Below are 72,089 nucleotides of genomic sequence, written 5' to 3' on the forward strand. Positions count from 1 at the left end.
TGCTATCTCCCTTTTTTCTTTTGATGGCATGGTGGCAGGTGGACAACCATGGAAAAAGGTATCCAGTACCTGAGGGAAATAGAGGTGTGGGAGGTGGTTTATTATGTCCCGGACAATGTGCAGTTACCCACAGATCCAGATTAAGTCCAATGAAGACGACCCATGTGGCATACGTTTTTACAGAGTGCATCATCGTTGTATGCCAACTCATTGGCAGTAATGGACTGGAAAGACAAAGGGACCAGTAGTGGATGAATTGGCTTGCTGACTCCGGCAACACAGAGAAAGTCTGCCATTCACTGTCATCTCTGCTGTGGAGAAACTGGTTCAACAACTCAAAGAGGATAGATCCTTCTTCCCACCTAGACAGACCGTATCTCAGCTATTAGAAGGAAGTGTTTGTCTGCTCAAGAGAGAGGATACAGAGGGTACACAGGTACACACCACGTGGAACACTGTGGTTTTACCTGCATGACCACGGAGGGGAGATGAGGAAGTGAGATGGAAAACCTACCTCGACCATAGAGGCACAGGTATGTGAGTTGCAAGGAAAAACAATCAAAAAAGAGGATTCTTCCAGGAAAAATGCCACTCCACTTTCCAGTGGGCAATTCCACAGAGAGAGGAGAAGGTCTGATCTTACTTCTGATCCTCTTGAAGGGACTTCTGATTCATGTCTACAAAAAGTGAGTAATAAATACTGTGACCAGGATTAGAGGGGCCCTACATCCAACCAGGTGGAGGTAAGGGACAACCAGGTTGTATTGGGTTTGCATGGCAAGGTTTTTGTAGTGGGGGGGCTACAAGGGTGGCTTCTCAGAGAAGCTGCTAGAAGCTTCCCCCATGTCTGACAGAGCCAATGCCAGATGGCTCCAAGACAGACACGCAGCTGGCCAGGGCCAAGGCCATCAGCAATGGTGGTAGCACTTCTGGGATAACATATTTAAGAAGGGGTAAAAAAATTGTGCAAGGACAACTGCAGCTGGGAGAGAGGAGTGAGAATATGTGAGAGAAACAACTCTGCAGACACCAAGATCAGTGAAGAAAGAAGGGGAGGTGGTGTTTCAGGTGCTGGAGCAGAGATTCTCCTGCAGCCCATGGAGAAGACCATGGTGAGGCAGCTGTGCCCTGCACCCATGGAGGTCCATGGTGGAGCAGATCTCCACCTGCAGCCTGGGGAGGACCCCACACCAGAGCATATGTATGCCTGGAAGGAAGCTGTGACCCCATGAAGAGCCTCCACTGGATAGACTCCTGGCAGGACCTGTGGTCCCCTGGAGAGAGGAGCCTATGATGGAGCAGGTGTGCTGTCAGGACTTGTGACCTCATGGGGGACCCATGCTGGAGCAGTCTGTTCCTGAACAACTGCTCCCCAGGGAAGGGACCCATGGTGGAGCAGTTCAGGAAGAGCTGCAGCCTGTGGAAGGGACTGACGTTGGAGAATTTTATGAAGGACTGTCTCTTGTGGGAGAGACCCCATGCTGGAGCGGGGGAAAAGAGAGAGGAGTCCTCCCCCTGAGGAGGAAGGAGTGGCAGAGACAACATGTGATACAAGTGACCACAACCCCCATTCCCCATTCCCCCTACGCAGCTGAGAGGGAAAGAGGTAGAGAAAATTGGGAGGAAAGTTAAGCCTGGGAATCAGGGAGAGGTGGGGTGAAGGTGTTTTTAGGATTTGGTTTTATTTCTCATTAGCTTACTCTGATTTGACTGGTAATAAATTAATTTCCCCAAGTTGAGTCTATTTTGCCCATGACAGCAATTAGTAAATGATTTCTCTCTGTCCTTATTTCTACCCACGAGCCTTTTATTGTAATTCTTCTCCCCTGTCCAGTTGAGAAGGGGGTGATAGAGTGGCTTTGGCGGGCACCTGATGTCCAGGCAAGGTCGACCCACCATACGACTTTATTGGACTGTGTAGATTTGATGGCCTGGCACTTTAGACCCACAGAAGTATAAGTTCTAATAGACACTGATGCACAGTGTACCCTAATGAACATCTGTCATGGTTTAATCCCAGCCAGCAACTAAGCACCACACAGTAGCTTGTTCACTCCCTTACCGGTGGGATGGGGGAGAAAATCGAAAGTGTAAAAGTAGGAAAAATCTTGGGTTGAGATAAAGACAGGTTAATAGGTTAAGCAAAAGCTCACACACAAGCAAAGCAAGACAAGGAATTTGTTCACCATTTCCTATTGGCAGGCAGGTGTTCAGCCATCCCCAGAAAAGCAGGGCTCCATCACGTGTAATGGTTAGCTGGGAAGACACACTCCAAACATCCCCTTCTTCCTTCTTCCCCCACCTTTATATGCTAAGCATGACATCATATGACATGGAATATAATCTTGGTCAGTTGGGGTCAGCTGTCCCAGCTGTGTCCCCTCCCAATTTCTTGTGCACCCCCAGGCTCCTCACTGGTGATGTGGAAAAGGCCTTGACTCTGTGTGAGAACTAGTCTACAGTAAGTAAAACATCCCTGCATTATCAAATTGCTTTCAGCACAAATCCAAAACATAGCCCCATACTAGTTACTGTGAAGAAATTTAACTCTATCCCAGCCAAAACCAGCACAGCTCTTTGAAGGCTGTCCTCTTGGTTCAAATTAGCATCCTCTACCTTACTGGGAAGCCATACTATCTTCCTTTTGTTTTTTCTCAAACCCCTTTTTAATAATCAATATGCCTCAGACCTAGACATGATATGAGGTGCCACTATAAGTTGTGTTCAAGTATCCCCCCTGTTTTCTTAAAGAGTTTGAGGAATTATTTTCAACAAGCTTCCTTCTTTTTCTGTTAAATGTTCCTTTTATTTCCTGGGTTTTTTTTAAGATCAGAATTGAAGTGGCTTTTAATCTATACATCAGTTACCATTGTCATCCTGATCAGAAGATCAGTACTCGTCTCCCTGCCCAAGTCCTTTATTCTCCAGGAATTGTTCATTGAGGTGATCAGTTTCTTTGGACTTGATATGGAGATCCTATGGACACAGAAAATTACTCAAAACCAGCATGGTCTATTTCAAAGATTCTTGTATTTTTTAAATCTCAGTATTAGAATAGCACTATGGTTACCTTCTTTTCAACAGTTTTATAGCGTATCTAGTGTGTTTTGTTCAGGATCAAATACTTCTGCTGTATTTTTTTTAAGGTGTGTAGCACATATGTAGAAGAATATGCACTGCTTCTTTGGTTGCCTTGTTAAACATAATTAAATAGAAAATTGGTTTCAATTTCTTATCAGTTTCTATTGCCTAATCTATCCCTTATTTGAGGACAAAAACCTAGTATTTTTGCCTATAATGGAAACATTGTCCCAAACCGAGTAATATTCTTCAAAGTTGGCACTCCTGTACTGCTGCCTTTGTAATTGAACCACTGATCAAATTCATTGCTTGGAAAACACACAAAAGGAAAGAAAGGGCATTATTTACACTGTTTCAGCCAAAAGTTTTGTGATCTGTTTTGAAATACAGAAAGGAGGCAGTGGAAGGATGGAGTTATACTGGAAAACATGAGGTTAAGGTGTAATTTCAGAATAGCAGAATTTCTAAAGTATCTGATATGTTTTTAAAAAGAAGATATGTTAAAATGAAGAATTAATCAGGCCACTAGAGATCTGGCAGCTTAGACCCAGGCAGAATGAGTTGGAGAAGAGAATAGCAATACAATAGGCAGTGACAGACTCTACGTGGAGTGAAGAAGAGGTTAGGATATCAACCGAACTTTTCCTGAAGCTGATGCTGTCAGTCTCTCCTTCAAACTGGTAGGTTTCATCTACCATAGAGACTTTGAATTTTTTTTCTTCTCTCCAGATCTGGCAGAGATCTACAGTATTGCCTAATAAAATGAGAACACAGTATGCAAGTTATACATTATAAAAATGACATTTCTAAGCTTCCCTTGCCCTGTTTGTTTGAAATAACATCAAACTGAAAAATCTGGCTTGCAGGTATGTGAGGACACACCTCTGCCTTATAGTTCAGGTGGAGAGTTTACCTACCATCTATTCACCTTCAGAAGTTCAACGTTATGCATTTTGCATTTCCTAACATACTGTCTTGAGTCTTCCCTCCTCCTTCGCTCCTTGTAGGACTATACTTTAAAATTCAAAACATGCAAGATCTTTTCCAATGTATCAAATTTCTCATTATCTTGTAAATAAAGACTTATGGTGGCAGAAAAGATTTTTACCTGTCACTGCTTTTAAACTGACAAATATGATACAATCGAGGCAGCACACTTTGTAAGTTAATGCAAGATTGTTATGATTTCTGAAACCTTAGATAGATTATTTTTATAACTAAAGTCCTTGAAAAAATGCTCCTTTGGTCTAACTAAGCACATCCAGTAAGTGAAATTTTTCAAAAGTTTTAAAAATTTTACAAAAGAAGTAACAGCTGTCACCTTTTCTTTTATTTTCCTGTATATCTACTCCCTTGAAGAATTCTGTGGAGACATGAAAAATAATGGGTAAACCTAACTCTACATCAGCAATCTTATTCTCATGATCATGTCTTTTACAACTAATTAAAACATTACCAATACTCAGAAAGATGTGAAGTTTGCAATTTAAACACAGCATGACTTAAATTGCAGTAGACTTCCTGAATCACACTCAGGTATGGATTTTTCAGTGGGCTTAGAAATCTACAGTCACTAATCTCCCTCTCCTTACCACTCTTCCACTGTGACAGGTGCACCAATAGGAGCTGCTATTGACCACAGATCAGATTCGGCCTGGATATCAATGGAGTCCCCTGGGGGAGCCATTTTGAGCTCATCCCCTGGAGCAGCATGCTGCGGTTGAGGACTCTCCCCTTGGGTCAGGACACCACCCAAGGAAACTCCTCGAGGTGACTTGGGTGAGGATGTTGCCCTGAGAAGTTCCTCAAAGTTGAGAACCCTCACTTGTTAAGTGACTGATAAAGTGTTTTGGGTTGTTGTTAAACCCTAGAAGTGATAGAGTGTTTTGGGCTGTCATTAAACCCTAGAAAGTGGTGTTTTGGTCTGCATTTTGGGTTGTCTTTAAACCCTAGGAAGTTGTTTTGGTCTCCTCTCATGGACATTTGAACTTGCAATCCAATAGTTGTAGAGAGCTAGTTAATTGTGTTGATAATAGATTTAAAATTTTTGGTGGTTGTTTGGTTATTTGAGAGCCTCCATAACATCCTCTTACTCAGTTTTCCTCCTGTTGCCTTGTACGGGGTGTATGATTGGGGCCAAAGGAACTCACTGAGAGACAATTGCTGATACAAGGTTATTTTGGCAGCCTCATTTGTTAAATATTCCTAATAAACTTTCATACAAAATTCACAAGGATGCTGAGGGCAAAATGCTTTTCAGACAAATAATTTGAGATTCGTAAATACATTTTAAGAATGGAAGGGACCTAACTGTAATCACCAGATTTTATTTCCTTTATGACATATAAAAGTAATTGCCATATCAACCACATAATTTCTTGTTGAAATTGAAAGTTCCTTCCTCCTAGGATTTAACAGGCTGTGTTTTCAATAAAGTAGTAGGTGGCTAAACAAGGAAGTAGATTTAAAAAGTAGAATGATGTTAAAAAAGGGGAAGTGACATTGTAAGCAGCTAACAACATCAAGTAATGCTGATGGTATTGACTTTGTGAGAAAAAGCATCCAGACTTGCTATTAAATGAAGAGTGATCTCTCAGACTTTCCTAATCTTACAAATTCTACTTGAATCATTTATAGAGTTGCGATTACTTACTGTATGTAAAGAGAAAAAAAAGAATGAAAATGAGAAGAAAAATGGTTTAGACCTATTTTACACAACAAAGTTCGTTCTAAACTCAGCTCTTTTAAAGCTGAGCAGAAACTTGCTTCCAATGCTTCCATTATGCAGAGACCTGCATGACGGAGGAAGACAACTGTCAGTTATTGAGGGGGTCAGAAACGGACCTAAATCCCAGTATCTTTATTGTTTCCCAAATGTGGCTAAAACAAATACATTTAAAAAAACCACATAGTATACATCAAAGTAATCTCAGACTATGGCAAACAAGTATGATCAGTTTATACAAACAAGTAGATGTTAACGTTTGGTTGTAAGTATGTTATGAAGGTGCATACTGTAGCACTATGTATACACTATATAGCACCAAGTATCTGCAGTTGCTTGCATACCTACAGATCTTTGGGACGCAACAGCTAGGAAAGTTATACATAGATTCATTTAAATTAATTTAAACTTCTTAAATAAAAATTAGATCAAGACAATTAGAGCCCACAAAACATCTTGAAAGCTATAGGGAAAACATAACATGATCCTGTGCTTATGGTACCAGCACGCTGAATCTTTCTGTCCTCAATTTTATCAGTGCTTGTGCATGAAAGAACATGTGCATGCTCTGAACGTGCCTGTAAGACAGAAGTGAGTGTGAGCTCTTACATGATGATAAAGACCCAGTGAGGGAGGTAAGGGAGGAAGATATGGAGACGGAATTTGGTATGAGCTGCTCAAGGGAAGCTTTTGAACTGGCAATTCTGTTGTGTCTCTGTATATACTAGTGCCCGTCTGAATGCAGAAAATGGACAGAGATGTTTGGATGCAGGCATACCCTTGAATTTTGGGAATAAGTCTATCCAGATCTTTTCCTTGAAGAACATCTTCAATTCATGAAGATAAAACACTGAATGATAGAAATAGATGTTTTGGATGAGGATAGTACTTCAAGTGCAAAACTCTTTTCAGTTTGATATGATAAATCTACATATCGAAGGTGAAAAAAAAAATTGTTTGAAAGCATGATCTGTGTGGACAACAAAGCTCCCTATTGAAGTGCTCTTTCCATATTATGCTTCAGTTGGATGGTCTGTCTATAATGGTGAATTATCTTCAGTTCTGTGGTTGTCTGCAGAGAAATATAAGCATCATCTACCAAAGTCCAGTAAGATGTTAATTTAGTTTAGGGTTATCAAAGAGATTTTTTTTGCAAAATAGCTTAATTCACATGCTGTATGGTATTTTCATTTATTATACTCAATCTTAAACATGTAGTTTAGTCATAAGTAAACAAATGATACTGATTTTCCTTGCCTTTAACACATATCTTAAATTAATGTGCAAATGTTGGAATGTGAAAGTAGATTCATAGGCAACTTATAGAGAATAAGAGACAAGAAATATTGAAACAGAATAAACAGGTTAAAGTATCAGCAGAGGCCAGTTCTATAGGAGATGGTTAACTCTAACCATAAAAAAAATCTTCCACATTGTGTACTTAGAGGTGTTGGTCAACAACCAGCTGAATATGAGCCAGCAGTGTGCCGAGGTGGCCAAGAAGGCCAATAGCATCCTGGCTTGCATCAGAAATAGTGTGGCCAGCAGGACTAGGGAAGTGATCATTTCCCTGTACTTGGCACTGGTGAGGCCGCACCTTGAATACTGTGATCAGTTTTGGGTCCCTCACTGCAAGAAAGACATTGAGGTGTTGGAGCATTTTCAAAGAAGAACAACGAAGCTGGTGAAGGGTCTAGAGCACAAGTCTTATGAGGATTGACTGAGGGAATTGGGGTTGTTTAGTCTGGAGAAAAGGAGGCTCAGGGGAGACCTTATTGCTCTCTATAACCACCTGAAAGGAGGTTGTAATGAGGTGGCTGTCAGTCTCTTTTCCCAGGTAGCAAGTGATAGGACAAGAGTAAATGGCCTCAAGTTACTCCAGGGGATGTTTAGATTGGATACCAGGAAAAGTTTCTTCACTGAAAGGTTGTCAAGCACTGGAACAGGCTGCCCAGGGAAGTGGTTATGTCACCATCCCTGGAGGTATTTAAAACACGTGTAGACATGGTGCTTAGGGACATGGTTTGGTGGTAGACCTGGCAGTGTTAGGTTAAGGGTTGCTACTGATTATCTTAAGGGTCTTTTCCAACTTAAATGATTCTATGATTTATGACTTTTGATTAACTAGATTCGCAGAAGCAGGGAAGAAAAGGCGGGAAGATAATGTTGATTTTAATTATGAAAACACTTCAGATATTGTTATACTTGCAGTATGTTTTGAACACTTAAAACTGAATCTGTTGCTAATACTCTGCACTGAACAGGTCTAATCTAGGCAGCAAGACTTGTTGAGTCAAATAAAATATACATGTCAATGTCAAGAATTATAGAATCCATTTCTGATGCATTTAGGTATTTAGCATGCTTAGCTATAGACATATATATAAACTATGCCTAGTTCAACCTTGTTATATAAGCTAAATGGCAAAATTATTTTTGCCTATTTGTTCCATTTCCCACTACACTTGAGGATATACAGGATCATGAGTATTGTCTACTTTATTTTTCATGGGGATGACTGACAAATATAAAATCCCACCCAGTTTTTGCAATTGTGATAAACTTTTTTTGATCAGGCCAATGACCAAGCCTGTGGTGAACTCACATTGTCACACAGACATTAATTCACCTATGTTGTTTATACATTACTCATATAAAATTAACATTTACTGGTTTAAAACTTGCATGATTACTTTAAAACTTGCATGAGAGGGAATCAAGTTCATAGAATGAAATCTTGATTTCACTGAGAGCAATGGAGTTTTTCATCAGTTTGATTCAGGGGTGAATGATGCAGGTAACTGCAAGGCAACTAATTTCTGGGTAAAAAACTGGCTGGATGGCCGGGCCCAAAGAGTTGTGGTGAACGGACTTAAATCCGGTTGGAGGCCGGTCACGAGTGGTGTCCCCCAGGGCTCGGTTTTGGGGCCACTCCTGTTCAACATCTTTATTGATGACCTAGACGAGGGGATCGAGTGCACCCTCAGTAAGTTTGCAGATGACACCAAGCTGGGTGGGAGTGTTGATCTGCTCGAGGGTAGGGAGGCTCTGCAGAGAGACCTGGACAGGCTGGAGTGATGGGCCAAGGCCAACTGTATGAAGTTCAATAAGGCCAAATGCCGGGTGCTGCACTTGGGCCACAACAACCCCCAGCAGCGCTACAGGCTTGTAGAGCTGCCAGTCAGAGAGGGACCTGGGGGTGTTGATTGACAGCCGGCTGAACAGGAGCCAGCAGTGTGCCCAGGTGGCCAAGAAGGCCAATGGTATCCTGGCCTGTATCAGAAATAGTGTGGCCAGCAGGGACAGGGAAGTGATCTTGCCCCTGTACTCGGCACTGGTGAGGCCGCACCTCGATGACTGTGTTCAGTTTTGGTCCCCTCACTACAAAAAGAACATTGAATTACTCGAGCGTGTCCAGAGATGGGCAACGAAGCTGGTGAAGGGTCTGGAGCACAGGTCGTATGAGGAGCGGCTGAGGGAACTGGGGTTGTTTAGTCTGGAGAAGAGGAGGCTGAGGGGAGACCTCATCGCCCTCTACAACTACCTGAAAGGAGGTTGCAGAGAGCTGGGGATAAGTCTCTTTAACTAAGTAACAAGTGATAGGACAAGAGGGAATGGCCTCAAGTTGCGCCAGGGAAGGTTTAGACTAGATGTCAGGAAGTATTTCTTTACAGAACGGGTTATTAGGCAGTGGAATGGATTGCCCAGGGAGGTGGTGGAATCCACATCCCTGGAGGTGTTTAAGAGTAGGGTCGATATAGCGCTGAGAGATATGGTGTAGATGGGAACTGGCAGTGCTAGGTTAATGGTTGGACTAGATGATCTTCAAGGTCCTTTCCAACCTAGTTGATTCTGTGATTCTGTGATTCTGTAATTTCAAGTGTTTGTTGAAATGGATAACAAAGTGACTGCTGTCTTCACAGTCATGATTCTACCACATAGTACTGAGAACTTTTCTCATGGTAAGTCAGCTTCTAGATATTACTTTGACAATTTGTAATGAAGTTTCTTTTCTATCTTCAGGCTACCTTAGCATATATTCAGTTGACTACCCTGTAAAATGGGAAACAACACAGAAATCCAGACAATAATTATTAGTGAGATTTAAGGATGTTGCCTATGAGAAATAGCGCAAGAGAAAATATTTGTTTGAAAACCATGACTTTTCTAGAGAAAACATTTTAAAAATCAAGGCAAAAATGATCACTATTTACTCTCATCTCTGACACCAGACAGGGCATGGAAACTATGAGTTCTCCTGAAACAGATGTACTTACTTATTTGATTAATACATTTGATTTACAAGAGTGCAAACAACAGAGTAAATTGACAGGGTTTAAAAGAAGAGAAAGAGAAAGAGAAAGAGAAAGAGAAAGAGAAAGAGAAAGAGAAAGAGAAAGAGAAAGAGAAAGAGAAAGAGAAAGAGAAAGAGAAAGAGAAAGAGAAAGAGAAAGAGAAAGAGAAAGAGAAAGAGAAAGAGAAAGAGAAAGAGAAAGAGAAAGAGAGAAAGAGAAAGATGAAAAGGGTGAAAAAGGTGAAAAAGGTGAAAAAGAAAGAAAAAGGGAAAATAGAAAGAGACAAAAAAACTAAAAAGAGAAAGAAGATAAAGAAAAAAAGGAAAAGGAAAAGGAAAAGGAAAAGGAAAAGGAAAAGGAAAAGGAAAAGGAAAAGGAAAAGGAAAAGGAAAAGGAAAAGGAAAAGGAAAAGGAAAAGGAAAAGGAAAAGGAAAAGGAAAAGGAAAAGGAAAAGGGAAGTTACCCTTTTTATATTGGCTTTTCATGACCTTTACCGAGTCAAGTGCATGGCTCTTCTATCTGTATCTTCAATACAGTAAAATATGTTAAAACATGATATACCACTGGTCTGCATGAATAGAGCATAATTGCCTAGATAGTGCATGAAAATGTCCCATTTATGGCTGAATAACACTTGACATAAAAATAAACTGATTTAACTCACTGTGAAGAATTTTATACAAACTATATGAATGTGAACACATACTAGTTTTCACACAAAAAAACCAACAGCCTTATGTTTTGTAATTTATTATTTATTTACAAGTTTTATATAAAAACTGGCCATTTGGAAATTGTCACAAACTGTTCATAAACAAGAAACTTTTCATAAAGAGGATGTCTCAAAAAATTCTAGTGGGATGCCCTGTGGGGCAGAATGGAGCAAGCTCTGTGGAGGTGGGGCAGTGGGCCGTTTCTCTCCTCCTCCCTCCTGTTGTTGCCCAGAGACAGAACTTGCCTAACTGTGCAGGTACAAGCCAGAGAAAATGAGAACCTTCTGGAACAACCTACTGTGCATGTGTTAAGAGAGACTATATAAAAGCAACACCCCACATGTGTCTTGGTCAACCCACCACCTACAGACCAAGCTCTCTACTCTGCAACAATGCGGGATCCAAGGTGGTGATTCCCCTTTTCCTATACCCTCCTCCTCTCTTTTGTCTTTCTTCTTTATGCTCTCTCTCTCTCTCTTTCTCACATATATTCATGTATATAAGTTTCGTATGAATTGAATTGCAATTCGCTGATTGTTGATGTGTTATTAAGAAAATAGTGTCATCACCAAAGTGCCTTTATTTGTTCCCCAGAGGGCTACCAGTTGACATGCAGGCTCTTGGAGAATTCAAAAGATTCATCCCCCTTGTGACCGACCGTGTGGGACAAAACAGAAATATACAATGAAATTGAAATGCTAACCAATGAAATTAATTTCACCCAGACATGGATAGAGAGGACAGATGCTGCACAATGTTTTCTGGTTTTGTATTTTGTCCATTGATGATACCTCTGAGCTTCTGATACCTCTTAATTATTCTTTAATTATAAGAATAGAAAGAAATATTTCTGTAACGTTTATTGCTGCATAAATTTTAGAAAAGGTTTTAAAGCAGATAAAATTTCTTTGCATTTATTCCACTCATAGACTTTACAATGCCAAGCAAACCATTGGTCTCTTTGTGGTAGGGCAGTGTGTGGCACTGTTATTTTGCCAATGTCTTTAAGTACACTACTCATTGTAATGAGACCAGATTCTTTACTCTCACAAGGATTCTTATTCCTATGCTGACTTTGGATCTACTTTATCCCAAATATACACCATGTGTATGCTATTAATCTATTTGGAATTCCTAGTATTTGGCTGTTCACGGATAATGATAAGGGTAAACAGGGTGACTCAAAAGCCCTCATAAACCAAAGTAGCTTAATAATAGTATCAGAACATGACAGAAAAGTGAAAATGTGCTTATACATACTTTCCTCTTGCCTAACAGTCCAGCACATTCCAGTTGAACTTTTCACACCCTCTGAATTCCCAAATTTCCATGCACTGAAAGTGAACAACTCTACAGGTAATCATGTATTTTTTTCAAAAATATTGTCTCTGTGGCCCAGAATTCACCTGGTGAGCATCTACATTGTCTTGTAAACTTACAATAGCAAAAATGTCAGAAAATAGTAATAACTCCATATTATGAATTTCTGTTGTCTACCAACAGTCTCTTGTGAGTTAATGGTGGCCATGTAGGATAGAACCCTTGTAATGCAAGCATTACTAAACATATGCCAGGAAATGAAAATATTTTTTTCCAATGACTACATTACAAACAAACAAAAAAAAAATCACAAACAAACAGCTTTTGTGTACAGCAAGAACTTGATGTGATATTTATCAAATAATAATAAAGCAACTTAGTTAAAGGCAAAGCACCCTTCAGGTCATCCTTGTGAAAGACAGACTTCCCTTCCCAACCAGTGCTCAATCAAGCATATGAAATATTTGATTCTTTAACTTGCCTTGTGAAGACACTTATCAAAATCATTTGGCATATAGATGAGATTAAGTAAATATCATAATGGCATTCTGGCAGTTTTCATGCATGTAGTCTCCACAAAATTCAAGCTGAAACTGTTTTGTTTAAACTTTTCTGATTAGTTAGCTTAGTTTTTTTAAAAAAATTATTTACATGAAACTAGTCAACTGCTGAAATGAAATTTCCAATTAATTTCAAGTAATTTAGTGCTCTAGGTAGTTTCTCACCAGTCTGTGAATTAAATTCTAACTGAATGTATGTACTCACACTTTGTTTGGGCTATTTAGACTTTAAATATTAGTATCACAATTTTAAAACTGGAGAAATGGAGAAAAACATCAGCATCTCAAGAGTTGTCTGTTCCCCATAGGGAAACAGAACATTGATCTCATTAATCTCTGCAGAGTTGTTTATCGTGCAGATCCTCTCTTATGAATATTGAAAGTAAACTGAACTTCTCTGATAAACAGCGTAGTCAAAGTCCTGTCTCACATACAATTTCAAGAGGTGGAATATATGCACATATTTTCTTTTCATTGAATTTAATATGCCACACATGCAAAGTATAGTTCCCTTAACAACTTGTCACATCAAAATTTTCTATAATTTTCCTAATTTCAGATGTTATTCATTATAAATTCCTCCAAATGTTTAGTCAATGGTAAAGGTTAGGAATTTTCACTTGTAAATTTATTTCAATATCAATTGCCGTATCTCGGTTGAACAGACATATTTCATAGTTAAAAGCTTTCTTCATGCAACCACTGAGGATAATTTAAAAGTTCATAGAAGATAAACCTCTCCCATAGAAAAGCAAATCCTTATAAAACAAGAGGAAAGATGAAACTTTGCAAATTCTATGGACAAAGATGAATTTGCATGGAGATTCAACTGCAGCTGTCCACTGATTTTCAGAGGAAAAATAAAACTGCTTAATTTAATCCATCTGCTCCCTAGAATAACTCCTGTTTCACTGGCACTTATGTAGTCCCACAGCCATGCATATTTTCAGTTTCTGGTTTAAATATGTTTCTTTTTCCACAACTTGTATTTCTAAATTTTTCTTTTCAAAGAAACAGGTATAGCTACTTTATTTTTTATAACTTATGTTTAATTATTTTGGTAGAAGTCTTAGATAATGTAAACAATGAGTCCGTAGCATAGACACAAAGTTTTTTATGTAAATGTGATATTCTGAGTTACGTATTTTTAAAACTGGAGTATATGTCCTTACTTTATACAACATAATATTGATTTATCATTAAGAAACATGCAGCTTGATCTTTTCTGGCAATGCAGAACTTAACTAATAAACATATTCATGCATTAAACAAAACATTTTCTTCTGCATTATTTGTAAAGTATAGTACATTTTCTGTTAAGGAGTTTGCGTACAGTATGGTTCAGGAATTTGGCTACAGTACAGAAGCAAGAATTCAAGCTTTCTTTCAGTTTTGGACCAAAAGATATTCTTAGTTCATCCAGAGGTAAAGGTATGCTTATTCATTCGAGGCTAGGATAAAAATGCATCTCAGTACCAAGCTCTTCTTGTATTTCTCACATAAATGGATATAAATGAAGCTTACAGTTGGTGGATTTCATGTACTATGTCTTTCTAAGTTTGGCCAGAAGTTATTTGAAGCAATTCTTGAAAAATGGTGGTAGGCTATGAACAGTATCCTAGATCAAAAAGTAACAAAGCATTAAGAGGTTTCCTTATTAACATTTTTTAATAATTACTTTACAAAGATTTGTGCTTAATTTTACTTGTAGTGAGTCGTCTTATTGAAGTCTGCCCTCATATTTATAATGGAAAAATGTGCTTACATAATTAAAGAATCAATAAAAACAAAGAATGACTTTATTTAATGACAAAGAAGGACTTTATTTACTTCAACAGAATCTGTGGGGGAAAAAAATAAATCTATAAAAAACCATGCAGAATCTTTTGTAGTTGATTCTGTCTGATTTTGTTGAAATTCGTATATGAAGATTTTCCTTCTTTTCACCCTCCTTTCTTCAGCATAACATGTGCTTCCAAGTTTTCAGTGATAACACTTAAATGTTTAATTTTGTCATGATTAAGAACATAAAAAATGTGACCAAAACAAAGCAAGGTCTTTATGGAAATTTATAAACACTGACAACAAACTTATATGGGAGTAGTACAAATTGGTAACATTTACAATGTGTTAAAAATACATATGTAAACTACTTCACTCCCTATTACAGGGTATACTCTTAAATCAAAAAACCGTATGTGGAATATTTACCTATATAAAGTAATAATAAGAAAAGAATATCAGCTTCCCACAGTTGGCCTTTCTCCCCAAGGATGCAGAGACTTTGCAGTATCTGCACTTAAGTCACAAAATGCTGAACCCAAAACAAGAATGTAAGAGAGATGTGCATTTCAATCAATTGTGCACCTTTTCCGTTACTACCCTATTTAGTGCTCAGACAAAACAATTGAGTAGGTGTCTCTTTCACTAAAAAACCCAAACAACCACAAGGAAACCACTGATGAGGAGGAAAATTGCAGTGCCCAACAGTTTCAATGTAAGGGCGAAAATGTTTGTCAGAGAAATTTTCAATGCCAAATTTTGACTTCCTGTTTTCAGCTATGTTTACATCTGCAGGTCTTTTCCTGCTTTTACTGTTCTTGCTCAAATTTAAAGAAAATTAAAAAAAAAAAAAAAAAAAGCCAGCAAGCAAAGATAACAATGAAACGTTATGTTGAATACCTTTTGGAAAGTTAAAGGCAACATAAAGCTGAGGGGAAGTAGAAGCTACCACGCAGCTTTAATTACAGTGATATCTCTTACTAAATATTTAATTTAAAAAACATGTTAAAGCATTACTGAGGTGACAGACAAAAGTAGTCAAAAGTAAGAAAATTTCAAGGTTTTGTTGCTATAACCTCCATTTCATACCCTCTTGAGTACTTTTCCACTGAGCCTTTGAAAATTTCTAAGGTTTTTAAAATACTTGTTTGATCTAGCAGCAATTATATTCTTGAAATGCAAATTTATTTATGATTTTTATACAAATCAGCTCTTTACATTGACAACATCCTTAAATATACAATTTTAACTCTGTCACCTTATGCACAAGAATTATTCCTCAGCCACATTACTTTTGAACATAGAGATTTTGTAATATGTATTATATAATACATCTTCTCCTTACACTAAGTGCAACACCTTTTTTTGTTCAGGAAAGTACTTCAAAACTTTATCTTTGTATGAGCTTCAGTATGTTGTGGGTTTTTTTAAATTATCTGAAAAGATTTTTAGTTCTGATAAAATAAGAATGTGCATAGCACATTTTTAAGCCTCTCAAGGTATAAACAATTGTATAGAAGTATAACTAAAACATTTTCAGAGAAAGTACTCAGACTTAGAGGTACAGATTTTTAAGGCTGATTTCCTTGTGACTTGTTACAAAATCTGCCCCATTATTTATTCTATTTTCCTGGGTGCATGGTTGATGTTGACTTAGATTTTTGGAGAAGTAATTTTTTGATCTTGATTTAGCTGGCAAAGTTCCTTAAGGAAATAGTTGTTCTAGAGAAGTGATTTGATAAGATTTTATCATATTTTCCATATTTTCCATGCATTTTGTGCAGGGAATAAAATTGCCAGGAAAAGTTCAATACAAGTAATCTCTATTGTATTGATCCATGTGTCTCTGAGGATATACTTCACTATATTTGTAAGCCTGAAATTTAAATTCTAAGACAGTACCATCTTGTAAAGCAGTGAAGTCAATTTCACAGAGTACTATGTTACTACAGTGCGGTAGCACCTTTACATAAGGGTTCCTTTCCTCATCTGTTGCTAAGAAAGACCGTAAGCAGCAGCAAATATTCAAGATAAATATACTAAGAATTGCCCTTTTTACCCAGCATCTATACAAATGATATCATGTGAATAACTCAACTCTGAGATAATTTCTTTAGTCCACCTACAAAAGATAATATGTTACTGGGTCTCACAGTACACAAAACAATATTAGTCACATATATCAATAGCTAATACTGATAATCAGAGTTTCAGTCCATTAGACTAACACTGCATGTCCTGACTGCTGGTTTGTGATACCTTTCATATCTGTCTCCTCTCCTGTTTTTTCCATGTGCATGTGCTATCTTGTTTATAGCTCTTGCCATGTTACTTTTTCATTCTTTTGACTACTTAAAGTAAAGGTCAGGTACCACTGTGCTGTTAAAATATCCATCTGTGTAGATTTTAACTTGTGAAATGCCAGTTCTATTTTCCATTAATTTTCAATATTTTTAAAACACAAACCTATGATTTAGGTATTCTGTAGAAGGCACAATTCTTTGTCTCCAGCTCACTACATTTTTTCCTTCAAATTCTTGACTGAAGCTTATTAAACTTCAACATGTTTAATAACAATACAGTAACTATATATTGGCAAATTATGGAAATCAGGGTGACATCTAAAAAGGTTACAAAACTTCATTAGAACTAAGTTCTAAATACAGTCTATATTTGCTTGAAGGTCTGATTTATTTTTCCCAAATGTTTTTCTGGTTTTGTTAGTTTTTTCCAAAGGTTATTCTGTTTTTACTAATTTTTTTGAGGTCTGATTTCCCAAGATTGGAAATATATTGCTTAAAGAAACAAGAATAACCTGCTCTTAATTATGACTAGATGTAAAGATCTGATTTAGATGAGGATTAATAAGGAAAATAAACAAGATTCTTTGTTTTGTTTCTTGAGCATTACAAACCTGTAACTTATTTATGATGTACTTCAATGAGAAACTTTCTCACAATGAAAGTATTGGGTTCTACTTAACAATAAGGAAAAAATGCACATTGCAATCATTCCAAAAAAAAGCCACTAACAAACACACAAACAAAAAAAACCCCTCTTTAGTTTGGCAAGTAACATTTTTCAGTGCTGCAGGAGATGTCTACAAACCACTGTCATTTACTGTGGTCCTTGCTTGTGTGCTCATGCACCATTTGGAAGATATAACCTCTATGTCCTTAGGCATTACTCAGCTTTATGACAGATGGCCTGCTGTTGCTGCTAGCTTTAGGGCAGAAGCTGAGTGATTATCAACCTTTGGTAAATGTCCTCCCACAGGTAGTGGGAGCTTGCAGCTTGCAAGTTTTCACTGCTAACTGAGTGTGCACGACAGTTATGGTAACCAAGTGTAATGTAAAGAAAAGTTAATTGGAAACAAGAACATGAAGAAATGAGGTCAACACAAGTTGACTAGCAAAATATTGTCTTCAGACCAAAAAAGATACAAGATAAAGGTGAACGAAGGGACTCAGCAAGTGCTTTCCATGTGATTTTGAAGAACAGGGTTAAAGACAGACCTTGCAAGCATGCTGGTTTTTTTCACTTGTAATATATGAATTAAAACTTTGAAAGCAAACTGCATAAATGTTCTACTGCAACTAAAATTCTTATGCTGTCTTCTAGTGAACATTTAATGAATTGTTTCATTCTGCCATCTTTTAGATTTTGTATGTTATTAAATCAAGTTTTTTTGAAATGAGAATAATACAGAGTACTGACAAAAAACATCTTATTGTATTTCCCAATGAATTAATCAAGGCTTGTATTTTAATTGTTGTCTGAATATTTCTCCAAGAGAACAGGTAATCAAGCAGGGTTACTTAGTAAATTAAGACTGATGCCATACTGAGAAAGAACATAGAGCATAATATATTTAATAAAGCAATATACTTCAAATTGTATACTATTGTAAGTGAAAAATTTTAGTGGAACTGAAGAACAGGTAGGGAGAAAGCTACTATGAAAGAGTAAACCCGTGTAAAAATGGTTAACATAGAGAAGGCACTTCCAAATCATGTCTCTGAGTGGGTGGTGAAAGTCAAGTCTGGACATCAAAAGAAGGGATAGGGATGAAAAACATGTTCTTTGGCAAGGTGAAATGCAAGATATTGTTTGAGAAAGAGGAAAGTAGCAGTGCTCTAAAAGCCTGGAGCACTTCAGCACTGTGTATTTTGGCCAAAGCAGAGCTAGAGCATGGTATAATAACTTTTGAGGCCTGTTCCAAGGATTACAGCATATGTAACTTTGTGTAGACAAAGGGTCTGAGACAATTCTCACTGCACTGTGCTTCAGCAGGACCAGCCATACAACCTAGACACTCTTGAAATATTCCTTGAATGCCTGAGCAAGGACATTAACTCATTAAGTCTGTCTCACCCGTAGTCTTTGGTGACTTTGAATTAACCTCGGCAATGATATCAGCACACACTAGCATTATGATTCATATGCAAGAGAGTTAAAACAGTGAGCAGTGTCTCACCGTACCTTATTTGCAGCTGTATTACTGTCAATTATCTTTTAGTAATCCTGAACAGACTTTTTTTCAACTTTAAACCTGTAAATTGGAGAAGCCCATTTTTTCCTCTCCATCAAACTTGTAAACAAAAGGAAAACAGAGACAAACTACTTATTGGATCAATGTTAATGTTGGTGAAATTTTTGTCATGACTCTCTGAGTTAATAACTGCATTTTTTTTTTTCTCTGTAACATCTTTGTTCTGTCTGACCACAGCTGGGCTGTGGGTTTCAACCTGGAACATTTGACATGACAAAGGGATTCAGTCTCTGTCTTTCAAAGCTCCTTTTGCTTGCAATAGGCACATATGTTCCAAAGCAAGAAGCGGGTAAAAACTATGATTCAGGAAAATTCCTTCATGATACATAGACAAGAAACTATTTTCCTTGAAGCAAAAAAGGTTGCAGAGCTCTATTTCATTTAGATTCAATATAAGACAAAGTATAATTGATAACTTAAATATTATGTAAAAAGTATAAACAATTAAGTTGGAAAGGATATGTTATAAGTCTTGAACCTAAACCAGTTGACAAAATTTTTTTGTTCATTATAATGGAAGTAAGATTAGAGTTGTGAGGATGTATTTTTTTGAGGTACTTTTTGTCATTTTTTTCTCTTTTCCTCTAAATGGACACCATTGATTAGACTGTCCAAAATTCCTGTCTTGTCTTATGTTCATTACCAGAAATAGCCCTTTTCTTTTACAAAAATAACCAAGCAAACAAACAATTTTAAATAAAGGTGGAAAAAAAAAAAAAAAAAAAAGAAGTTTAACATCATTATTGATTCTTTCTGTCCCAGAATTCATAGACAACGTCCACCTAAATGCAGGAGCTCCAGCTCTAGCTATCTGTCCTGGACTCCTTCAATATATTATTGGGAAAACTTCTAAACTACAGAAAAGCTAAGAACAGTCATCTGTTCCAAATTTTGTAGCTAAGCCACAATTATAAGATGAATCTAGAAAGTTTGTTCCATTAGTCAACCCTGAATTTTGAAGTAGTTACTTGAAATGTGAAAGGGAGATTCAGCTGACAAAGTGCCCTTGGTCTCTTAATGTCAGGAGTCACTGTACTTTAAATGAGAAAACAGTGTTGGAGTTTTAAAGAGCAAAAACCTTATAAGGGTTACATTTTGATTGACGAGTAACATCATGACTGTTATTACAGCAAAGACCTGGAAAACTGTAATAATTAGTCTGTCAGCTCAGTTGTTACTCTTCATTAAAAATGAATATGAGGGAGCAATTAATCTCACATCTTGAGCATCATTAGGCCATTCTGTTACTGCAGTTGTGTGCAGTTCAGTATGTCAATTAAACTTCAGAAAAGCATTATTTTCTAATTTAAGGTTTCACTTTCCTTATTTTGATGATGTACTCAAAGAGCAACATCTAAATTTGAACATATCCCAGAAAAAATAAAATTGTTGAAATGGAACTAAGGTTGGGAATACCATCTCAGAGTGTAAAATTTAACACAGAGGTCATGATTATCTCTCAAATCAGGGTTTGTATAGCTTACTTTACTTCAAGAACTAACCAGAAGGTTATTGGTAATTTAGAAAGAGATGAGGGTTACACAAGTGGAGGAACAACTGGTCTACTATATATCTTCTTCTGCCTTCCTTATGTTTAACTTTGCAGTTGAACCAAGTGGTGGTAGAGGAAGTTTTATAAACACAGAAAATTTAAGCATGAAATTCCAAATATGTTGAGATGACAATAAACACAACTCAGACACCAGACTTGTCTGTGTCCTGTAATGACTACAGAGTATTGTTGATTAAAAGGATTAATCTAATAATGCACTGGATGTAATTGATAATTTATAAGTAATTAATTTTTTTATATCTTCCTGAACCAGAGAACAATAGCTTTGTTTTCTGATTCCCAGAGACAGGCTGTCCTTTAAGAACTTATTTAAGGAAATTACTCTGGTCATTGTTAGTGACAGGACCTGGGGCTAGGTGAACTACATAATATTACCAAATGACAATTGTTTCAAGAAATTAAGATATACATTAAATAATTTATTCTAAACACCTGTACAAATAAGGACAAAGTCTCCAACTGATTTTGAACTCTTACAGACTCAGCAATAGTCTACTAACCACTTCAGGAAGAGAGAACCTCTTCTCATCTCATTGTCATTCTATGACATTGAAATAATTATTAAATACTCTTGTTTGTACGCAGTACAGACTGACCAAAACACATTTCAGAAGTATGTCTCAGTGAATTATTTACACCATAAAGAAACCTCAAACCAGAAGCCCCACTAAGTTTTGATTTAAAAAAAAAAAAAAAAAAAAGGAAGTTAAAGAGAAATTAAGCTAACTTGTTTTAAAAATATCTTAATCTTTAAAATTCATTCCATTCAAGAGCCCATTCTGATTGTAGCTCTTCAGGAAGTTAAGAAATCAATTCACTTTTCTGTCAGATGAAGAAATATCTATAAAGAAACTAACTGAAATTGTTTCTTGTGTTCAACAGATGCTACCTTCCATGTGGGTAATGTCTGAATTATCTGAAGAGCTGCTGAAGAACAATGAAGGATCTGCTATGACTGTACACATTAGTCTTTTGTTCCTGGTGTCTACTTACAAAGTGAATTGATTAAAACAGCCGCCACACAAACCTTTCTTTGGCAAAATTGCAAAGCACTTCAAGTTCACTGTCATCCAGATGACACACTAGATAGGTTTTAAGCTATCAAATGCAAGATCTGTCTAGACACCATTTATTTCTCCAAAATGTATTTAAAAAAAAAAAAAAAAAAAGAAATTGCTTGGGGAAAGCTAGTCTCAGATGTGTATGCAAGCCTTTTTCAGAACAAACATTTCGTATACACAATAGAAGTACCCATATTCTTCATCTAAAAGTTTTCAGTGTTGTATTGCCATGAACAGATACAGATGGTCCAAGTTAGATTTCTCCAGTAAAGAGTTTGAAGTTGTCTGTTTGCTGGAAAGACAGACAGAACTAAGTTACAACTTGAGGTTGTAATCCTTGCCCACAATATTCAGGTGAAGAGGTCACAAAAGTCAAAGGAAGCCTGAGTTAAATCTAGCTTTCAGTGACTTTCAAAACAAATTCCTGATGACGCATGAGATACACAAAGTCAGCCTTGGTGATCAACACTTCAACAGTAAATTGAAAACTGTTGTTTCATGTTTACAAAGAAGGAAGACAATGAGCTTGAAGTCAAATTTGTGAATCTGGTAAATTATTAATCTTTCTTAGTTGTGGATTACTGGAATCACACCGCAGTACCTGCAGATAAAGGGCAGGTACATAAAGCACCGTAGGAGGTGTCGTGGCATGATAATGTAGGTAATGATGGCTAGCACAGAAATGCTGGGGGTTTTTCCCCTCTGAATTTAGGGCCTGAGAGTCAACAAGGAAACATGTGACAGTATGTAAGTCATAATGTCTAGGTCATGTTTGGTGTCTGAACCAAAAGTTAAAGTGTATCTGTGTTGTTGATATAATTAGCTGAGACTGAAAAATTACTAACAGAGATGAAAGTAATAATGAATCATCATTTTAGTTTTTTCTTTCTCTGATGATGCAATCAATAGCTCCATGCAGCTGGGTTTGAAATGTTTATTTATCTGGGTAAAAAGCAAATACTGTTATAGATGACTGATTTTGAAAACAAAGTAAAGTAATCAAAATGTAAAGACACAAATGAATACTTTTTGCTTACATAAAAATAGAAATGTAAATTCCAAATCTCTACCTCACAGTTTGTGACTATGTAAGATTATACATGTTGTGCAGTTTATTTAGGATCAAAGTAGTAGAAGGTTGATTTTTCAGAAAGGAATCACAGGTTATTTTCTTTGACAAGTATTTTTAGACTGCATAACATGCATATTTTTGGAATATGACTATTGTTTGTCTTTGAATCAGGGCTGAATTAAATACAGACTTCATAAAAAAATACTGATTTTGAAGTCCTTTTTTAATAGTAAGCAAACATTTGTTGTTAAGAATTAAGTGTTGAAAGGGAGCCAGGTAAAGATTATGCTAAACTGGTCTCACTCAGGTCTTGCATTATTGCCCATTCCTACTTTAAATCACAGGCATATCCCTTTATATAATTCAAAATAATCCTTACTGAGCAAGAAAATCCAGTGTCCCATTTATTGTTGTGTAAGCTATTTTCAATACAGCTGAAATATGAATGAATGGAGACATGGATGATGTCTTTGTACTTAAAGAATTTTGGAGTGTTTGTATTGTTTCAGGTGGGTTCAGGCTTTCTCTCACTTGCCTTCCCCAGGTGTCCTCTATATAGAGGACATTTTAAGAGTGCATCACCTGAGAACCTTACTTTCTAAGAGTGGGAAAGGAAAAAAATCATTAATATTATCCACATGTTATTCTTGGGTTTTTACAGAACTGATGGGGAGGTATGATGATTTTATGGAAAAAAAATGTAATTCTTTCTTTTGTTAGTTTACTATGCATCAGCCTCCTGTCTTGTGCACTACAGTGGATTGTTCTTGATGGGTCTGATAAATGACAAGGAATTCCACATGAAAGGCTCAGCAGCCAGTGAAATTGATTTGCATGCAATGACAAGTGAGTATGAAAAATCCAAGCTGATAATGAAAGAAAGTAGTTGTATCTCAACAAGTTAACTGAAAGTTAAATCCTTCATAATGCTATAGTGATGTAGATGGATTAATAGAGTTAATATTAACAAGACACCTTATGGTTCTCACATTTATTTGTAATTCCCAGCACAGTAAGAAATGCAGTGTTGAGATTAGATGTGTATAGGAACTAGTTTTTAACACTTACTTTTAAATAATGTGCACATATTGATGTTCCCCTCTATTGAATTTTTGTCTGTTTGCTTGTTGTTAAGCTACTGAGACATACATAACAATAAAATTATTCTAAGTACTTGCCTGGTTAGTGAAACTGAGACCAAACCCAATAAATGTTGGATTCTCTCTGCTAATAAATACTGCAGTACCATTTGTTGACTATCAGAGATCGGATTACAGCTTTTGCCTTATTAGAACAGGACCATTCAAGCTTTGAAATGTATAGTTATGGGATTTGTCAGTTTAATATCAAATACACAGTATGAGTCAACAACGCATGGTAATGGAGATTTTAAAATAAGGCAGGAATTAAGAATACAGTTACTCATTCCACAAATTTGTCTTTAGAACTACAGGTACTGCTTCATTTAAAAGAGATCAGGTGTGGGCTAATCTGGGAGTTTTCCTCTCAATTTAGTAATTCACATGTAGGTTCATATTGATTCTGAAACAGAGTTTCTGAGGCATAGTAATGCTGAAAGTCAATCCTTTAAAGTAAAATAAAATCAGGTTTTCTCCTCAGAAAATCTGGAGAACTCTCAAAGGCTCTGTTGAATTTTTTTTGTTAGCATAGAAGTTAATGGTAGCCTGTCTCTGACATCAAGGTTTTTGTCCACAGTGATTAAGCATACTTTTTAAATGTTCTCTCTTCCTCAGTCAGGAGCAAGGGCTTGCATGTCCCCTGAGGCAATTGAGGCAGTCGCCCAAGGTAAGAAGTACAGAAGGGTAGAAGAAGAAAAGCTTGTAAGAGGTTAAAAAAGACTTGACACAATAGATGAAGGGAAGAGGGAGGAGCAATAAGAAAAATAATGGTAACAGAAATGGAGAAAAAAATGAAAAGGACAAAAATAAGTTTTGAATTGAGATAAATTAAATTTTGCAACACAAATATGTCTCAAATAAGATGTGGATGAAAAAATGGAAGGCTGAAGAGGTGGAACAATAGGAACCAGCAAAGGAGAAAAGCAGTTTACAAGCAAAGGAACTAATGGGATTTTTACTGGCAAACCTAGGGGGTAAATTGAAGCAAGTTAGAGAAAGTCAATAGAAAAAGAATAATTAAAAGAAAGGTGGGGAAAGTCCTGATGACAATACTGTATGGAAATCCCAGTGATTGACTAAGAAATCTTCTATATTCCAACAGGGCAAAGTGAAGTAGAACGAGCTCTGGTAAAGGGAAAAGTTGTTTTGGGCAAGAGGAAGTCTTAATAGGAGGCATGTCTTTGTGAAACAACAGAAACTTCATGACATCAATGGAGATTATTTTCTGATAAAAGAATTTTGATTGATTTTTTTTTTTTTCCTTATAAGTGATACCAAGCCATATTTCCAGTTGATCTGAAGCCCTATATGTGTTCCTTAGTATATCAGCCAGAGACAGCTACGATAATAATGGAGATCATTTTTGGGTGCCTGCGTATTCACAGAAATTACAACACTGTTTTCTTCCAAAATGAACTCTTCCTTATTTCTTCACAGTTTTGAGTGACATAGGTTTGGCAAGAGCTGTTTAAATTTCTAAGTTATGATAAAGTTTGTGTCTTTAGCAGTTTTTTTCCTTGTAATTGTTTTTATTTCATCAAGAGGATAAATATGTCCCATCAGCCACAGTAGCTGGGAGTGACTGGTAGAATGGCATTCAATGCTTTCTCTGATTCTTGAAAATCATTTGATTCATAATATGCATCCTCATTACTACTAACTAATACTATATTATATTTATATAATATGTAATTATACTATAATTATATAATGATCTAAAAATGCTACTGACTTTTAACACATTAGCTAAAATTTAAAAACACATTAAAATTTAAAAACAAAAGGTAATAGTGGTCAATGCTTCTAAAATGATAAAATGCCTGTACTCTAGGAACCTGCATATATTGCTTCTGGTAAATTTGTCCAGCGTGAGGTGCATAAACACATAAATGTCTATTGAATCATTTGAATGGTACTTATATAAATCCATGAGAGAAGTGTTGCTTTATTTCAAACAAAGACAAATCAGAATAAGTCTCTGAAAAACTCTGACATATTAATCTGAGGAAGTGATTATTTTTTTATATTCTAATATTTGATTTTAACAGTTATTTTTCAACCTATAAACAACATGTTTTCCTAAATAAGATTGATTAGGCTTTACTTAATAAAAGTGCTTTACTTCTTCAAAGCCTAAAATATACATATTGGATGCTTTTTTAAAAAAACTGGTATTTCTTTTAAAAAAAATCTTATTCTCAAGCACAGTGCTATACTAAACATCTAGTGAAAAATTACTGCAGGTATACAGCCTTTTCCTGCTTGGCTCGTGCACAAGATAGCTTTGGGTCCTAATAAAATGTATTTACAAGTAAGATGTATTTATGAGTAAGATCCATTAAAATCAATCCTAATAATCTATCTGAAGAATGTAATAATACTCAAGTAAACTAGAGAATGGCTTAGTTATATCTATTTCTCTTGTTTTCATAACAATGTTTTAAAAAAGCTCATTAGATACTTAAAGTCTTGCTTGAATCTATTCCCTGCTTCTCTTTAAAAAGGAAATAGGTCTCTTCATGCAGAAGGAAAACTAACAAAAAAATCCACTTTTGCTATATGCCTAAAGCTTTTTATTTAGTGCTTCAATTCTTAAAAAAAATTCTACTTCCTTCAAGCTTCCACAGCAGTGCCTTTTCCTGCAACTTCATTCTGAAATTTCCTTCTATCTTCCTCTTGCTGTGTCAGACACTTCTTTTGAGCTTTCAACTTTTATTTTCCCAGTTTCAAAGGGTCTGCTAGGGCAGTAACTGTTTATTCTTGGTGTTTCTCTTTGATGTACCATTTGCTTGTGTGCTCAGTAGTTCTTCTCCAGTAGCAAAATCTGCCTTCATGTTTTAAGGTTTGATTTAATCAAATAAGACTTGAATATCATTGGGCTTGAACTTTGGGAGAGACTGTTCCCATGTAAACTAAAATACAAAAGCAAAACTAAATACAAACTTGATGAAGCAATGAGAAGAGACAGAAAAGCCTCCTGATTATGAGAGTCTTCTCTCATTTTTCAAAATTTTCAGTAAAATGTTTTTTCCCAAAAATATATGCATAAAATACATTGACCTGCAATAAAAACTGAAAGCTTCAACACTGATGTTCATGCTTAACTTTCTGAGAGTAGAATGTGACTTGTCTAGACTGTCAGAGTATAATGATAAAATGGTCCCCCAAAAAGAGTGCTTACAGTGGTTATAAAACAGGGCTAGGACAGATTATGGCAATCTTCTCAGCTGACTTAATTTAGAGTTGCTAAGACTTTCAAATACACTGCACTTCAGTGAAAACTTCTGTATTGGGTATGCATGGCAAAGTTGTGGTAGCAGGGGTAGCTTCTGTGAGAAGCCACCAGGAGCTGCCCTCATGAAAACAGAGCTTATTTCAGCTGACTCCAAGACAGACCTGCTGCTGGCAAAAGCTGAGCCCATCAACAATGTTGGTAGCACCTCTGTGATGACATATTTGAGAAATGGTAAAAAACTCTGTGCAACAGAAGCTGGCAGCGAGGAGTGAGAGTATGTGAAAGAAACAGCCCTGCAGACACCAAGGTCAGTGAATAAGGAAGGGGAGGAGGTGCTCCAAGCACCAGAGCAGACATTCCCCCATAGACCCTGAAGAAAGAAGATCATGGTGAATCAGGTTGTCACCCTGCAGCCCATGGAGGACCACACTGTAGTAGATATCCACCTGCAGCCCTTGGGAAGAACCACACTGGAAAAGTTCATGAAGGCCTGTATCCCATGGGACGGACACCACACAGGAGTAGGGGAATAGTGTGACGAGGAAGGAGTGGCAGAGACTAAGTGTGATGGTCCAATGAAATCAAAACATCTGATAAAGAACTTTATGTTAAAGGAAACTGTTTCTATGGAAATTCTGGAGCTATGCAGCTAATGGCAGGAAGACGCTTCAAGAGGAGGCAGTCCTGAAGAGGTGTGACCACACTTTTCTGAGGCTGAACTTCCCTATCTTGAATGACTCCATAAAGAACCAATAGAGAAGCCATTTTCACTGCACTGAGAAGAAAGGTCAGACAATGGTTATACCTGCAGGGAGGCGGGAGTAGTTCCCCAAGGACTCCCAAGCCCACCAACACATTTTCAGAAAACTCTGCAGGTACGAACTATACATGCACCAAAGCAAGAAGCATTTGAGAAGTACAGACTGTGCATGATGCCTAATTAGCCAAATGAGCCCAAGTGCCTGCCTGGAGGAGGGGTAAGGAATTATAAAAGAAGACAAGTCAAAGCCCTGGCCGGCAGTGCCCCTCCGGAACTGCACCCCTAGGCTGGCAGGACCAACACTGGAACCAGGACTGGTGAAATCTTTCTTTTTTGTCTTTCTCCCTCCCTGCCTCTCTCTCTCTCTTTTGTTATCCTTCTCTCCTCTTTTATCTCATTTTCTATCCCTGTGTATAAGGCAAGGGCTTGTCAGGGTATGTCTGCCACTTGTTGGGGTATGTTATAAGATCTGCTGCTTGTCTGCTTATGTAATAAGTTTGTGGTTTGTTGATGTTTATGTTTATATTTCTATTATGATGTTTACCACTTGTTGCAGAGGTTGCAAGGCTTACTGACAAAGTTTCATGCAAATATCTGTGTGAACAAATAAAAGTTGAGTTTTGTGAATTAAAGTATCCCTGGTGTTGTTTCACCTTAATCCTGACCTGGGAATCAGCAAATCTGAGTTGTCGTCCCAACAAACTGGGACATGACACAAAACATTAGGAACTGACCACAGCTTCCATTCCCCCTTCCCCTGCACCGCTCAAGGGAAGAGGTTAAAGAGTTAGGAATGAAAATGAGCCTTGGAAGAAGGGAGGGGTGGGGGAAAGATGGTTTTAGTTTTGTTCTTATTTATTACCATAGTACTCTGTTAAAATTAATTGTCAAAAAATTAAATTAGTTTTGCCAAAATCAAGCCTGTTTTCCATGTGAGAGAAATTGGTAAGTTATCTCCCTGTCTTTATCTCGACTCACCGACTTTTAATTGTATTTTCTCCCCCTGTCTTGCTGAGGAGTAGTGACAGAGAAGCTTGGTGGACACCTGGTGGCAACCTACCAAAACTTAGTATTTATCTGATTCTTTTTCAGTAGGTATATACTATCCTTTCTGACGTGAGACTAAAGCTGAGGAGTACACTCATATGCTTTCTTGAGTCTTTCAATAATTAAACATGTTGTCATTAAAAAACCATAATCAATTAACATGCATTTTAAAAAAAATATCAAATTGAAGTAAGAGGCAACTGCATGCATACTTACCACCAAAGAAGCTGAAATTATTAACAACAAAATGTAATAGACTGATAAAATAAAACATAGAGACTGTGCACTTTGCAGGTGGGGAATCTCCATTGAGATGACCTTTAAGAAGAGCTGACAGAATGAAAGTGCTGCCTAGTAAGTGCTATGGCCATCTTATGTTAAAATACTTGTAAGTGTGCCAACAACAGAAAAGAGAATGTTTTTGATAGCTTCTGTTCTAAACAAACTGGGAGACAGATGGACATATGTCTTGAAATTTTGGTTGAAATAGATGAATGTGGGTTTATAGACAAAAACAAGCTCTTGCAAAAGCTGGTATGCTATAGTTATGCTCAGAAATGGAGCAGAGTCTTCAGCGTGCAGAGAAGTATGTGTGTTGCCTGGTTTGTATATGGAATATTGCAAGAACTTGAAAGAAGAGATGAAGAATACTTGGAGCAGCCATCATAAACTGTGGCCTTCTTCCCTTCCACTGAACATCTGTGGAGCAGACAGACTTCTGTGCACAGCTATGGAGAAGAGACGAAGAAACTGAATTAATTATTAATAAGCTTTTTTTCTTTTTCTTGGTAAATATAGGTAGAATTAAACCTGGTTTAGACACATAAAATGGAATATCAACAATGTTTGTGTACTTTCATTTCAGCTTTTATTCCTGATAATATTTACTCAACTCTGCCTTAGTTCTTGTATCTCTTTCTCTTCTTTTTTAATTTAACACCCTTTAGAAGCAGAAGTGCAGACTAGGATGGCAAAGTATTTCCTCTCTCCTCTTATTACCAAATTTAAATGACAGCTAAATAGCAAATCCTTAGAGCACACCCTTTCAGTCCCCAAAACTCTACTTTTGATAGCTGCTCACACACAGTAGACATAGTCATCTGTCATGGATTTCCCTCTTTAAACAACTTTATTATAAGAGTGTGTTAGTTAGTACAATTATTTGTAGGCTACTTTGCTTTTTTAAGTGAAAAGAATATATATAGAAAATTTAAAATCACACTTTTATCATTCTTATGCAAATTAAAAATCGATAATCTGTCACATCTGTAGAGAAAACATAACATTAATAGCTTAACACTATCTCAAGTAAGCATTTTAAAATACAAAGAGACTTTGGTCTTGCTTAATCCTTGATCATAGACATATATCTAATCCTCTGGAGAGAGAGGTGAGTTCTCAAGAGGAGTTCTGTCTTCTGGACAGAGCTGGCATTCAAATAACATGTTGAACAATGGTAGCAAGGAGGATGGTCATCTGATAAGGCTGAGTTTGTGCAGAAGTGGCTTGTATTGCAGCTCTTGGGGCAGTAACACAGGTAGATAGTGTTCTCCTTTCTACAGACACAAAACATGACTTCATCACTCTCACAGAGTCCCAGACCACGAGAGATAGTTTCTCACAAGGAGCTAACAAAAATGTTAGTAACCCACACAGCTTCATACAATCAGAACTCACATTCTGTGATAAAGCCCTAGGCTCCACTTTTTTCTTTTCATCCTGAGGACTTAATTTAAAATACTGTCTCTACATTTTATCTCTTGTACTTTAGAAAGACTGTGAGCAATAAATCACTTAAGTGATTTATTGAAAAGGTAGAAGGGAGAGGGAAAGGGGGCAAGGGCAGAATGATGAGTTATGAACTGATTTCTTTAGGTTATTACCTGGATAGCTCAATGTTCAGTAAGATTCAGGAGCTCAAAGGCAAATCCAGATACGTTGACAATACTAAGAACTCAAGCTCAGTTACCTAAAGGTATGCCCTTGTGGACACACTTAATGAATGTCATCGTTCTAGTATGGTGAAAATGGGCTTGAATCACTAAAAGTCACTTCCACATTCTTACCTGGCTGTCTTGCTGAAATGAAAGATAGATCTTGAGAAGTGTTCAAGATTGTAAAAAATTAACTTTTGACAAGTGCATTTACAAGCAATCTGCATCTCTTGCAGTAAAATGCTGACCTTAATGTCAAAATCTGCATACTAATTGATTGCTATGCACTTGTTAAGACACTTAGGCAAGACTCTTGACAAAGAGTTAAACGTGTATATCAAAGACAGAACAAAACATCATAAAATAAAAACTAATTGCAAGACTTCTTTCTGTCATTACAGCATCATGGCAGAGATCTGTCACTGGTGAACTGGAGGGACTTCAGCATTTTTTCTTTTGAGGACTTTTTTTTTTTAGGTAGAGATGCATCAGTTTATGATAATTCAGGATCAGGCTCATGGCTGCAACCTGCTGTAGTGATTTAGATAAGAGAAGTCTGCTGAGCTCTATGCGTGCTTTGACATAACCCTATAATAAGGCAGGCACAGATTGATGGCTGGTGCTGACAAAGTGAGGGGAAAATCTGATGCTGGCACCTGGGAGGGCTGAGCTGGGATGGGCAGTTATGTTAGCACAGAAAAGTTGTTTTTCCAACACTTCTCACTGAAAAGTACCAGAGCTCTTGTCTAGTGGGATAGAACAAAACTCTTTCCTCAGTGATAGCCAGGGTGAGATTTATTCCTTGTGCTGCTGTTTAAGTTACACCTAAGTTTCCTTCCTAGGCTGCACAAACCCCTAATTTCTCCCTGAATGGTGGGGAAGAAATATACTGAACATGTATAAACTTCATCGGTGAGATCTGAACACTCTGTGTTTAAAACAGAAGATATGCAGCAGACTCTAAGTTCCCTGGAACTGAGGAACAAGATTCTTAACCACCATTTAACTTTTTTCCCCTTTTGCTTATTTTCCTTAATATGTTCTGTTTTGTTTGAAAAGAAGGCCACCTGAACGCTGGCGGATCCATGTCCTCTGAAAATTTGTTAGTTATGGCTGTGTCCAACTTCATGGAACTTTTCATCTTTTCAGCTCTGTTATATTGTGAAGAACTTACGCTTTTGATTTGAATACAGAATTCAGAATTAGCAATAAAACCAGCCTGAGCAACCTGAAGAAAAAAGAATATGAGTTCAGGTACCATAGAGAACTGAAAATAACAGCAACTTTATCCTGCCTGAGAATCATTAAAGTTGTAGAAAATGTTGTCAATGAGTAGTAAGGGTTCTGATCCTTTAAAATGGTCAATTCTTATGAAGCTGCATACCTCAAAAAAAAAACAAAGAGTGAAGGAACTGAATCACAAAAGTAAATAGTAAATTAGTTTCACAGCATACTATAATTTTAGGTGTTCTTATGACACACAAATTTTAACTGAAACTCTCATATATTGCTTTTACCCTAAGACTTTTTTTACCCCCTAAAAATATCGGTCTAAAAAGCTCTGTGTAACTAAAATATAGTCTTAAAATATCACAGGACGTAATGTGGGTGAAAGACTTACAGAGGCTTGTTGCCACAAAACTTATGCATTCTCAATGGGTTTCCTTACAATGCAAAACTTTGGAGAACTTCTGTGCTAATTTTTAAGAAGATATTATAATAATGGAGCAAAAGGCAATTAGAGAGCTGTTACATGGTTCATTATTTGCCTTTGCAGTCTGGCTCCCCAAAACCTGGATCACAGTGCAGCCTCCCAGTGACAGCTACCAAACAGAAGATCAGAGTTTTTTCCTGACGTGAGAAAGTGGAAACTGAACTGCAACTAAAGATCCGTTGCAGCTGCCATTAAGTTAGTTCATATCCACTTCTCTTTATAATAACCCCTTTTGCTGAGTGCATCTTTCTTGATGATATTTTATCTGTGATAATACTCAAGAGTAAACGATTTCATCTCTCCCAAGATTTGACCAGCTGACTTCTAAGCTTGATGCAGGCAGATAATAAATGGCCATTTAGGACTGTATCTGAAGATGCCTGTTGCATTTTTTTGTTTTGTATAAATTGTGTTCCCATTCCATTTTTACCTTTCTACTTCTGCTATCTTGGCTATAGAAGCAGACAGCAGAAATGACTTCTTCAGTAATAACGCTCTGCATTCTATTGGAACTACCAATACTCCCCAAAAATGTACTTTTAATTTTTGAAGTCCTGGACTGATTCTTCTTGAAGCATCCAAACAATTAAATTCTAGTTTATTGGAACTCTCTTAACATTTTTACTTTGGTTAAACTAATAATTTTCCTTTTTCTCCTTGTCCATGTGCATGGATTTCTATTCTGCAAAATGCATTTGAAATGGCTTGCATGAAACCCCACTATCTTCACAGTCTGTCTTTGAACCTAGATACTGACAATAAGATTGATTAATTTCTGTGCATCTTTGCTTACTAAAGAGGTCTGTTTTGTGCAGTGATAGTATTCTGAGAAAATACGAAGGTGATTGATCACATTTGCTTTTCAATGCCTTAACAGTCATCGTTTTAAAACCCTTTCAGAAATCTGTTGCTAAATCTTTGCACTATGAAAACAGTAGTGTGGATTTGGGTATTCTGTGCACTTCTTCATACTTGGTATGTTGCAAAAACAAAGAGGAAAGAGCTGAATTTTATTTAGGGTTTGTGTTGCTTTGTGTATACTTGGGGTAGGGAGTGGGAGATCATTTCACATGTGGAGAACAAGCCACTGCTGCAGAAACCATATTCTTTGACCTTACAGTTCAAGTTTGCTCACCTGACATTTAATAACCAGGGGTATAAATCAAAGTAACCATATGTTAGCCTGGTTTTTAATCAGAAAAACACCTATGCAAGGTACAAAAGAGGACAATGTAGTTTGCAGAATCATAAAGGATTTTATATAGAATATAGTAGCAGTAACCCCATATAGATCTATTTGTAGAAATCTTAGACTGCAGAGACATTGCTCACATACTATTAAAAAAAAAAAAAAAAAAAAAAAAAAAAAAAAAAAAGGCAAAACAAACCAAAACCCACAAAACCTGATATTCCAGAGCAAATTCACTTTCTTCTTATGCTTCTGTATCTTGGGGTAACCTTACTGGGGAGTGCTCTGTTGATATCCCAGCTTACCTTTATTCCTCAGCAGGTTCATGGCAGAACTAAATACCTGTGAATGAGTACTCAGCTTGAAAGTGGCCCTGCCCAGTATATCCTGGTAGCTTGTACTGCCATAGCAGGTCTATGCTTTTCCTCCATATTCTGCAAAATACATAAATTCCCAGAACTCTGTTTACACTTGAGAATAAAATGTTTGTTAATGTCTTTAAAAAGGTAAAATGGAAATAAATTAGTAAAAGAATGTGTAAAAATTGTTCCTAGGTCAACAGGATCTATCAACACATATGCAATGGTAAGAATTTTTTTGAGTTTTACATTTAAGCAAATAATGAGCTATTTACTGTCTTTTCTGTCATTCATTCACCCACAGGATTAATTGAGTGTATCAGCTTGTGGTTTGCCTCTATCTTTTTTCTTTGTTGTTTTCTCCACCTAACCCTGATAAATAAATGTCGTTATGCATGTTATTGGCAAAATTCAGTATTTCTTCACAACGCCAGAATAATGGTTAAGTGGAGAAAGAAAAGAAAAAAGAAAAAAAACGTGTCCTATAACTTAGGACATTTTTAGCCAAAGATGATTATTCTCAAGTAATTTTCAATATTTTGTATGAGGCTACATCCATAAAAACCTCTTATTTTTTTGCTTTCACACTGAAAAAAAGAGAAAAATCAGGTAAATTTTCCAAGTCATACAGTTCATTTCTCTTTTACCAAACTTGTAGTTAAAATTAAGTGTGAAATTTTAAGGTTTAGAGCACTCACAATGAACAGAAAACATCTCTTCACAATGAAGATGGTCAGAGAATATCCAATACATACAAACATCTTCAGATCAGGGAATGCACTACATTCTCATCCAGTCTAGGACAACAAATACAGTTTGTGACATACAGTTACTATTCCTTAAGCTAAATCAATATAATTATACTAAGTAAGAAATTCATTACAAATACTGTTGCAGTTAAACCGTAAATTTTCACTTTAGTCAAAATTGAGTTAATAAAATCTTCTTATATTTTTCAACAATAATTTGAAATTAATCATTTGTTAACTTTTGGAAAAGTGGGACGTGCTAAGCTAAATCTTAAGCCTTTGGCATGGTTAAATATTAATGGTGTAAGCCAATGTCTTTTGAGAAGATATTTCCTTGTCAGTAAGGAAACATAATAGTATATTTCACTTGGTAATTCTATCCCAAATTTTAACAATACAGCTGTGATTCATAATGTACACTCTATTGATGTTTAAAGAAGCTGACTGGTTTGTATCATGAGAAGTGTTTATTATATAATTCTAGTACTGAGTGATCTGTAAAAACAATGATAGAGTATTGAATTGCAAAACACTCTTCCCGAAACAAATGAATGAATGTTCAGTCTTTGTTGATGGATATAAATTTGACAAATTACATAGCATTTTAATGACTGCCATAATCAGTATTCACTTTGTTAACAGTGACAAAAGTTTTCAAGATTATGATGTCAGTTTGTCTGCAGCTGCTGCTATGTGACACATAAACATGTTTTAGTTTTGTTTTCAATTTAGAATATACAATACATTCATCGAAGAGTATCTTGTCCTGAAAATAATCCCAGTTCACTTCAAAATCTTGTTTTACAATATTAAATTCTGTTTGGCTTTCACAGATCAAGACATAGTTCTGAAGATGAAATTACCATTCTTAAGCATTTTGGGATGACAGCTAGGCATCTTTTTTTCAGTGATGTATTTAGTAAAATAATTAAGTTGTTCATAGTTTAACACTAAATTTCTTCATTTTTACTGGAATTCTCTTGACTTTTGAAAGAATTTGTTGCATGACTAATTGCATACTTTTATAGAATTAAAAATAATGAGTTAAATGTTCATAATTATTTTATAAAATAAATACATTATTTTTAAAAATCTCTGACACTTCAGAATCTTACTTTTTCTTCTGAACACAACTTCTGTACGGTATCAGCTATTATATTATACAGCCTAAGGAAGTGAGACAGGAAGAAAATGAGTGAATAACTGGTTTACAAAATGCATTTCACACTTCATTGAATGATTTTGAAAAATGAAAATTCAAAAAAAGGCAAGATTGAGAGTAGAATATGGTTCCTCAGACTAGTAACTTCAGTCAGAAGATTGAAAATTAAATTGTCTTTGAGTGGGTTTTTTAAATATATTTATTGTTCTGGTTTTAACTTGTTTGATAGATTCATATACACATTATTACCCATTTAATTTTAATACCAAAAACTTCATCACACAACTTAACTATAAAGAACCTTCCAAAAATGTGAATATTTATCATTATCCCTAGCTCAAAAATTTAGTCTCTTCTTGACTGGTGTTTGTTTCACTGTAGAATAGACATAAAGTAAACATGTATGGATGCTTGCAGTTAGCAAATCAATATCAGTTTTTAATGCACAGTAATGGAAGGAAATTACACTAATTCAAACTGTTCAAACTGTTATTGCATTCTTACTAAGGACAGAGATTCCTGTCACAGTACACCCCGCCTAAGCACTTGCTACAGATATGTTGATTTCCTTTCAAAAAAGTGAGTAGTTAAACACACTGAAGAAGTGGAAAGTGAACCATTAACAGAGCAGAGGTCTTCTGAGTCCCAGTCAAATGCTTCATTTCTTCAGTCACACAAAGCTGTGGCTTCCACACTAGTCAATAATAATCACATCTGGAAATAAGTCAGATAAAAAAAATGTAAATTTTACCATAAAGTTATGCAGGCAACAAAAACTTAGCTTTTGAATTGAGGGGAAAAAAGATTCTGGGGCAGGAGTTAGCAGGGCTTATTGACAGGGCTTTAAACTAGATATGAGGGGGGACGGGGAGATGACTGGGCCTGTTAGGAATAAGTTCAAGGGAAGCATTCCAAAACTTGAAGGATGGTGGACTGGTGAGGGCTCTCCCTCTGCCACTTAATTTGAGAGAAGGGGAAGATGTTTAGGAACCGTGGAAGCACCTGAGAAGGGTCTGGTAGGGAATAGGGCCCACACTCACAAAAAGGTGTTGGGTTCATTAACTCATCTCAAGTGCATCTATACCAAGGCACGCAGTATGAGCAACAAAGAAGGGGAGCTTGAAGCCATGATGCAGCATGAGAACTATGACATAGCATCTATCACAGAAACGTGGTGGGATGCCTCACACAACTGGAGTGCAGCAATTGATGGCTACAAGCTCTTCAGGAAGGATAGACAGGGAAAGAGAGTGGTGGAGTGGCCCTGTATGTAAGAGAATGCTATGAGAGCTCAGAAATCAAGTATAGTGATAAAGGGTTTGAGAGTGTTTGGATTAGGTTAAGGACCAATAAAGCAGATCTTGCTGTGGGAGTCTGCTATAGACCTCCCAACCAAAGCACTAAGGTGGATGAAGCCTTCTATAAACAGTTGGGAGAAATCTCGTGGTCATTTGCCGTTATTCTTGTGGGGGACTTTAACCTCCCGGGTATCTGCTGGGATCACAGCACAGCAGAGAGGGAAAAATCCAGGAGGTTCCTGGAATGTGTGGAGGATAACTTCCTCACACAGCTGGTGAGTGAGCCGACCAGGGAAGGTGCCCTCCTGGACCTGCTTCTTGTGAACAGGGAAGAGCTTGTGGGGGAAGTAAAGGTTGGAGGCCATCTAGAGTGAAGTGATCATGAGATGATTGAGTTTTTGATCCTTGGAGAAACAAAGAGAAGGGTTAGTAAAACTGTCACCTTAGAAGTCCGGAAGGCAAACTCTGACCTGTTCAAAAGTCTGTTTGACAAAATCCCTTGGGAGGCTGCCTTGAAGGATATGGGAGTCCAGGAAGGCTGGACATACTTCAAGAGTAAAGTCTTAAAGGCACAGGAGCAGGTTGTTCCCATCTGCTGAAAAACAAGCAGGAGGGGAAGGAGAGCGGCCTGGCTAAACAGGGACCTTTGGCTGGATCTCAAGAACAAAAGGAGAATCTATGAACTTTGGAAGAGGGGGCAGGTCCCTCATGAAGACTATAAAGATGTAGTGAAGTTATGCAGGGAGAACATTAGGAGAGCCAAAGCACAGCAAGAGCTCAACCTGGCTACAGCTGTTAAGGATAATAAAAAATGTTTCTATAAATTCATTAACAGCAAAAGGAGGATTTGGAAAAATCTCCCTCCTTTACTGGATGCAGAGGGAAACATGGTAACTAAGGTTGAGGAAAAGGCTGAGGTGCTCAACGCCTACTTTTCCTCAGTCTTTAGCAGTGGAACTGCCTGTTCTCTGGACACCCAGCCTCATGAGATGGGAGACAGGGAGGAGAAGCAGACTGATGTCAGCACAGTTGAAGAGGAGGTGGTCAGAGACCTGCTACACCACTTGGATGCACACAAGTCTGTGGGACCGGATGGGTTACACCCAAGGGTGCTGAAAGAGTTGGTAGATGTGCTCGCCAAGCTGCTTTCCATGATTTACCTGAAGTCATGGCTGACTGGGGAGGTCCCATTGGACTGGAGGGTGGCAAATGTGACACCCATCTACAAGAAAGGCGGGAAGGAGGATCCAGGAAACTATAGACCTGTCAGTCTGACCTCAGTGCCAGGGAAGGTCATGGAGCAGATCATCTTGAGTGTCATTAAAAGTCATATAATGGACAACCAGGGGATCAGGCCTAGTCAGCATGGGTTTATGAAAGGCAGGTCCTGCCTGACAAACCTGATCTCCTTCTATGACAAGATGACTCGACTATTGGATGAGGGAAAAGCTGTGGATATTATCTACCTGGATTTTCGAAAAGCATTCGACACAGTTCCCCATAAGATTCTCATAGAAAAACTGGCTGCCCATGGCCTGGATGAGCGAACGGTCTGCTGGATCAAGCACTGGCTGGATGGACGGTCCCAGAGAGTGGTGGTCAATGGAGCTAAATCCAGTTGGTGACCAGTAACAAGTGGTGTTCCTCAGGGCTCGGTGTTGGGACCATTTCTGTTCAACATCTTTATTGATGATCTTGATAAGGGCATAGAGTGCATTATCAGTAAATTCACAGATGACACCACGTTAAGCAGGAGTGTCGATCTGCATGAAGATAGGGAGGCTCTACAGAGAGACTTGGATAGGTTGGATCAGTGGGCCAATGTTAACGGGATGAGCTTCAACAAGGCCAAGTGCCAGGTCCTGCACTTGGGCCACAACAACCCCATGCATCGCTACAGGCTTGGGGAGGTGTGGCTGGAGAGCTGTCTGGAAGAGAAGGATCTGGGGGTTCTAACTGACAAGCACCTGAACATGAGCCGGCAGTGTGCCCAGGTGGCCAAGAAAGCCAACGGCATCCTGGCTTGTATTAGAAATAGTGTGACCAGCAGAAGTAGGGAGGTGATAGTCCCCCTGTACTCAACACAAGAGAGATATCGAGGTGCTGGAGTGTTTGAGAGGAGGGCAACGAAGCTGGTGAAGGGCCTGGAGAACAGATCCTGTGAGGAGAGATTGAAGGAGCTGGGACTGTTCAGTTGAGGAGGAGAAGGCTGAGGGGAGACCTCATCACTCTCTACAACTACCTGAAAGGACATTGTAGAGAGGTTGGTGCTGGTCTCTTCTCACAGGTGATTGGTGACAGAACAAGAAGGAATGGCTTTAAATTCCAACAGGGGAGGTTTAGACTGGACATTAGGAAAAAATTTTTCACAGAAAGAGTGGTCAGAGAGTGGAATAGGCTGCCCAGGGAGGTGGTGGAGTCACCATCCCTGGATGTGTTTAAGGGTTGTTTGGATGTGGTGTCGGGGGATATGGTGTAGGGAAGAACTTTGTAGAGTAGGGCTGATGGTTAGACTCGATAATCCCAAGGGTCTTTTCCAACCTGAATGATTCTATGTTTCTATGATTCTATGAATTCTGATGTAGTGTATCATAATTATGACTGCAGAAAGCATTTCCAGGCAAAATCTGTGTTTAGCATCTCCCAGATTACTAAAGATCACATAAATATACTAGCAAAACTCAATATAAATAATAAAAAAAGTCTCTCTCACCTTTCAAGGTCCTTCCACAGCTTTTATAACAAATGACAAAGGAGATAGAGTCAGACAACTGCTGTAACAGATAAGAAATTCACAAATGTTCGCAGCCTTTTCTAAACTCATTTTAACCATGAGCTACATGATTTATTTCAGAGTTACAGGATTAGTGAATATCTTTTGGTTGGCAGATGCAAAAAACCCCTCCATAAACCCATTTGTCACTCCTAGGTGGCAACTGTAAAATTATCTGCGATAGGAAAACAGCCTATGGAGTAATGGATGAACATGATACAGAAATATATTTAGCCAAGTATTATATCTGCATCAATGCTCTTCTGACAATAAGAACACTGAACACAGAGCATTTGAGCCTAGATCAGCTTAGACACCTGGACTGCGTTTTCTGTAGCATGTGATTCAGTATGGCTGATCCTCTGATACAGTTCCACTACAGGAATCTTTTAAATGAAAGCAGTTCAAGAAAAACCACTAATGGAAAAGCCTACTTTCATCAACATTTTTATTTTCATACTGCATAAGGTTTGTCTACCTGCAGTGAAGCATAGAGATACCTGGGCAAGCTGCATATAAAGCTAGCTCAGGTCCTGGAATCAGCCTAGCTAAAGCAGCATTGTCCTCCAGAGTATCTCTATCCTGTGTTAGCTGGAGTTTTCCCAAGCCTTTGGCAAGCAGTAAATAAATCCAGCCGAAACATTTCTAACCTACCAGTCAATGCAGTCATATTCAAATGGAAGAGCAGAGGATGCTAAACTACACTGGGTCCTCCTCCACAATCTCTGACTGCATCAGTGTCTGCAATAGAAGACAGCAATAAGTAGCTGCATTGCAGACAGCAAGCACCCATCAAATCTCCCCATATTTTTTGCAGTTCCACCTCAACACCAACAGTGACAAAAAGCTCTGCAGCATCTGGCTGTAACACAGTGGTACAGGCAGGGAACAGTGATGGTACCAAGTTTTAAAGCTAACAGTAATGTAAGCAGTCATGCAAGGAAGGAAATAAATTTAGTCACTTAACGTCTGAGCAACTTGCCTTATTGAAATGTAAAATGTTCCCGTCTTTAAAATTGCATATCTATAAAACCTATTTTTAAAAAATTTTAAAATGCCATGGAATTCATTTTTTCTAACAATGGTTAGTATGGTCTTTGGTTGCATCTCTGTAACCTTTCCTCTGCATATCTTTCTATAAGGGAGGGACCTTTTTCTGAGAAAGCTGTGCTTAAAATTACCTTAACTGCAAGAGCAGGCACAATCTTTACCATCTGTCATTTTAGAGAAGAGTCTCCTTCCCACTCCCTCAGACTACCCTTTATGAGATGCTTTACAGGAGGTTAGTAAACCATTGAAGAGAATGTGACTTCTTTTTTCTTGGTACTATTTACAGCAAGAAAAGTTTTGTTATTGAATTGGCTTTCTAGAGAGGAATCATTAATATCTTTAGTGCACAAAAAAATAATGAAAATTGTGTTTCATTTTCTGATGTTCTTGGCTGTATTATAGACATATTCAAATGTACTTGTATTTGCCACAATTTTCAGTTCAATTATTAAGGGCTACGATAATTTGGTCTGACCTTTTTTCTAGCACTGTTGATATCAAAACATGTTTCTGTCAAGTGTATAAATTAAAAAAAACCCTAAATTAACAAATCTTTATTTAAAATACATAACCCAAACATATTAACTTTTTTAAAAATTTATTTTCAGAACTTTACCTCCAGAAAATAAACTAAAAGTTTGGTGAGAATATACTTCATATAGTGATTTAGTTAAGTGCTACTGAAGAGTTTAACTGTGGTTTATTTCCATGAATAGTATAATTATTATAAATTTATTTACTTGTATTTCCCCTTCCATATATTCTTTGATTTCCAAATCCACATGGGGAACTTTATTTGTAACCATATTTTAAAATAAGGTGCATTTTTAAGAGGCATTTTCTGGAAAGATTAGCAACTAAGAAACAAGTGAAGAGAGGGGTTCATATGCAATGTTATAGATATTTCGAAGAAATATTGAAAATGGGGAAGGAGGAAGGATGAGAAACCACATTTTTTTGTGAAACAAGTTTTGGTATTTTTAAGTAGTGTAATCTCTCAGAAATCATGTCTAGCTACATTTTTCTATTGAGGTGACAGATTTAGATTTTAGAACTTCTCATTATATGAGAAGTATATATATACACAAGAGAATACGGGATGTTGTTTGGTCTTCTTCCCTGACAATAATGAGACAAGATCTTTGTATTGCATAAACCACATTGTAATTTTTAAGATATGTAGTATTTTTCATTATCAACCAGTCATGAAGAGACTCTTTCAGTCACAGTGCAGCATCACGTTGTTCTATTGTGGAAGAGCTTCATAGTTACCATTGTTCCATGTTAGCCACATTACAGGAAGACAGTGAAATTTTGTTCATTTTAGCAGCTAAGAGATACTATTTTCCCATTCTGTGTTTCCCATCTTCTCTCCTTCTTTGCCAATGAGTAAGAGAGAATTGTAAGTGATCACACTCTTAATATTTGACTAGCTAGATAATACACTATGAAATTTCTGGGAAAATGAGTGCATTTGCTACAGAAAAAGTCTCTTTCCATGATACTACTTGACCACACACTAAATTTTGTTTCTGTCCATTTCAGCACTCAAACAGAAACCCAGTTGCTTAGTAAAGATTTTTCGTTGATGAGATGATCTGGAAAAGTGGAGCAGCAAGTTCTTGATCACTACATAAACAGAAGAAACATGAATTAAGTGCCTCTCTGTAATGCTGCCTCTCTCTGGTACTGAAAGTGAGGTGCATGTCTCTGATTTGGCACAAGTAACATGGTACAGGAAAGCTACAGGTAGATTAATTTCAATGTGCTGAAATTAAAGGTCTTTGACTTTCTTTTGGGACTGTTGAGAGACATCTTCTCATCTGATTGTAAAATAGAGAATCACAGAATCGTCTAGGTTGGAAAAGACCTTGAAGATCATCTAGTCCAACCATTGACCTAGCACTGACAGTTCCCAACTACACCATATCCCTAAGCACTAAGTCATCCTGACTCTTAAACACCTCCAGGGATGGGGACTCCACCACCTCCCTGGGCAGCCCATTCCAATGCCTAACAACCCCTTCTGGAAAGAAATGGTTCCTAATATCTAGTCTAAACCTTCCCTGACGCAATTTGAGGCCATTACCTCTTGTCCTATCGCTCATTACTTGGTTAAAGAGACTCATCCCCAGATCTCTGCAACCTCCTTGCAGGTAGCTGTAGAGGGCGATGAGGTCTCCCCTCAGCCTCCTCTTCTCCAGACTAAACAACCCCACTTCCCTCAGCCACTCCTCGTACAACATGTGCTCCAGACACTTCACGAGCTTCGTTGCCCTTCTCTGGACACGCTCGAGTAATTCAATGTTCTTTTTGTAGTGAGGGGCCCAAAACTGAACACAGTCATCGAGGTGCAGCCTCACCAGTGCCGAGTACAGGGGCAAGATCACTTCCCTGTCCCTTCTGGCCACACTATTTCTGATACAAGCCAGGATGCCATTGGCCTTCTTGGCCACCTGGGCACACTGCTGGATCCTGTTCAGCCGGCTGTCAATCAACCCCCCCAGGTCCCTCTCTGACTGGCAGCTCTCCAGCCACTCCTCCCCAAGCCTGTAGCACTGCTGGGGGTTGTTGTGGCCCAAGTGCAGCACCCGGCATTTGGCCTTATTGAAACTCCTACAGTTGGCCTCAGCCCATCGCTCCAGCCTGTCCAGATCTCTCTGCAGAGCCTCCCTACCCTCGAGCAGATCAACACTCCCACCCAACTTGGTGTCATCTGCAACAAAGTAATGTGCAGGAACTAAAAGGGGAGTGCAAGGCATCATTCATTTAGAGAAAAAAAAAACCACAAAAACATCTACCTTTACTGTGTCACAGAATAGCTTGGTGCATTAAAATGAGGTGAGAGGTGCTAAAGCAGAGGTTACAGACTCTTGATTTGAAACATTGGTTTGGCTTTAAGTTCTAGTAACATTTAACTAGTAAAAGTCAATGCTGCCTGTCTTAGAAACCTCCCTGATATTCCTGGATATGAATAATCCAGTTTTCTTATTTAGAAGAACTTATTAGTTTTCCTATTTTTTTTAACAATAATACTATGAGGCAAACAAATACTTTATTTGAAAAGCAGCACTTAGTGTGGTGCAGTGGGGGGGAGAAAAAATTGACAGTAAGTTCACATAGACTCAAGCAAACAGAAAATGAGTTTTCTGAATTGTTAACAGGTAAAGGCCAGATGCTTTCCTTACCAATAACTGATGCTGAAATTATTTCTCTTCTTAGTGTGAAATCTATCAGACAGACAATAATATGCTACATCTGTGCCAGTGGTTTCATGTGATTGAAACCTAGAAATATTTTAGTTAATATTATTAGGTCTATACTGCTCCTAATTCACTAGGTTACCGCGTCTGTTAATCAGCAGCATGTGTAACGTAACAAATCAGAGCAAAACCATATGAAATCACTGCTGTCACTACCTTCTCACTTTTCCCAGCAGAAAAGGCCAAATAAGATGAATCTGATGTCCAAGTGACATTAGAATGAAGTTGGGAACAACTTCCTTGCTTAGACCTGCTGGCTCCTGAAAAGTAGGCCTTGCCATGTGTTATTTGATGTTTTCTATATGGTCTTACCACCCCTGGGCATTTACTGAAAATATGATTCACAAGTTGCTGTGTTAATAGCCAAGCTGATGATACATTTATTGAGCAGTCTCTATTTTATAAGAAAATAGAAGGCCACATCCTTGTTTGTTGTACAACACAATAAATTAACGGGTTTAAAAAAATAGAAACTATGTAACTTGAGATAGGAACGAAAGACTAATATTTCACTATTCATAGGATTCTGTTCAGTGGTTAATACCTGATATTTCAGGGAAAGGTCAATCAATGAAGACAAAGAAACAAATTCAAGGGATGTAAGATTTGAACTAACTCATGAGAAATAAAAGTAATCCATAATAATGCCAGGGTGTGTGCTGATTTGAAAAACAGTGGTGGAGGTTTTATAAAACACTAGAACAGTGGCACTGGTTAGACCAATGGGCTGAGTAGCTCAGCATCTTTCTCTAACAATGTTCAAGAGCAGATGCTTACAGAGAGTGGCAAGTAGAGAGCAAGCACTATAGCAACTTTCTCTTGATCTCTCTCTCAACCTCTGACAATGTGTGACAGGGACTTCCTGGGTCTGAGGTGACTTCCATGTGCTCCATTATGCTCAATGGGTACTTTCTGCTGTACAAAAATTGCTAGCATTTTAATGATGAATAGTAGAGCTTGTCAAAACTCAGGATTAATCTTCCAAGCCAAAGTCTATTCTTGTTATAAGATATATTGGTTGAATCAGAACAGAAGAACGAAAGGGGTAAGTTCTTTGATACTGATGTCCAAAATGATAATGACTGTTAAATTTAAATAATCATCATACAGAAAATAAAGATGATATAAGGTTTATCACAGTATTTTCAGTGTAAACATTTGAAACAACAGTATTTAAACACTTAATTCAAGGTATAATGAGAACACTTGGACAGTAATTATGATAACAGGAATGCTTCTGCATTTTTTTTAATTATTATTGTTACTATTACTATTATCTTGTGAGAGAAAGCTCTGTTCCCACAGAATGTTTGATTTGGAAATCTTGGCAATTTCCAGTAAAAGAACTGTAACAAAAATTTCCAAAATCTGAAGTGAAAAGTTTTTCTCCCTGATGGCATTCTGCATTCCCTTACAACTAATTTATTTTTCATTAGTTTATCTAAACAGTAATTACTGCTTCTTTTTTAATTTCCCTTTAATAAAACTTCTTTTTTTTTTTTTTTTTTAAGCCTATTGGTATATCACAGGCAAATGGAAAGTTTTTCCTTTCAAGTACCACAGTGTCCTGCCTCAGCTTTAAGAACCAGGATGTTCTTCTACCCATTCATTCTGTCTTTAGACAAGCACTATTTCAAATTTGAATATCATTTAGACAAAGTTTGAATGAGGGCTAGAGGTCTCAAAGGTGATTCCTTTCCACTTACTGCAAAAGGAAAAGGGAAACAAATTATATACAAATAAAGCAAAGAGTGACAGATGAGCGCAATCATATTATCAGACAACAGAGACTCCTCCTGAGGAAGAAGGAAAGAGAAACCAAGACTTTAAACTTTCCAGTGACAGGACAAGACTCTATTCTTTTCCAACTGAAATTAAATCATTGTCTTAATTTTCTTGTTGGGGTGGCTGGCATTTTATGCCTCATCAGTACCTATCTAAACCATTTTTTTTCTCTACTGAGAGTAAACCAAATACCCTTGTATTTCACATTTCTGTTAACTGTTTCATGAGTTTGAGGCAGCAACAGAAAAATGTTTTCTTTTCTTGTTCAGTTATTTTAAATATTTGTTCTTAATTGTTAAGAAATCAACTTTTTGATCAATAACTGTGAAATGTGACATTTTTTCCTCCAGGTTAGGTCATATGTAAAGCCAATACCCAAAATTTGTATAGCTCAAATTTTATTTCTTATGTAGCTAAAATTGTTCTTGATTTTAAGGCTTTCCTCTTTTAGGGTGGTAATATCATCACTACTACTACTACTACTACTACTACTACTACTACTACTACTACTACTACTACTGCTGCTGCTACTGCTGCTACTACAACTACTACTACTACAAGTCATTGCTAATATAGTGGCAAAAGCATGGTTGTCTCAGAACAAATTAAAATTTCAAACACAAAGGCAGGCATATAAAAAAATAACAGTGTGATTAATAACTATAACAAGCTATTAGAAGAAAAACTGGGTTGTGGATCAAATTTGGGCATTTTTATATTAAGCATAAAAAGATTTTTGTGGGAATAACTAAGCAAAGGTTTAATGGTTCATGTCATGCAAGGTCATAATAACAATAGCATTTGGTCATAGCCATTCTGCATCTAAGATTATCAGGTAATTAAAAATATAAACTAACTTTCCATCTTATAATTAGATGCAGAAGAAATAAGATGAGCAAAAACATACTCCCCATTCTGAGAAAAAAAAATCTAGACCTAAAGGTTAGTCATTCCTTAGATTCCTTACCTACTTGGTGTTAGTTGCAAACATCTCCCTAGTACGATGCCTTGAGCAGACGCACTGGCGTAACTGGAAGAGTATCATATACAAGAGCTAAGGCTATGGACCATGCTGCCATGAGTAACTGCACCTATTGCAGTCATTTCTGCACCAAAGACCACTTCTGTACCGCAGAACCAAACTGTCAAGTGTTGGTGAAACTACAGCAGCTGCATAAAAGTTCTGCTTTAAGATGCTTTTAGACAGGAAGCAGTAGTGATTGCCAGCAGAAATTCTCTTCTGCTTAGAGAACAAGTGCGATAGTGAAGGGGTTATTGCTTGGGACTTGCCTCTGCTGAAGATATTTTCAAGAAAACTGTAGCACCAAGCCTACTTTGATTGATTTTTAAATTTCAGATTTGTGCTGTCAGCTATGGCCTGTCATGTCATATAGGCCCAAAGTAAATTTTTTATGGTGCTCAGTTAGATAGCATGTCTAACTCAAGTGGTCATATTCTGTAAGACAATTGTTAACCACAGCAGTGTCATCTGAAGGTACCTACACTCCAGTTAGCTCTTTGGGGAAGGAAGCTCTCTCAGTTTCAGTTTCAGTTTCAGTTTACCAGGAGCCTCTATTAACAGTGAAAGGATCTTCTGTGCATGAGTAAAATCTCAGAGATGCTTCTGATACACTCATCGCTTTTACAGTATTCAATGATTGTTTTAGGAGAGTTTTAGGACAGAATCCATCACTGCTTAGAAACAGTGCTGAGGAGGTAATATTTTCAAAGTTGAAGAAACACAGCTTTCACAAATTTATAATCCTTAATAGGATGACAGTGATAAAATTTCTCAAATGACTAAAAACAATGCCAGGGCCACCTTTTTAGACTTTTGTAGCACATGTCAGCAGAGTTGATCAAAAGGCATGTTCAATTATTTTTTTGTGAAAATCTTAATAGACTTCATAAGTAACATGACTTGTATGTATGTCTTATTCTACCCAATGCTTAAAAAAAATAAAAGAGATAATTTTTTGATTATAACCTTCCCTTGTTCTGAGACTTCTCTTGAATGACATTGAAACTGGATCCACTGTGCACCAGGGGGAGCTAAAAAAATTTATCATTCTTATTACAGTACAGGAGAATTAACAAGGTGACTGACTGTATACTACAGTGTACTCTCAGATTTCAGAGGTTGTCCAGGCATTGATATGTTAGTTTCATAATGTGATCGCATTACATTTAAAACTAAATTAAATTAATACATTATAAATAAGACTAGGTGGAAACTGACAGACCAAGTAATTTCTTAGATGAGAGGTGAAAAAATAGTCCTTTTTTTAAAAAAGCTTTCTTACTTCCATTAAAAACATTAAAACACAACCAAAACTGCGATTCAGAGTTTAAAAGTAATTTTCCTCTAGCCTCTGACCAATGTAGAAATACTTTCAACAGCAAGAAAGTCAGCAGATGAGATAAACACTGAAGTTCTTCTTAAACTTAAAATATGAGTATGCCCTCAAGGCATCCAGCAGTAACTCTTCCTAATGCATGCAAGTTTATTTTTAGGTCACTGATGGTACTTGCATATTGAAGGATTGTATCAGCAAAAGGTTAAAGACTGAATTGCCCTCTGTTCCATCAGTATAGTCCGTGAAGTCAATGTGATTATTCTAGTGTAATGTTATCTCTCTCAAAGCCTTGTAGATGAGTTCTTAGAAACTTTACAGCATGTGCTAAACCATGCTCTGCAGCAGAGGACCTCTTATTTCTTTCTTACAGGTGGAAGAATAAGTCTACACACAGATTGTCTTTCTCACATTCACATGCACAATGAAAGCCTGGAGTGCAGAGGTAGTCCCAGGCTGTGATGGACTGACAGGCTATCCCCAACACAGCCCCATGTTAGGATATGAAGAACGGAGCCAGAGCAGCCAGAATGGACTCACAGACACTTATTTATTGTGACATAATGGTCTAGAAATTAATGCTACTCTGGACAGATTCTTTGAAGCTATTAACTTTGTCCAGCCTGACCTCTACTTAACCTGTGATTCCCACCCTCTCAGTGGTGAAAAGAAAAGGGAGATTAGAGGAATTAGTGGAGAAGGGACAATGAGATGAGTACACTTAAACTGGAAGTGTCTAGCATGAAAGATATCATGTTTAGTGATTAAAGACAGGCAGTAATGGATCATCAGAAAAAATGTAGTATGTTAAGAGTAGACCAGAGAGAAATGGGAACACAGACACGCTTTTCATCACGGTTCAGAAAACATCACTCAGACCAGTCGTTCCCTACTGCAGTGTCACAAAGGCGGCAGATGGCAAAGTGCTAACTGCACCAGAAGGCTCTAAGAAATACTGGTGAGAAAGGAAAATAAGTTATAAACATTTGGGGAGAATCCAAGATTGAGGCTAATGAGTTATTACTGGGAAGAGAGAGGCCTTCAAGTCTTGTGGTGCAGAAATTAAAACTACAATGAGGAGAAAAAAAAAGCTTTTAAGCTACAAGAAGCCCTTGACAGAGATAGTACCGTGACTGAGTTCATAATGGAGACTGACAACTGTGCAATTAGCATGTTTTCAGAAAACTCATCCATTCAAATGGGAAGCAGAGGACAGGCCCTGAAGCCTGTAACAAATTAGCCTACATCACAAGGAAAACTCAGGGCAGAGTCTGAGCCCTGCAAAACAGTTTATTTTGTCTCACCAGCTCTTTTGCTTCTGCTGTTGCTGCTGCATGTCACCCTAAACTGGTCCTTAAACTAGATGAAGTCAGCGCAGGTTATTTGTGGCAACATCACTGGAGGGTTAAAAGAAATCAGGATTGGGGGAATACCCCTCCTCCCCACACTGACCAGCAGAATATTCCTGATGGAAAGGCCAAGAAATCTATCACCCATGCTCTCTGTGCATGACTGATTTTCAGCAGCATTTCACATTTCCTTAGATAAAGGTCATAAGTCATAAAGTGCTGGTATTTCTGTGCTGGTGTTTCCTTACTCCCTTTCTCCACAAAGTTCTAATGAACCACCACGATCTAACATTTCAGCCTAAATTCCTTCCTCGTGCCTTTTAGCAACTTGGGACTGCAGCCCCAAACTACTTGGGGAACAGTAAAAGGATTAATATAGTCTTCTGTCTATGCAGATACTCAGATCAGGAAGCCATACCCCCTGACTACTCAACATTGTATCTTAGCCTGTGGATTTTCCTTTCATTACTTCTTCAGCAGTTGTTCCTTTCAACCTGTGTCAATATGTTAACATATGCATACATGGTAAAGTCCTATTTTAATATCAATTAGCTTACAAAAAACCCAGTTTACTTGTGGAACTTGAGCTGTCACACAAAGAATCAGCATATACCACTTATCAGCTAAATGTTAACTAACTTCAACCTTGTGATAACACAACGTGTAATGAAAATAGTTTGAAGAATGTTACCTAGAAGCACTAGGAGTTGGAGGACTGCTTTATGGACATTTGTTATTTACAAACAGTTCTGCCCATATGGTCTATATGTTTTTTCTGCACTCATAACCAGTAACTGACTCAGGGTACATCTCTTCAGTAGTCTAAAGAAATGCCTGCAGTTCTGGCAGATGTACCCAGAATTGTACATTAGCTAGCTATGGTCCTGATAGCAGCAGAGTCACCACAGAATGGCCCATGGAAGAGATTATGCAGCCACAAAGCCTCAGATGAATTTTGCAATTTATTTCATCACAGATTGCAGAGCTATTATCAGATCCAGAGAATGATAATTTAAAATTATGATTTTGAATGAAGTAGGTTTCTGTAAGCCATAGAGATTCTTCTGGACTGTAGGGCAGAAATATCTTGAATGGCTACCAAAATGTACTTGTAATGGCTTTTGACAAATACTTCACTTTTTAGCAAGAACATTTGGAGCCACCATGACTGTTACATCAAGGGACAGAACAATGTGCCTGACGAGCTGGTTCATGAGGAAGAGAGATTTGCTTCAAGCAGGTAGTGTGAGGAAATCTTTATTCCTGGGTTTATTCTTGCTGACAAAGGCCAATAGCACATGCTGGCAACTTCTGCTGGTGGAGAATTAACCTTTTTGCAGGTTGCGACATTTTTTGCCTCAAGTATTTCCTTAGAAAGGAAAAAAAAAACAGATCAGAAATGACAAGGATATTTAGTCGAGAGTCACACTATGGCTTCTTAGGCAGTAATGACTAGAAATAAAAATATTTTCCTTATTTGAAATAAGGAAATTTAAAAGAAACTGAGCAAACTGGTTTATGAAAGATGGAGGATGGAATGAAGGAAGAATGGGAGTGACTGCTTCATAAATTCTTCTTTTACAAAGAACTTATGTCAGGCTTAAAAGCATAACAACACAAGGCTGTTTAAAACAATAATGGAATATACTTAAAAAATAAAATTTCATTGAAATATGTTGTTGGATGCAACAGGTAAGGTTTCTAAATGTTACACACAAAAAAAATTTCAATAGTGGCCTTAGCTGACTAATCTTACCTTTAAAAACAGATGACAACTTTTCTTTTTTTTTTGCAGATTTATTCCTTCTATGGCAAACCTTTTTATCTGAGAGATATTTCCCTTTTTCTACTGTCCCTTCTCTTACTTTACCTCTGCAAAGTTTTAGTGCACTATGAAAAAAATTTCCATATGTTTTGTTAATTTTCTTGTATTTTGTGATTTGCTAAATCTCACATTAAAGGAATAAGAGGCATCCAATTTGATCATGCCAATAATATAACTGTTCTATGCAGCTTTTCTCAGTAGACATCTTTATATGCCATTTTAGTCAGCTTGGATAATCCAGGTGCTTCTGAATCTTTAAACACTTTGTGTCTGGAGATCTCCATACCCTGGTATTTGCATAGGAACTCATTTTGATATTAAGAGCTTAACTGAAAGCTGGGTAACAGAAGGATCAGGAGGACCTGTTATTAATTCCTTTTGGTCCATTTTTTGACTTAAAAAATATGATGGACAATATAAGACTTCATTTGCTATAAAAGAAGACATTAAATAATTGTTGCCCTTAATTACATCACTAGTTTTGGAGATTGTGAGAGACTGAAATGTCAAATGACTGTCTCAAAGCTTGCTTGTGTGTGTGCAAACCTCAGGGACAAGCTGCGGCCTTTGGATTAGTCTAAGGAATGTCACGCAGGGAAGAAGGAGTATATTGAAGGATGTGCGTGCACACACACACACACACACACCCCGCCCTGCTCCCTTGCAGCTGCATTGTCAGATTCCTTGGATAAGTTTCAAAGGGGCAGACATGGATTAAGCACAACCAAATGTTTATCAGTGGCTCCATCGTGTAGCCATTTGTGCCTCTAGTGTGTACACCAGACACCATGCATGAGTTGCTAACGAACTTATAAGAGGCGAGCATTTCTGCCCCAGAAGCCGGATGCAAAAAAAAGCTGTGGGACCAGAGAAAAAAACCCTAAAGGTGGGTAGATACGCTAATCAGCAGACACGATGAACTTAAAAAGGCAACAGAAAACTTTTCTCTGTGTGCTCCCACCACTGAAGAACTGAAGACTGAGGACCAACAGGACGCCGCTGGATCCATGGTGGTGACTATTCTTGCAACCCTATCCCGCATGTTTGCTTTATTTCTGTCTTTTCCTTCCATTCTGTCCTATTGCTACCCCTCTTCACTTTTAATAATAAAAACTGGTTTGGGTGTACGGCATTTGACCTCATTTGTGTTTTAATCTCGCTTTTAGGATTATATCGAAACTTCCCTCGTCATTGGATTGGGACAGAGATGCAATCTCTTTTCAAGAATTAATAAAAGATATAGACAAAATTAACAATAGAGTGACAAAACCTGGAGAAGACATTTAGATACACAACAGAATATATGGCCTGAAATTCGTACTATTTTGGGCTATGTAACAGCTGAGTAGATTATAACTGTGGTGGTTTGACCTTGGCTAAATGCCAGGTACCCACCAAGTCGCTCTATCACTTCTCCCCCCTTCCCCCTTTTTTCTCAACAGGGCAAAGAGGGGAAAGAAAATAAGATAGGAAAAAAAACCCAACCCTTGTGGGTAAAACAACAGCAGTTTTAATATAAGCAAAGCAAAGCAAAGGTCCTTGCGTGGAAGCAAAAAAAGAAAACAGATTTATTCTCCACTTCCCATGAACAGGCGATGTCGGGCCTTCTCAGGAAGCAGGGCTCCCATACGCGTAGTGGTTGCCTCAGAGGACCAAGGGTGACCCCACCCCCTTCCTCCTTTCTCCCAGCTTTATACTGAGCAGACGTCATATGGTCTGGAATATCCCTTTGGTCAGTTCGGGTCAGCTGTCCTGGTTGTGTCCCCTCCCAAGATCTTGCCCACCCCGTTCCACTGTTGGAGGGAAAATGTCGGAAAGAGCCTTGGTGCTGTGTAAGCACTACTCAGCAGTAGCCACACCACCAGTGTGCTATCGACACCCTGCCAGCTCCCAACATAAAACACAGCACCATGAGGGCTGCTACAGGGGAAAACCAATTCCGGCTCAGCCAGACCCAGTGCAATAACTATCAGTACCTTTATTTTGAAGTATGTGTCTAGTATGGCATTTATACTACCTATGTTCGTTGAAAACAAATTTACACAAATTTTATTAGAGTAGTATTTTGAATATTTGGGGGTAAAGTACTACCAACACACTTCAAGAAATATGGGACTTGTGTGCCTTTTAATAAAAGTAGGAATTCTTTTGGCTGTACTATAGCCTTTGAGTTTCAATATTTGCAAGTGGTATTTTAACTTCTGCAGATTTTGAACTTCCATTGAACTACTTTGCTGTAAGTGATCAAGAACAAGTGTCCTGCTTTACTGAGCAAGATGAGATCTTCTTAGACTTTAGCCTTCCAAATGTTTTACTTGTTTTTTATTCTCCTTTTCAAGATAAAATGAGGTTGGAAACCTAGAAATAGAACTAATATATTAGCAAAAATGAATGTCATTCTTATTTTCCCTTACAAAATGCTGTTCGTATTATCAAGATCAAAGATTTTAAGTTCAAGCAACATGCGTTTAAAGTAATTTACAGCAAATCTAAGAATCAGGTGCAAAATCTTTGATAGTTGATGGAAATACACCCCAGAGACTCCTACATATTTTGTGTCAGGTCACTGCGGTGCAATTTGTCATGCTGTTCATTTACAGGAGTGAATCAGAAGTAAAGATAATATTTAAAAGTGTGACGTTATTTAATTGTTACATCTTAATGGCTTGTCAGTTTAATAATAGTTTGTTATAAGTAACTTTATTACAAGGAATGCTTTGTAAAATTACAAAGACTGAAAGGTTATCATGACAATCATTCCACATATTTCCTACACAGCTGACTCTGAGGGTGCTGCCTGTAGTTTACTGGTAGTTATCATAACAGAGTCTCAAAGCTGCAGAGGGACTGTGTGTTAGGTGGTTGTTCATATTTCTTTGTTGCATGTTACAGTAAACTTTGAATATAAAAAAGATTTGGTAGTTACTCCACATTGAAGGAAACATTTACATACGTACTGTGTATCAAAAACAAATGTGCTAATCTCTGCTTAGCTTGGAGAGTACTTGTGAGAACTGACATTTTACATAGCACCAAAGTTACTGACTGCTTGAAAATATATGGATATTAGATATCAGCAAAACACATGGCAAGTCTTGCAGTGATTTAATTCTGTAAGTTTATTTTTATTAAATTAGTAGGCAGAGTAAATCAGCAAAGATTTTGGAATCTCTGACCATGATTTTAACAGGTTATGCCAGGCTGCCTGTGCTGCTACTAAATGCAGGATTCTGATGTAGTGATTTAAGGAGAACTCTGAATCCGAGTTTATAACTGTAATGCCATGAATTAGCATGTATTAGAAGAAAAATGTTATGAGGGAGAGAGAAGGACCTGTATGTCATTTTTAGGGTGTTAGCCAGCTATCACAGACATTGGTCTTAATCAACATGTTCCAAGGCTTGTTATATATCTACCCAACCCTCTTAAAAAAATCTTCTTAAACAAATATAGATATGTGGTTTATAATATTGATTAATTCTTCAAGTATTGTGTTTCTAGAAAAGATTTCACAAAGACCAACAGCAACATCTAAAAAGAATAAAGTAGTTTATGGTAAAATATGAATGAGTAACAGGACCTTTTGACTGGATCATGAAGATGTATTTTTTTCCTTTTGGTATTTGAAAACTTCAAAATACTTATTTTGCATTTTTCTTACCCTTTGTGGCAGAAAATAATTATCTCATACGGGTTCTTGACTCCGTATTATCCAGTAAAAAGGGTAGAATATAATTTCCCGAAATGGAAGTTTTCCAGTGTAATTTTCACACCTTTGCTAAAAAATGTGAAAGTCTTTAAGATAGACATTGCTGTTTGTAACTTCTGTTGAGTTATTGAGTCAGAAATTTTTAAACAGGCAGTAAGTATAACTGTTTTCACTATAGACCCTGCATTAACAAAAGCTGCCCCTGTAACTCAGGGTTTCATTTCTCAAATTGCTAGAAAGAGAAATAAAACACAAACCTTTAAAAAGTCCTATTCTTTTTTTGAAATGTCCCTGAAGCTGCAGCAGAAGTATATAGAACAATAATTTTTGTATTGTCTTGCACCAGAAGCAGTATCAGTTGAAGTGCTTTCTGCATGCGTGAATTTGGTCCCGTGCTAATACATACAGGTTCTCCTAAGCCCCTGGGAAAAGTACTGGTGAATAATCAGACATGCAGCTGTTGAGATCATGAGATAATTCTTATCCATTTCTTTCAGTGGTTTCTTGCACTTGTTTTTGTGTGGGAGGGCAGCTGAAGAAGCAGTTAGCACCCTACAATATCGCAAGTTTTATTTTAACTATTTCTTTTACAAAGCAGAAATTCCTCAACGTGATGGATATATTAGCTCTGAACTACAGGAGACTTCTGAAACAAGGCTAGCTAAACATGATTCAGAAGAGACACTAATGTTGGTGATCCTGTTTCCAATCAAAGGAACTGCATGAGAAAATCTCTTGATTTGCCTATTCCTACACTACTTGAAATAAAGACCTACAATGGCATCTGCTCCCCAGACTCTTTCTACCATGAGGGAAGTGAAGCGAGCTTTAGCACGTGTGCCTCTCATGAAGAAGGTGAGTGCCTGCAGATGATGCAGAGGCACAAGGTCTAATTAGAGTGCTAATCCTCCAGAAGGATGTTCCCCTGATTTCCCCACTGAGCATCTGGATTTGTGCTCCAGCAGCTGAATACCCGTACTAGCAGTGACTGAGTGGTTTTGGACTGTGTTTGTTATACATGACTGTAATATACATGTACAAACTTAACAATAACTGTCAATTCAACTCTATAATGCAGCATAGAAACTTCAGATGAGAAAGCCTTCAACTTAAATGAGAAATTTTCCTTGTCCTGTTTTCTGATGATCACTCACTTTGCTTCACAACCATATTTTATATAATGTTCTCTCCTAAGTAGAGGGAAAAAGATTAATGATCTGTGATTAAGACAATTCATCCTGCATGTGAAAAAAATAGTCATATTTTGCAAACTAAGGTTATTGCTATGGGTCATACTGTTTGTTTCTCAGAATATTAAAATGAGAAAAATAAAAGATAGAAAAAATATTTATATTCTAAAGGAAAATACCTAAGCCCTAATTCTGGAAACACTTTGAAATAGGATTAAACTTAATTAGACCTGAGCTAGAGTTTGTTTGTTACATATATGCTCTTAGAATTGTTAGAATGAGCAATATTTAAGTTCACAGTTAAAATATAACTTTGTATATGTGTGAGGTAATTGCCTGTTCCCAAAACCATTTATATATATCACAGCAGTCTGATAAGAGGAAACGCTGCTTCCCTACAGTGTTCATGACTGTTATTGAAAAAATGAACCTCTTTTGTGATCCAGAATAATTGCTCAGTCAGCTATTGGTTTCTTTTGTCCATGGGTAGATTATTTATCTCTGCCTTTCCCAGACTTTCCTTATAACTTATGTTTTTATTTCAGATGTTTCTATTCCCTCTGCATGGGTAGCGAAAATAATATTTTCAACAAATAATTGTAAGATATACGTTGTTATTATTATTAATTGTATGCATATAATATCTAATTGTGATGATGAAAGGTTTCATATATCTATGATAAAATGCATCATAAAACTTAATATTTTAATGCTATTGTTTAACTTTGAATTTGAAGGAGTGTGTAGGCTCCACCTCTGCTGACATTAGTTGATGCTTTGTTTAGCAAGCCTTTATTTGGCACAATACCATGATAAGAAAGCATTTTGCATTCTCTTTTCTTTCCTCTGAAAGAATATTTCCTTAAGCAGTGAATGCTTTTTTATTGTTGATGAATATGATTTGATGCTTGATGAGTCTAATTCTATTCAAATGTATATTATTCCAAACCAGGTGAAGTAGAGTCATAGTTTAAGACACTATGAGTCTGAATTCACCAAAGAAATAAATTAATTATAAAATTATTCACCCTTTTAATTTGGTAAAATCTTTACCTGTCAATAATTTATATAAAATTTACTTTGCAGCTTACATTCATTATGTTTTTAATACACAAACTCGTCCAGTGGTAATGACAATGAAAACTTTCTCTTTGTTAAAATGAAGGAAATTTACTAACCTCACCCTACATCAACTTCAAAATTAATATAAAGTTACTATTTCAAGTAAATGTACAATGGGAGAAAATAGGTTTTTATGTGTTAATAGATTTCATATTAATTTCTATTTCTGCTGTTACTCTGAAAGCAGTTAACCAGTTAAAGGTTTGTATTAAAGCCAGAACTATTTGAAAAGCTGCACACAAAACCTCAAACATTTTGACCAATTTTAGTGTTTAATTTTAATTTGAAATTGTAATGTAATATTTTATTGAAGAAAAATTTTTTGGCTAGTGTTGACAAGTCAACATGATGTGAATAGAATTAGTTTCAGAGTATTGTGAGTAATAATTACATGTACTTTATAGTGCCAAAACCAGTTGAATGAATTAATGGCAGAGTCAACAGTGTGACTGATCTTCCTTACTTTTCAGTCTACAATTCAGCCACAACATGCAAACCAGAGGGAAAATGTTTTAAATATATTAGGTGTCCAGTCAATACACTTTAAGAACATAGTTGCTATTCTGCTGCTGCAGTTCTGCAAAACATTGAGCTTGAAAATGACTCAAAATCTGATTTTTGAGCTTCCTTTATCCTGAATTGTTCAATATGAAAACTTACAGCTATAATTATCAAAATGAGACTGTCTGTAATGTTAATTCTTGTAAATATCAGTGCAAATATAACCAAATATAACCTTGTAAATATAATTTAAAAATATTATAAATTATTTTTCAGAAATGGCTGCAATCTACATTCAAGAATATATATGTTTTATAAGTACCTCTGGTTTGAAATACAATGGATCAGTTTTTAGACATCTGAATACATGATCTTCATTGTCCTTGTAATTCGACCACCTAGTGTTGTAATTATATGAAATGAATAAAATTTCCATAACATCACCTAGTATTTAACGTTAAGTATACTTATCTGGGTATGTTTGATTCAGCTAGCCTATCATGGAGCCTTCTGTGTTAAGTAATTTAGGATGCATACTTATATGCAAGAAAATAAGTAACTTCAGGAGGATAACTCCTTTTATAGTTGCTTTTCTACAGCATGAACTGGATGCCCAAAGAAAAATATTACAGCTTTTATTGTTATCCTTCATTAAAATCAGTTCACAGAATATACACTTTTACCTGCATTTTCAACATCAGGAGGAGATTCTGAATAAACACTACCTTGAGGTCACTTCCTCCATCAGCTCATATAAGTTTGCAGGGTCAGTGTATAATGTCTGTAATGATATATGTATATCTGACCTGAGCAAAGTTGCCACTGAAACTAATGTAACTACCAAGTAATTCACATGACTGCCTGGGACCTGAGTAAGCTTGTTTACTTCAGGGCTTCCCATGTTCCTATATTTTTCAAAACAAGCAAACATTCCCTCATACTATCCAACTGTTAATTTCAGAGAGAACTCAAAAGACCTACTCAGCTGGTTGATGGTGATAAAGGTTTCTCAGGAAATACCCATTTAAAATATGTGTGTCTCAGTTGTTTCTCTCTTGGAATTTCTGGCAAGAGAAATTGTCCAGAGTTTTATATGTCTCTTAATAGATTGTAGGTTTTCTATATGGAAATTTTTAGAGGGGTTTTCAGTTGATTGGCCACATTTGACAGACTTATTAGCACAACTAATCTGTTATTCCTTAGTGAGTATGAAAGTTTAGTTAAATATGAAAGTTCTTTGGTTTTGAAAGTATTTTCCACATTTTTTTTCATTAAATGATTACAAAATCACTCCCAGCAACAATGTAATTTGGGTATCACATATATTTAACAATCTTGTTTCAGCTGGCATAGTTTTATTTTTCCCTTGTGTTTATGGATTAGTACAATAAATATTTGTTTGCCTTGCATTACTTTCCTAAAGGCTTATTAAAGAGGACAAAATTATATCCCTTGCCTGTGTCTGATATATGATGTAGGTATTAACATTGCATTTCACAGCAATTTGAATTTGTTGAAGTTGTTTAGAGAGATAATTTTGAATATGAATTTGAGTTATCAAGGCAGATAACAGACAGATAGTAACCACTGAAATAAAGGGAAAACATGCATGTACATTCTCTGGAATTCTTTGAAAAGCTCAGCAGTAATCATTTTTATTAGACCAATGTTTGTGAGAAGACAGTTGTCTTTTGTTAATTGGTCATAGCAAATACAGTCCCCCTATGGGATACAAAAGCAGATTTTCACCCTTAAGGTGGACTTTTTGAGGAACTTAGCTTCAAATAACATTTCCAAAAGGCACGGGTGGGTATTTCTGTATTTATAGCTGTGGTATGAGAACTTCTTTATGAACCTGAGGCTCTGAGTTGGATCAAAGGGGCTAGAGAGTGCCCTTGCCAATCTGAACATTGTTTAGTATTGCTTTGAAGCAGGAGCAATATCAGGTCTTGATGCTGAATTAGGACTGTTGTTATTTTCTTTTTAGTTTTCTTGCAAAAGAAAAATGGCAACGATTTTTTTTTTCTCTCAAAGCAAATATGGCAAGGTTTTTACAGTAATACAGGCAGGCTGAGTAGTCTCAAAGGTCTGTGAAGGAAGGAAGGGATTTTGCTATTCAATTAACAGTTTAGATTTTTTTAGGGCTAATTACCTGCAGAACCACAGAACCACAAAACTAGCACAAGCTTGGAGACTGACTAATGACTATGAGCTCACATAAAGAATGACCCCAATACAAAGACTTTTTAAGTGCATTAAAGAAATAATAAGAGAAGAGTTGAGCCCCTCCTCCACTAGTGTGCAGAATGTACTGAGAACTGGATGTTTGCAACTGACCAGTGGGACATAACCCTCCTCCAGTGACAGCACAAGAAGGTGAGATTTCCAGGCTCCATCAATACAGCAGCTCAATCAGCTGGGCATCCCAGTAATTTCAACATCCTGTTTTCAACAGTGGCCTGTAACTGATCACCCACAGGCAAATCCATGAATTAATGTAGCACAAAGTCTTTCTAACATTGCTTACGCTCTGAAACTTGAGGCAAGATACATTTATTTATATATCCTGAAAGTACTAAAAAAGTCCTAATTATAGCAACAGACACAGAGACACACAAAGCCATATTACATATATTCCACTGATGGATGTGTTCTGCAAAGCAGAGTGAATTTCTGTCCCATTGGAATTAAGCCACTTTCAGGATTTTAAGTGATGTGAAAACTGAAATGCTGTGTGTTTCTGAATGAGTAATGACTGATCTTTTCTCCTTTTCTAATAAGGTTGAGTTATGGCTTATGTGACTCAAACCACATATTACAAACCAAAGGTGAAGAAACCTCTGAGTCTTTTGGAATATATAGTAGGCACTGAAATATAGAGGAAAATATGACATATGGAAAAAGTGTTGCAGTGTAGGCATCTGTGCTGGTTTTGTGTGGCAGGGTTTTTGGTAGTGGGGGAGGGGGCTACAGCAGTGGCCCCTGTGAGAAACTTCTTGAAGCTCCCCTGGCTCCAAGTCAGACCCACCTCTGGCCAAGGCCGAGCCAATTAGTGATGGTGGCCACACCTCTGTGATAACATATTTAAGAAGACAAACGAAACTTTGAGGAAGTGTTAAGAGAAGGACACCTATGCAAACACCAAGGTCAGTAGAGGAAGGAGGAGGAAGTGGGGGAAGTGCACCGGAGCAGAGATCCACCCAGTATCCCCTGGTGAGACAGCAGGGCTGCCCTCCCTACCACCCATGGAGGTCACCAGAGGAGCAGAGACTCGCCTGGGGCCTGTGGAGGACTCCCAGGACTCTGAGGGGAGAAGAAGCCCCCACTGTTGTAGTTCAGCACTGGGAGGACTGCAACATGTGGGGGTGACCCTCACTGGAGCATCTCAAGAAGAATGCATCCCATGGGGAGGACTCCTGACAGAGAGAGTTTGTGGAGGACTGTCTCCCATAAGAGGGGAACCATGTGGAGCAGGGGGAAGAATGCAGGGGAATGCTCCCCCCCACGTTGGAGGAAGAAGTGGCAGACTGACCGTAGCACCCGATCCCCTGCCCCTTTGTTGCTGGGGGAGGAAGTAGAAATATTGGGAACAAAAGCTGAGCCTGGGAAGAAGGGAAGGGGTGGGGGGAGCTGGTTTTGGGATATGGTACTGCTTCTCACTGTCCCATTCTGTCTGCTAAGTGTTGGTTTTTCTAGTGTTTGAATTAAAGTGATCTTGTTTTCTTGTCCTAAGGAGCCTGTATTTTGCCTGTGACCATTAAATGGGTGATTGACCACTCTCTGTCCTTACCTCAATTCTTGAGCCTTTTGATTCATTTTACTCCTTTCCAGTGCTGGGGGGGAAGGGGTGAGTGAGCGGTTGCATGGTGCTCAGTTGACCACTGGGCTCAAACCACAACAGCAGCTAAGTAGAATAACTTATTTTAAACCATTGTTTCTTTGCAAATTCCCAGAAATGGACAGGCACTGCCATGATCACTGATGATACATTCTTCTGTACTGTCATCCCACACTGGCACCCATTCAGCTTTCCCAGTGAAACGTTATAGTATCACAGTCCCCAGTTTTCTTCATAATTAAGACTGTAGTTAGGATGTCACTCATACAACATTGTTACCTGCTTCAGGCTAAAAGACAAGCCTTATAATGCTCTGCTCAGAAATGTCAGAATCAAGTTATTAGCCATAAAAATTAACTACAGCAGCCTGTCTGAATCTTTGCACACAAATGCGCACACTTTTAACACAGCTACATGATGGCAGAGGCAACATACAGAAGACAAGCAAAGCTCTGTTATTCCCTACACCTTCTCAAAGCATATAGAAAACCTTGCAAAGTGAGGTGATAGAGACCCGCTTGTGCAGGGGGATGGATATGGATAACCCCATATGTCAACAGAAACAGCCCCCCTAAAAATGGATTGCGGTATTACACGACAATGTTGAGGAGAAATGGCAGTGGGGTGGGAATGTACATTTCCATCCATTTCCTCTTCGAATATCTAATCTCCAATGGCCTAACTTTGCTCTGCATCTTACTCAGTGCTGGAGGAGAAGGGAAGCATAATGGGAAGCATAGTAGTGGTAGTGATAGTTGTATAAATCCAATTCTGAGCATTATAGCTGATCTGGAAGACAAAACTAGCTTAGATATTTCCAAAATTCCTGTTCTCTACACAGTACTTTTTTAAGAGACAAACTCCAGAAAGAACCATCTTAACATGAATTTCTAAAGGTAAGAGACCCAGTCATTTCTCTTGGCTATTATGGCAAATAGCACAAGGTACAGAATAAATATTACCAATGGCAAATAGCACAAGGTACAGAATAAATATTACCAATCTTGTCTGTCAGCATTTTTTACAGATTGTATTTTCCCCAGTAGTTTCAACATAAAAAGGCTCATGGCTCCAGTACTTCCCTGCCATTATACTGAAAAATTCAGAATATATTTTGTCTCTCAGACTCTCTTCAGAGAGTATTCATGGGAAAAGAACTTGACTTTACATCCTGTTGCAGAAAAAATATACTCTTAAGCCATCTGTGAGAAACACATGTTTGCCTGAGTCCATCTCTATTCATTTACCACCCTTTAACATGACTTGTAGTTAACTGATACCCTGACTAGATTTCCTTTTCAAGAAATAAAGCTGTCTTCTGATAAGAACAATATGGGAACAATTATTGATATAGATTAAATGCATCTTGTGAAAATCACTTTGTTTTAATTTTAAATTTAATACTTTACCATTTATTACTATCTTTTGATCTCTTAATCAAGGCACTAGCAGATTAAAAAAAATCCAATCATTTTCTTCTCACTTGTCCTCTCTTCTTTTATCTTTAATCAGAAGTGAACAATAGTACTAATCTTCTGAATGTTCTTTTCCATTTCTTCATCTAAGGGTTTTAAGTCACATTGTTTAGGAAAGACAACACATTTCACTCTGAAGTTTGCTAGTCAGATTGTTATGAATCCCATAGCTTGTTAAGGAGTACCACTCCAAATATTCACTTGAAACAAAATGGTGTGATCTCACAAATGCAGGCTGATTGCACCATCACCTACAAATCTCTAGACACCTGGTCCTGATTCTCCATCACTTTGTACCTTGAGTCATCATCCCCAGTGACATTGAAAGCAAAGTGCATATTAACATACAGCTATGGAGAACTGACACAGAATTTCTATCATTCCCTCTTCTGAGATATAAAGAGGAATCAGAAAAAGTGGCCTGCCAGCCATGTTGATCTGGGACAGGGGAGAGGGGATCAAATTGAAAGTGGAGACAGGTTTCAAACAGAAACCTTTTGCAGAATGTGTCTGCATGGACTGTTATTTACACTGAGTACAAAGATGCGAAGGTTTTGGTTAGGAATGAATGGCAGCATGCTTACACAAATTCACCATGAACATCAATTAACCTCTGAAGAGTTTTTCATGAGTTGTTTCTCTATTTTTGATGGAAACATCAGAGGTCTTCTATCCATTATCATCACATATGATAAGGTAGGTTAGATTTCTTTGTATTATAGGCAAAGACAGTACAGAACGGAAAGATCAGATGACTAAATGTATATATGATGACTATGGTACAAGTGTTGCAGGCACTGATACATGTGCATGATTTGACTTCATATTTATATATATACAGACTTCAGCAGAAATATTCAGTAAATAAGATTATGCACTTTAAGCCTCTGCATTTTCAATTCAGGTATGTATAAGTGTTTGTGTGTATGTATCTAAACAGAGTTTGATATATTTAATTTGGTTCAGTATATGTAATATATATAGTTAATATTATTTGTGTTTATACATATTTAGATATATAACATATAAATATACATTAATGATAAGGTAGTAAATATGAGTGCAAATATTTGTGCATATAATTTCTCTTTCAGTGAACAAATATTTTTTTCTCTTGCTCATTCTGTTTTAAAGTTTTGCCTTGCTTTTTAACCAGAGGAACTAGAGATATTATTGCTCACAGAATTCCTCATTAAGCCCACCAGAAGCACAAAATTTACAGACTAATTTAACTCTTACAATGACTCTAAGAACTGAAGCTCCACTCTTTCAGGAAGGAAAAATAGACTGAAAAGAATCACTGCATAGTGCTGCCCCTTGACTGAGAGACTGTCACATTGGAAGTGGATTTGCCTACACCTCTTCAGTATCCTTATGCCAAGCCAATCCTACATCAAGACCCTTCATGTATCTGTAGTCCCATAGGCCAAGAGGATAATACACCAATTTCTGTGTGGCAGCAGTTTTATCTTGACATTTCACCCCCACGGTTTTCTGGGAAGAAGTTAAATTGGCCCTAGCATTTATGATCAGAAAATCATTGGCTCTGGTTCTCCAACAATGTTATAGCAAGTCTGTTGTTAACAAGAGGGAGAAATGGACTATTTCATACTAGTTGATAGGTCACATTTCATCATCCCTTAGGATATTTTATTCAATCCATTAAACATTTTCAGTTTTGTTCTGGCCTGGTGTAACAAAAAAAAAAGCCCTTTCTTTTATCACTTCCTTACTTTTGTGAACTGTTCTGTACCAGGAAAGCATTCAGCACTGTAACTACTGAACACTCTGAAAAATGAGGTATCAGGGAAACATTGTCATTGCTTTAAACTCACAGAACTGAGGTAAAGTAATTTGGGAGAATACCTTCGGTCAGGTCATTAGGGTACCTTCTGACGAGGCCCAAATTTAACAGTCGCTGTTTTAATTATAGCTAACTCTGTTTGCACATATACTATATGTTTGTATAGTACAGTATGAAGATACTATACCTAGGGTGTGTGCGTAGGTGTGTGTATTTTTATATATATAAACGAATGTAGATACAAATACATTTGAAAAACAGTAAACCTTGAAACAAAAGCTGTTGACCCAGTATCTGTTAACTTTATCAGTCAAGAAGCAGAAATTTTCTTTTTTACATGCCACGTATATTATATAGGCTTACTATTAAACAGAAAATCAAAAAGAATAGAGAAGAGTGTAACAGAATTTTTAATAACACTTAGAGCAAAGATAGGTGTACGAATGTAATGGAGACCACAGACTGCTGGAATTTGGACCATCTTTTTGTAGAGCTTAATGTTTGGCTATTATAAGGTCTTATTGGCACAGTGTATAAACAGAGGTTGAAGTGTTTTTCTCTTGTTTTCTTGATTGTGGACTTAATATCTTTAACCATTATGCTGCTAGGAAGTACATTACCTTAATAATTCATAGTTAACAAAAGCTTTCTCAGGTGGTTTGATGACAAACATGCCTGTCTGCATTTTGCACTTTCTTTAAATAATTAAGATTTTGTGGCAAGTATATTGCTAGAGTAAATCAGGGAAAGTAAATCTGATCATAGGATTTTATAATCTGAACATTCTCAGGAAGGATAGGCCTGAATCTTATATCCATGACACTTCTCTACTGTGAATTTTTATCATATTTGGATGTAAATTTGAAATCCTTTGGATGCCAATTTGAATTATACCAGCATGGTTTTTCCTTTCTATGAATGTACAAAACTATTTTTGGTGCAGCCTGGAGTAGAAACTTGGGGCTCTTTCTTCCTGATTCAAGATGGCTTTACATTCTTCCATGCACCTCCAAAGCCACTCATAGTATTCAGACTGAAGTAAAAAGTCTGGTTTGTCACTGTCGTAATGATAATTTTCTAGAGCCTTGAAAAACATGGACTCATAGAGACTGTGTTTTCTCAGCTGTCATTCTGACAACTGGAAAATGAAACTTCCAGAAATGTTGCTGGCTAAGCATTTCTAGTTTGGGGATTCTGCTGAATTAAGATTTTTACAGGTACAAATATGAAAAGGCAAGGCTGCTTGAAGCATTACTTTCTGTAGACTGACACAGGACCACTGAGGTCAATTGAACTATGCCATTCATATCACTTGAGCCTCTGACTGGTAGGAAAGTTACCATACTGGAAGCTGTTGATGAACAGCCACCAATGTACTTGCACTGGGTAAATCCCAGTGGTACTATAATCAAGGAAAGATAATTTTTCATGAGCTGAGCTTTTCCCTACTTGATCCCATATGGATTTCAAGGAGGTCCCAAGGAATGTGTCTCCTCATTTCTATTTGTGGTATATGCACATACATGTACACCATAGAAAGGTCATAGACTTACGGGTCTGGAAGCTGTTTGCTTTTGCTACCCATATTACAAGCAAATTACTTCCTAAATTAATAGCTGTCCTGGTTTAACCCCAGAGGGCAACTGAGCACCATGTGACTGCTCACTCTTCCCTCAGGGGGATAGGGAAAAGAAAATAAAAGGCTAAAGGGTCGAGACAAGTACAGGGAGACTAGCTGTATTGAGGGAATCCAGACTCCTCATACAGAAGACAGAGACTGGGAGAATGACACCCCCCACATTCCAGGAGGAGATAGTCAGTGACCTACTGCATCACATAGACACACACAGGTCTATGGGACTGGACTGGGACTGGATGGGATACACCCGAGAGTGCTGAAAGAGCTGGCTGGGGTGCTTGCCAAGACGCTTTCCATCATTTACCAGCAGTCCTGGCTGACCGGGGAGGTCCCAACAGATTGGAAATTGGCCAGTGTGACACCCATATATAAGAAGGGTCGGAAGTTGATCCAAGAAATTACAGTCCTGTCAGCTTGACTTTGGTGCCCAGGAAGCTGATGGAGCAGCTCATCCTGAGTACCATCACACAACACATGCGGGACAACCAGATGCTCAGGCCCAGTCAGCAGGGGTTTATGAAAGGCAGGTCCTGCTTGACAAACCTGATCTCCTTCTATGACAGGGTGACCTACTTATTGGATGAGGGAAAGGCTGTAGATGTTGTCTACCTTGACTTCAGCAAGGCCTTTGACACCGTTTCCCACAGCATTCTCCTGGTGAAACTGGCTGCTCGTGGCTTGGATGGGCACACGCTCTGCTGGGTAAAAAACTGGCTGGATGGCCAGGCCCAAAGAGTTGTGGTGAATGGAGTTAAATCCAGTTGGCGGCCGGTCACGAGTGGTGTCCCCCAGGGCTCGGTTTTGGGGCCACTCCTGTTTAACATCTTTATTGATGATCTAGACGAGGGGATCGAGGGCACCCTCAGTAAATTTGCAGATGACACCAAGTTGGGTGGGAGTGTTGATCTGCTCAAGGGTAGGGAGGCTCTGCAGAGAGACCTGGACAGGCTGGAGCGATGGGCTGAGGCCAACTGTAGGAGTTTCAATAAGGCCAAATGCTGGGTGCTGCACTTGGGCCACAACAACCCCCAGCAGCGCTACAGGCTTGGGGAGGAGTAGCTGGAGAGCTGCCAGTCAGAGAGGGACCTGGGGTGTTGATTGACAGCCGGCTGAACAGGAGCCAGCAGTGTGCCCAGGTGGCCAAGAAGGCCAATGGCATCCTGGCTTGCATCAGAAGTAGTGTGGCCAGAAGGGACAGGGAAGTGATCTTACCCCTGTACTCGGCACTGGTGAAGCCGCACCTCAATTCCTGTATTCAGTTTTGGGTCCCTCACTACAAAAAGGACATTGAATTACTCAAGCGTGTCCAGAGAAGGGCAACGAAGTTGGTGCAGGGTCTGGAGCACATGTCGTACGAGGAGCGGCTGAGGGAAGTGGGGTTGTTTAGTCTGGAGAAGAGGAGGCTGAGGGGAGACCTCATCGCCCTCTACAACTACCTGAAAGGAGGTTGCAGAGAACTGGGGATGAGTCTCTTTAACCAAGTAACAAGCGACAGGACAAGCCTCAAGTTGCACCAGGGAAGGTTTAGACTAGATATTAGGAAGCATTTCTTTCGAGAAGGGGTTGTTAGGCGTTGGAATGGGCTGTCCAGGGAGGTGGTAGAGTCCCCATCCCTGAAAGTCTTCAAGAGTAGGGTCAACAATGCGCTTAGGGATATGGTGTAGTTGGGAACTGTCAATGTTAGGTTAACGGTTGGACTAGATGATCTTGAAGGTCTTTCCAACCTAGACGATTCTGTGACTCTGTGATGCACCAATTATGGTCACGGATGAAAGACAAACTTGATTTGGGAAAAAAAAAATCAATTTAATTTGAACACCACCACTGCCACCACTAATTTACCAATCAAATCTGAGTAGGGTAGTGAGAAACACAATCACATCTTACAAACACCTTCCTCCACCCCTTCCTTCTTTCCAGGCTCAGCTTTCCTCCTGATTTCCCTACTTCTCCCCAACAGTGCCACAGCGGGCAGGGGATGGGGGTTGTGGTCAGTTCATCACCTGTTGTCTTTGCCGCTCCTTCCTCCTAAGGGGAAGACCCCTCACACTCTTCCCCTGCTCCAGCGTGGGGTCCCTCCCATGGGACACAGTCCTCCATGAACTTCTCTGACATGAGTCCTTCCCACAGGGCTGCAGGTCTTCATGAATTGCTTCAAGCACAGGTCCCTTCTGTGGGCTGCAGTCCTACCAGCAACAGACTACTCCAGTGTCGGCTTCCCACAGAATCCTGGCCTTCCTTGGGTGCAGTCACCTGTTCCACCATGGACCGCTGTGGGCTGCAGTGGGACAGCCTACCCTCTCACCATGCAGGAGAGTCTCTTCTCCAGTTCATCTCCCCCTCCTCCTCCTTCTTGAACTAACTCTGGTGTTTGCATAGGTATTTCCCTCACTGCTCCTCCTCCTCTGCAGGTTCCCCTTCTTAAATACATTGTCACAGAGGTGCAGCCACCACTGTTAATTGGCTTGGCCTTGGCCAGAGGTGGGTTTGATTTTGGAGCCAGGGAAGCTTCTAGCAGCTTCTCACAGGAGCCTCCCCCATGGTCCCTAACACCCTACCAGAACCGTGCCACACAAAACCAATACAACACCATTATCATATGAGCAACTCATCATCTCCCCCAAGTGGATCATTACGTTATATTACCAATAGACTGTTCTAGACCCTTCTTATTTCTTCAATGTTCTGATTCAATATGAAGCTTGCATAAATGAAACTGTTACATGTCAAAAACAAATAATCAAAAAAGCACTTATGAGCTTATCACTGAAGAGAAAGTGGTTCATTTGAAGCTCTTTTCCATACAGGAAACTTTACCTGTATTAATAATGCATGTGCACATATATATATATATGATAGAAATTGGTGGACAAGGAAACAAGTAAAGATAATTCTTTATCTGAGTTTTCTTCATAAAATTTCTTATCTTTTACTATAATCAAACACAAGAAGAAGCATAATGCTTCTGAAACACAGGAGGTTCCTTGTGAATATAAACCACTTCATATTGTGAGGGTGACCAAGCACTGACACAGGTTTCCCAGAGATGCTGTGGAGTCTCCATCCCTGGAGATATTCAAAAGCTGTCTGGACATCGTCCTGGGCAACTGGGTCTAGGTGGCCCTGCTTGAGCAGGGACATTGGACCAGATGACATCCAGAGTTCCTTCTATCCTCAACCATTCTGTGACTCTTTGATTCTATGAATGCCCATCCCAGCTCCTTTAGCTTATAATGATGTATATAACTGATCCTAAAAAGACATGTGACATTAAAAAGTGACACAGTCTTAACTGCATCACATTAATACATGACTTCTCTGCTACCCATGTCTTTCTCACAGAGCTATAGCAAAGTTTGTGTCAGTGTATTCTTCTGATATTCCCTTCTTTCCCTCTGTCAGTGACCTTTGGCTGTTGCTGTTGCATTTTAACTATCTCTTCATTACTTTTCAGAATAATTTTCTGATTGCTCTCACAGGAAACTAATACATGTATCTTCTTCATTGCACAAGACATCAGACCAGGAAGGCAAAAGAAGAATACAGGTAGGGCAGCCATTGAGATGTAAAAAAGCCATCAACAAAGCAGAACTCTGCTGTGATTAACTGTCAGATGGATAAAACTTTGAGATATAAGGAACTAGGATGTTGTTAGTAAATAGTTATATATTAGGATTACACAGTTTACAACACCAGGCATTATTGGCAAGTAAAGGTACTGCAGTGATTAAGAATCTTCTAAAGAGGTCTTAGCTGTGTAGACAAACATTCTTCATGTAGATCTAAAACTGTATTTAATAATGAGCTATCAATTTTATTGTCATATAAAAATGGCACCTGAGAACATTAATTTCAGTTTTAGTTGAGGTTTTAAAATTTTAATCTTGGAAAATTATTAAGAAATTCTAATGGCAACGAATAAGCAAAATGTCAGAGTAGAAGTTTGTTAATTTGGAAATAGACAAAGATAGATAGGTGGTATATGGAAGTATGACAGTGTTGGAGCCAAAGTTTGTTGAAGTATATGGAAAAAATAATTTTTCTTAATCATTTTGGATTAGACTGCTGTTGGCTCAGCATGTCCTGGTAAAACATTCAATGTCAGAACTTACTCCTCCTGAAACTGAAGTACCCTTCACACACTTACAAGTGGACCTTACAGGCTGAAACTCTAAGTGGCTCTTAAAGACTGCAGATATTCTTGTGTTACCTCACTCTGTGTATGACATTTTTTCCCAAAGTGACAATCTAGCACTTGTTCTGTGGTTTTACATTCATATGTAATTTGCACTTGCAGAGAGAGTTTGGAATAGCAAATAGCAAATTGGAGCAGCAGAACTTGCATACGTTTTGCTCAGCCGTAAATGATGACATAAGGCAGTAAAGACTTAAAAAGCTTTGTTTGAGTACTGCTGGGAAAAGAAGGAAAGGAATATAACCCTGAATTTTGTGTATGACAAGTGTAAATGAAGTACTATGTAAATAAAACCTTGTTTCCCTAACCTACAAAAAAAAAAGGAGATTAAATTTGCTACTCAAGTTACTTAGAAGTCTTTTCACCTCTGGCAGACAAGGAATTCCCAGTTCAAATCTAGAGGCTTTTTGTTGAAAGCTTTTTGTTTCACTGTAGTTAAGGATGTGAGTGATCAGGTGAAAGTGTTTCTTCTGCTTCTTCTTGAGGCAAAGACCATTGTCCCAATAGATACAACAAGACACAAGAGAGAGGGTTCAGTGTTTGTTTTTTTTTTTTCCGCAGTGGACGCTACCCTCTCTTAATACTGAGCATTACCACCAGTTTTGCAAGGATGACAGATGTAACAGACTGAGAGGCAGAATAAATAAATCTATGTTGGTGTCCAGATTGCTGTATCTGGCTTAATTAATTATCTTAGGGAAATGGGTATCTCTGAACTACATCACAGATGTGGCAGCAGCTGGAAAATTGACAAAGCCCATGTATTCCTTACAGCAAGTCCAGGACTCCTTTGTATGTTAACATTTATTCATTTATTAGCTAGACAATGGTCATTCCATTCATTAAGCGAAAATATCAAAACTTATTATTTGTATTAAAACTGCAGTGTTTTATGGT

Source organism: Strix uralensis, chromosome Z, assembly GCF_047716275.1.
Source record: "Strix uralensis isolate ZFMK-TIS-50842 chromosome Z, bStrUra1, whole genome shotgun sequence".
Lineage (NCBI taxonomy): Eukaryota > Metazoa > Chordata > Aves > Strigiformes > Strigidae > Strix > Strix uralensis.